The sequence below is a fragment of the Hakea prostrata genome, chromosome 2 (assembly GCF_041222555.1).
Source record: "Hakea prostrata isolate BN-2017 chromosome 2, UWA_Hpros_2, whole genome shotgun sequence".
NCBI lineage: Eukaryota > Viridiplantae > Streptophyta > Magnoliopsida > Proteales > Proteaceae > Hakea > Hakea prostrata.
This window is the reverse complement of record NC_142601.1, coordinates 39,264,214-39,330,530: the sequence shown is the minus strand read 5'-3', so window position 1 is coordinate 39,330,530 and position 66,317 is coordinate 39,264,214. Positions and strand designations below refer to the sequence as shown.

The following is a 66,317-nucleotide window of genomic DNA, read 5'->3' as shown; positions in this document are numbered from 1 at the left end:
TATTACAATTAATTCCTCTCCATGTGGGTGGAGGGTCCAGAGTCTTTAGACTCAAATCAGGGCTAGGATCAGGGTCAGGATCAGGGCTAATATTACGGCCAAGATCAAGGCCAGAATCAGGGCCAAGATCAGGGCCAAAATTAGGGCTTGGGTCGGGGCCAAAATCAGGACTAGGATCAAGGCCTAGGTCAAGGTCAAAATCAAGGCCTGGGTTAGGGCCAAGATCAGGGCCAAGATCAGGGCCAAAATTAGGGCCAAGATTAGGGCCTGGGTCAGGGCAAAAAATCAGGGATGGGTTGGGATGGGCTGGGCGGCGGAGAGTAAGAATCCCGTGCCCGCCTTGGCTCTAGTTCCGCAAGATTTTGGCCCTAACCCGCCCTTAGGACCAAAATCTTTAGCCCAAGCCCTATTCGGGCTCAGGGTGGGCTTAGGGCAGGTCGGGGCCGCTAGGGCCAAACTTGCACCCCTAGATGGTATTCACTCAATTTTTGTGGTCATATTGCTTGAAATTAGTTAACCACTTAAGTTTCAGGTCTAATCCCATCCGTCAAGATATTTTAGATCTGGAATAATCCTTCAATTCTTGTCAAAAAATGTTGGAATTTATTAATATGTTTAATAAATTAAATGCTCAAGGGCAATATTGGAAACTCACTATTAGGGCGTTACAAAATAGGGTTATATATTTTGGAACCACCGCATTGTGGTAAGGAGTGATTCATTCGCGGCGAACTCACGGCGGCTCCATCTCTCTCTCTCCTCTCTCTTGTCGCAGGCTTAGAATTCTTCTTTCCTAGTATTTGATCTTCATTCCTTAATCCCGGCATTTGGGTTGTGGATTTATTCCCTTCCCCGTGTTGTGGCCTCTTTGGTGATGGACGGCGTGGATCTAGTTCCCGATCTCAAGTAGGGAGTTTTAGGATTTTTCCACATCAATTTTGTTGTTACTTTTGTGTATTACCAACAAAAAATTTGTTTCCAAGGTCTGCAAATTGGATAGCAGGTTCCTTGTCTTAAATGGTCTATCTGTTGAGTTAGTGGTTCTAGTATGATCCTTGGAACCTGCAATTGTGTAAGACATAAGCTTCTTGTACGAGCTCTTGTTCCAATGATCATTTTTCTTATCCGCTCCCCCCTTAAAAAAAAGTTTGGTCGTCTTAGACTCCTAGTGTAATAAATTATGTTTAAGTCTCAAAGCAACTAATTTGGTCTCCCACTATTAAGTTTTTTCAAAATTTTGAAACTTGTAATGACCAGAATAGTCCCTCTACCTGTGCTATTTTCATTCTTATGTCACAAATCCTAATACTCTAAAACCACGGGTTTTAAATCTTAGGCAACACTCACATTTGATCAAGTCCCATGAAAAAATACTATCAATGATGTCCAAGCACATGATGCTATCAAGCGGTCAACCTTCACATTCTACTTGTCCTTGGCCCTTGAATTCCTTGAATTAGGTTGAAGTGCGTTGATCTTTTGTTGCTCCTCATCCTAAATAGACTGCATAGCCTCCTGAACTCTCTTGTAGTGTGAATGCTCTCCCTGCAAATAACATCATTGTTACCACCCGAAACTGAATCTCTTGACTCGTCATCCAACGACCCCCTCCCTGACACTCTCATTCAATTGTTGTTCGCGCTTTCCCCAACCCCTCCTTCCATCACCGATTGTTTGGATCACTTTGATGATAGACTTCAATGCTTAGTTGGGCAAACTCCTGTTAACAATCATTATCTCTCATATCTCCTTCCGGCTTAGAGTCGCTACACCGTGGAAGATCTCCTCTACTTTTTTTTTTTTGGTAGAAGATCTCCTCTACTTGAGGGAAGAGCTTATGATCTTTGAGCCCCAAGTAATTGTTGGCTAGAGTTTTAAAACCAAAGAAATTGCAAAAAGGGAAGTACAAGTGGACATCGATTCTTTAGGTCTCTGTTTGGTGGGATCAATGTGCTCTTTACTGGTCTTGTGAACATCACTAACTTTCTGTTCAAAAAACAATTATGGTAGAATGGCTTGAATTGATGTGTGATCTCAAACCTTCTATTTATAATAAAGTGGAAAGAACATTATTACATAAATATTTTTACTTGGATAACAAGAAATAGAAAATTACATGAACCAAAACTCTAATAGAATTGAACTCCAAGTAGAACTCATCCAATACTCCCCTTCAAGTTGATGTATAAATATTAGTTACGCCCAACTTGCTTATAATAGAAAGGAAATCTCCTTCCTTCAAACCCCTAGTAAAAATATCTCTCACTTGATTTCCAGACCTCACAAAAGGCATGCAGATGAACCCTTATTCCAGTTTTCCTTTGACAAAAAAAAAAAAAAAAAAAAAACACTTTATCAATTTCAATGTGCTTAGTTGGATCATGTTGCATAGTATTATTAGCAATACTAGTGGTAGCCTTTTATCACAATATAACATCATGGGGTTTGACACTTGGACTCCAATATCTTCTAGTAGGTTTCAACTATAGTAGCTCACAGACTCTAGAAACCATAGCTCTATATTTAGCTTCAGTACTAGATAAAGCTACTACATTGTCACATCCACCCAGCCGGTACCCTATCTAAAATACTCGAGTGTGTGATCCATAGCCTCGAAGAACATGTTTAGGGCGATCATATCCACATAGCACAATAACATAATCAAAAGCAAGAACAATCATTATATTCGAGGAACTTAATAATAATAATCAAGAAAGGATCACAGAAGGATCACAAAAGAATATTAGAGTGTGGAATAATAAGATATCAATCAAAAGATAACTGTAGAGTATAATAGAAATATACCCCACAAACAAAGCGGAAGGTAGATCGGAAATCTAAAGCATAGTCTAAAGCTATTACAAAATAAAATAAAAGTCTAGAAGAATAAGAGAAATCTAGTCAAAATCTTTCGTCGGCTCTTCTTCTTCTTCAGACTTCATCTTTTTCACCTTAGGGTTGTGCTCTTGTAACTTCGGATCAGCTTCTAGCTCACGATCCCATCAGCGAATAAGACGATGTCGATGCCATCAATAGGAGCCATCAGTGTAGTCAAACCTATGTGCTGGTCACACCACTGGTCATGACCTTCTCCAAGGACTTTCGGAGCTGCACCATGTAGGGAAGGGTTCTTCGCACCATAGCACGGGTTCTCTTCCGTTCCTGCAAAAGCATCTAAAAACATGTCCCCCGTAGGGTAAGCTCAAAAGAACTTAGCAAGTAGTTCAATCACAACAGCCATTTACACACAATTCAAAGCAATCATAAATGCAATGACATGAAACAATGAATGCAAGTATGCTTCTAACTCTAAATATGTTGGTCTCTATTGGCAAACATACTTTAAGTCATAGCACCATACTCCTCTGGGTAGGTCTTAAATCACTCTCCCGCAACCTTCTTGGTATCTTGGGTTCTCCGTTTGGTAATTGGGTCATGCATCCTTCCCGAACATTCCATGGCTGGGGTTTAGGTCACCACTCTCTCACATCACCATTGGTCTTAGTATTGGCGTGTGTTCAAGGTTAAACTTAGCCCAATGCAAGTCATCTACTTAGGGTTAGATACGTTCATTCCTCGCTTCCCGCGATCCTTTCCAGTATCCTTCCCCCTAGAGTCACCATCTCCTTCCCCTAGACTCTTAACCCTATTGGTCATCCACAAATAGTAAACGAGAAGCTCTCATATCCTCTCATGGGTTGGTTACCGGCTTGAGCACCCATGAGCCCAAGTCTACTACTGCAACCCTACCATTGAATGGCCCCCACAATGTGATTCATGTCTTTTCACAAGTTGGTTACCGGTCTTGAGCGCCCACAAATCCCCATTGTTTCCATGGGTCACTAGGTCTCAATTCCCCTACCGATAGGGTCAAATATGATAGGGGTTTCCCTAGCCCAACACTTCTAGACCAATCCTAGGTATGTCAACCAGTAGTCAGGGATAGCGCCAAGGGGCACCATAGGAAAGCGTCACATACCACCTCCACTGGTATCCAAAGACAGAAACTTCAAAAGGGCATTCCTCATTCCACAACTACAACTTAGGCATTCACATCATATCATGATCCCATACATCACACAATCAGTCAAATTCACATTCAAATAATTCATGATTCATTCCAGTATCTAAATCATAATATGAATATACTATTATAATTACATAAGTAATATAATGTAAAGAAAGTGAAACTACAGTAGTTAAATCATACATTCAAGCCATATCATAACAAGGCATGTAAATATGCATATTGTGAGTGAACGTACTCACCTCGAATTCCAAATCTATAACCTTCAAGTGAGAGATCAGAGAACAAGACCAAAATCACCTAAACAAGCTTAAACAAACATGTATAGAACATAAGAAACAATCCAAAAGATCAAAGACGAAATGGAAGCAAAATAGGGAAAATTTGTTGTCACTGATTTTGTTGGTCTGTCGCTTGGTCTATTAGGTGACCGACCAGATGATCGACTAGCAGTGTTTTGTACGGACAAAAACCCCAATTTTTTATCCAAAACTTAACTTTCAGGATTCGAAACACTTTGAAATTTTAAGGTAGAATAGTAAACTAAGACTATCTAGCATAGATTAGGCATCAACAATGATCATAAGAGTAGAATTCTAATTTAATCAAAAGCTAGGTTTTATCGAAATCAATTCGTGAATTCTACGGAAAGGCTAAATAGAATGAGGATCCACTCTAGAGAGAAAAGAACAGTAGATCATTGATAGAAATAAGAAGGTTAGAGGCGAGGCGCCATCATCAAAGACATAAAAAGCGAGCTTGAGAGCTAGGTAATCAAGAGCTAACAAGGAAAGAATAGTATTGACTATGATTATTGGAGGTTCAAGAACAGGGTCTGCCGTTGTCACAAACAACGAAATCTCGGCAATATCGGTGATATATCGCCGACTTGTCGGCGATGTCGGCGATATATCGCTGACTTTTGGTAAAGTCGGTGTCGCTGGGGGGTTTTGTGTCGCCCCCCAGCGACACGGTGAAAAATCGCCCTATGTCGGCGATAAATTGCCGACACAAGGTACCGTGCTTGTACCAAACCCCAAGAGGAGATGGTTAAATCATCATATGCTTCTTCTTTTATTTTATTTTTTTTTGGGGGGGGGGGTAAAGAAATTGTTTATTGCAAGAGAAGGATTTCTTATCTTATCCACCCACCTCTGTCGTTTCACCTTGCTGCTGTGTGAACTCGGTTACGGCAAGCTATGGATTCAGAGAAGAAGCTTTCCAACCCTATAATGGAGATCAAAGTGCAGAAGCTTGTGCTCAACATCTCCGTTGGAGAAAGTGGAGATCGTCTCACCAGAGCCACTAAGGTTTTCTAATGCTCTCACTCTTTGTCACATCCCACCCAGCCGGATCCGGTTATACCCGAATACCCATGGGGGTGATACACTGCAAGACCTAGGTTCAGTGACAATTCCATACAACATATGATATAGTAAAATCAAATGGATAAGAATAAATCAAGTCAAATATATCAAATCTGAAATAAAAGAGTTACAGTTGTCCAAAACCTCAACTCAAAAGCTAACATCAGAATTCTAAGAAAGAAAGAAAGTTTACAACGGAAGAAATATTCTAAGGAAAGATCAAATGAAGGCGACTCCATAGGAACAATCCTGACACGAACCAGAAGCATCATGTCCATCCGCTTCTTCTTTGATCATGCCCTCTTGGTACTCCAACAAAGGATCCTCAACGAAAGTGGGGTCCTCATAACCTGTAGAGAAGTCTAAAGAACAAATAAAATAAAAGAATGAGTTCATAGAACTCAGTGAGGTTACTAATATCCATGTCATAAATTCATCCAATTTCCACATCATAACTCATAAGATAACCATGTAATTTAGAATATAAATATACAGATGCATGATGATAATATGATGTTCCTAACTCTATCATGTAATCTCTAAAGTAAACACGCATTAAGTCATACACCAATCTCCTTTGGGCAATCTCATCACTCTTCCCTCATGGCACTAAAGCACGTCTGTTGGGTTCTCTGGGTTTTGGGTCAAGTCATATCAATCTGTGGCTGGGGTATAAGTCACCACTCTCTTACATCGCCATTTGGCATGAGAACTGACTCATGCCAAGGATTACTCTAAGCCCAATGCAAAGTCATACGGTCTTGTACTATATATGGTCCGGATACTTCCCCTATGGCACCAACCAACTCAGTTCAGTATCTTTTCCCACCTAGAGTCAACATATCCTATGGCACCAACCCACTCGGACTACGTTGACCCCTAACCCTATGGTCATCCATATATAATGCCCAGGATGCTCTCCATGTCCTCTCACGGGTTGGTTACCGATCTTGAGCGCCCATGAGCCCTTATCTATTATATGCAACCCTACCATCTCATGATGGCAGTGGGCCTACTTGATGCTCACATGACCCAACCACTGACATCATGGGTTAACCGGTTTCAATACCCCTACAGGGAGGGTAGTAGTACTCATGAGGTCACCTAGCCAAACATTTCTAGACATGTCCTAAGTATGTCAACCAGTAATTAGGGAAAGCGCCAAAGGCACCATAAGAATGCGTCCCATACCGCATCCTCTGGTGTCCTATGACAAAAATGCCAAAAGGGCATTCCCCATTCCCCAATCACAACCTAAGCAATCACATAAGGTCACTAGGGCAATGGGCGAACCCACAACCCTAGTAGAAAATACAAGGTAAGGATAATAATATCATTCTTCCTCTTTCATCTCATATAATGTCATACCATTTACATATTAATAATATAAGATTTATAAGTAAGAATAATATCCAAACATTAAATTTTACCTTTCGTTGGTGCAAAGTCACACACAAGCATAGCATGATAAATAGAAGTTACAACAACTTATATTAATAGAAGAAATTAAAATAACAACAATTAATTAAATATAACATGGTTAGTTATTCCTCACCTTTTATTTGATTATTTTCTCCAAAGTCCAAGAATTCACTCCCACAAGTTTGGTAACTAAAGATACATAAACCTATTCATGCAAGAGAATTAATAGTCACAAATTATATTCAATTTGGGTTTCAAAGGATATCCCAAAATCTTCCCACAAAAACAGAATCCTGACCACTAGTTTAAAAATGGTAGTTCTCAACCTCACTGGTGAATGGCCTCTAATTTGCCACCGATTCAAAGTATATCTGTGAAACCCAGCCCTAACCTTAACCCGGAAACCCTGTTGTTTATAGGTCCGACAACCCGAAGTAAAGCAAGAAGTCAGCTTTGGGCCATCCCAGTGGAGGACTTGGTGTCTGGCTTTGAATCCATGAGTGTTGATGACAATGTGCTATTTATGGAAACTGAATCTTGATGAAGATCGGATTAGTTGATGGACTTGGAGTGTTCTCTATCATGGTTCGAAGGCATTTCTACCTATTAGGTAAGTCACTTGGTGTGTGTGCAAAACTCCTTTATGTTTGGACTTGTTCTGAACCTTCAATTCCCTGTTTTGAACTTACTGAACTAATTGTTCGACTCATTGGTCGACTGGACCAGTCGACCAATCCACTCGACCAATGGGTTCTGTCTTTGGTAATTAGGTCTTGCTTGCTCTATTTAAGTCCAATCTCGAGTCTACTTCGTATTTTCTGCCTCCAAACTCTTTGGAACGAACCAAAGACCTCTGCAAGTCATCTCCCTTGCACTCTTGGTGTTTATCTTGACGGATCTTCGTCAAAACTTGTGTTCTTATACAAAAAGGTATGTTTACACTCTCTTCTTCTTCATCATCCTTGTTTTCTTTCCTTTTTGAGTTGAGACAGTAGAGGAGATGCTGCATTCTCTGTTGCAAACATCTCTGAACTTATCTCTCATGATCTTCCTAAGGATTAAAGGCTAAAGCAATGTCCGTAATCACGATCATTGCAAGCTTTTGAAGGAATCATGATCTAAATCGTGATCTAGTCTTCATTTGTCTTTGATTTAAATTCTGATGTTCTTAGATCTATTATATTGATCATATTAGTAGTCAATCGTTGTGTTTTCTTTACATAATCCATGATCTATCAATCTCTAGTTGTTTCTCCTCTATCATACCATGCTTTCTTCAAGAATCATGACTGATACATCTATGGTAAGTTTTGTTTCCTTATTTAGATTCATGTTCTTAGATCTATTTTCTTGAAGATCTAAGTATGCCTTCCATGATATCTTTATCAAAATCAATTATTCATTCTCCTATTGTTCTTGTCTATGATTTGTATCTTGAATTCTTCAAGAACCATGATTAATCTAATTATGGTAACTTTTTGTTTCCTAATTTGTAACTTGAAAACTTGATTCGATTAGTGTTTTGAGGTCCTCTATATGTTAGGATACTACCAATGTAGTTTACCCCTTGTTTAGTACCCTTTTGAACCACCAAATTCGGTTCTTTATTCTTAAAACTCTGATTTTGTAGGCCATCGGTCTCCATTGGTCGATCGAAACAAGAGACCAATCCAATCGACCAATGAGTATAGCAACTCCAGATTTGGTCTGTTTTGGATGTTTTGATATCTTTTCTTTTAGGGATCTTTCCTAATATGTTGTATACACTTGTCTAGGACCCTCTTCTCAAGTTTGTCAAGATCTTACTTGATTTCTTAAGATTCCTTTGCAAGTTATAAAAGGTAAGGATGGTTACTTCCTTAACAACATAAATTGTATATCTTAGTTTCTATATTTGAATCTTGTTAGTTTATCTCCTTAAATAGATTCTTACAATGTTATACTACTGTTGTACTGTCTTGATATCAGTAGCATTACTTGTTTATATTAAATAGACTGATGTATGATTTACTTACCAATTTTATACAAGTTGAATGTAATTATTGATTTCTTTCCATATATGAAGTTACCATATATGTGATGTTATGGATTGATGCTTGTGTATGCTTAAGTATGGTTTGGAAAGGAGAGGTGTTCCTTTTGACACTTCTGTCCTGGGACTACTACGGGAATATTATGGGATGTTTCCGAAGATGCCCTTTGGACACCTTCCTAAACTGTTGGATGACATATTTAGGACTGTCTAGTAGTGTTTGGCTAGGATGTCCCGTTATGTCAGACCCTAATCGGAGGGGTATTGAGACCGAATGACCCGTGGTAGCAATGGGGATTCATGGGCGCTCAAGACCGGTAACCAACCCGTGAGAGGACAGGAATCACATTGTGGGGACCATTTATCGGTAGGGTTGCATATGGTTAAACTTGGGCTCACGGGCGCGTAAGACCGGTAACCAACCCGTGAGAGGACGTGAGAGCTTCCCGTTTACCATATGTGGATAACCAATAGGGTTGATGAGTCCGTAGTCAGGGACTATGAGGACTCTAGTGTGAAGGATACCGGAAAGGATCGCCAGGGGCGAGGAATGGACATATCTGGATCTGACTTGATGTAACTGAGTAGAAGACTTGCATTTGGCTAGGCTTTACCCTGACATGCGCCGGTACTTAGACCAATGGTGATGTGAGAGAGTGGTGACCTATACCCCCAGCCATGGAATATCCTGAGGGATGAAGGACCCATTACCAACTGATGATGAGTGAATGAGACTTTCCTAAAGAAGTACGGTGCTATGACTTAAAGCATGTCTGCCAATAGAGACCATCATACATAGAGTTAGATTCATACATTCATTGTTTGTCTCATGCCATATTGCATTTATGTTTGTTTTGTAATCCTGCCATTTATGTTATTATGGATTTAACTGCCTTACTGAGTTTCTTTGAAACTCATTCCTTTTGTACAATGTTTTGTTAGATTATTCTACAGGTTCTGAGTATCATGACTGCTCGTATAAAGAAGCGCAAGGAGAAGAGGCATATCTCCAGGAAAGTGATTGCGGTTATGACAATTACACTGAAGATTCCGCGAGTGGTTATGCTCCGTAAAATGCTTAGTCCGACCATAGAGTGGAAGCGCCCTTGTGCCATTTATGAGATTTATACTTATAGGGATATTGTCTATAAGATTGAGAACAATTTAGTTACCTATTGTACTTGCTATTGGGATTAGATTTCATTCTGTTTCTTCTCTTTTAGAACTACATTTCCGCTGGTTGTAGAGTGGGATTTCGCCTCACTTTACTTATTTGATTTAGACACTCTGATTATATTTAGTACTCTGATTTATATATGATTCATTCTTTCCTTATTTGGATCTTTGGTTTATCTGTTGCACACCGATTATTATTGTTCATGATTATGTTATTGTTTATGTGGGAGGTTGATTACTCGATACCTGATCTTCGGGGCTGTGGATCACACTCTCGGGTATGCCAGTTAGGGTACCCGCTGGGAGGATGTGACAAAATCGAAACGAAATTTTGGGAAACTCTAATTGGCAGTAAAAGGATCATATGGGTACCTTCAATTTGATCCAAGTCAATCTATATCAAAAAGGCCAAAATTGGCTCTCCTAAATCGCCTGTGGCAACTCAGAGAGTCAAATGCAAAATCTTTCGCAAGGGGACGTACTATTACTCTCATACTCAAGGGAAACATTAATACAAGAAAACAAGAGCATCCAAGATACCTAACACTCTTCCTTTTCAAGATTTCACAAAAGAAGAGAAGAGAAACTCCCACCAACTATGATTAAAGAGAAGGGTTTAAGAATTCTCACTTCCTTCAACGTTTCACAATGATCCGAGTCACAGAGCACCTTTGATTGGATGGGAATACTCTTCTCCTTGGTTTCTCCTCTTCCCAAAGCCTCTGCCTCGTTCTAGCATCGAAAAATGAGTTTACGGGTGAGTTACAACATAAAATAGGGTTTAAAAACCCGAAATTCTGATTCTGCCTCATAACTTAAATGGGTGGGGGTTTGGTTCGCCCAACTGGCCCAACCAACTGGTTCATGGTTGGACCCCATCAGAACTCCAATTTTGGTATTTTTGGCTTGTCGAAGAGGTCTTTCGAAGATCTTCGATTTGATAAATTATTTGCGTTAATCGGATTCTCCATCGCCGATCTATGGACGTTCCAAAATCACCCTTTTTACACCATCATGATTGATCTTCTCTCTTCTCTTAAACTCTAGGATTCGAGTCATCACAAGGTCCATCCACCAACATTGGGTCCATTTTCGAACCTTCGGGCTCGACTTGAATGGCTCACAATTGTCGCCAACTTGAGGCCCGGGTTCATGGTCTTGAAATCACAGGTTAAAGGGGTAGAAATCTGAGGAGTTTCACACTCTTCATTTGTTTACTCGCTAGGATCCTAGATCTGTCGTTCTAAATCAGATTTCGTTTCATTCCCTATTAATTTGATAGGTGTTGGAGCAGCTCAGTGGACAAACCTGTGTTCTACAAGGGTAGGGTTTTAAGTGATCGATCAAATGGATTTACACATAACCTAATTCTGTTTGCCCCAAAGATAATGTTTTGAACTTTTTTTTCTTCCTCAAATAGGAGAGAGCTTCAATGGGAAATAAAAAAGTAATAATTGCTATTGTAAATAAAGCTTATGTTGAGGGAGAACAGAGTCGGCAAGAATCAATACAGAAATATACTCCTAAAGAAGTGCAGTGGTGCATCCTCAGTCTGGCTAGTGAAACCACTTCCCAAATACAGTGCAACAATGCATCCTCCACAATCAGAGAGAAATATACTCCTAAAGCACAATGATGAATACAAAAACTCAAACCAAAGATAAAAACTGCATAAAACAGAACGGTATGATTTTTATCTGTTCACTAAAAAATATAAAAAATAAATAGGACGAAGGTATTAAATAGTACCTACAGATATGATGAGTCCGTGTGTCGTATCGTAAGCTTACACTTTAGAGATCAAGCGAGAGATTCAGAGAGATTTAAAGACACTGCTGATTTAGAGAGAGATTCAGAGAGAGTTCGAGAGGAAGAGATTGAGGGGATCGAGAGACCGACAGACTTTGAGAGAGATTGAGAGAGGTTGAGAGAGAAATCAACAGATAAATCAAGAGAGAGAGAGAGAGAGAGAGAGAGAGAGAGAGAGAGAGAGAGAGAGAGAGAGAGAGAGAGAGAGAGGGGATTGAGAGGTGAGAGAGAGAGAGATCGAGCAAGAAATTCAGAGACACTGCTGATTTTAGAGAGAGATTCAAAGAGAGTTCGCGAGAGAGAGATTGAGGGAGATAGAGAGAAGTCAAGAGATAGAGAGAGTATGTCTCGACAGACTTTTTTTTTTTTTTTTTTGGTAAAAGTCTCGACAAACTTTGAGAGAGATAAACCGAGAGAGAATTTCAGACAGGATTAAAATTAATGATAAATTGATAATAATTTATGGATAAAATGTCCAAATTATCCTTGCAAAAATAAGTAAAGAAATAGAAAATAGTACAACATTATTGATATTTAAGACCAAGAAAATGACAGAAAAAGATTTGCGGAAAAAGAAGAGTACATGCTTTTATAATAGTAGTATGATATATATATATAAACTCCATTTTGTATTCTTTCAAGAGTTCTTAAAATTAGAATTATAATAGAAAGTGTAAAACTCTAAGAATTAACATCAACTGTATTTGTTAGCCACATTTCATATAATAAGTTAATAATAGACCAATATTTTTATACATTAGAATAACATGTTAAATTTAAAAATTAACATAAAGTTAAATTATGCATATCAATTATTATATAATTTAAATTTTATTACAGATAGTTGGGATGTCAATAAAATCCTGTAGATCCAGCTTGGCCCAAATCCTCTCTGAGCATGGTCCGATATCATCCTGATTTTTTCAACCCAAAAGATTTGCTTGGGTTACAAAATGATCAACTATATTTTAGTTTAGTTTTATTAAGTTTTATTAAAAAAATAATTATAACATTTTTTTTTTGGTAAACAATATAATTATAACATTAATGCAAGGTTGGTTTAGTTTTTTTTTTTTTTTTTTGATAAGAAAAAGAGCTTCATTAAAACTAAAAACACTTACAGCCATAACTTTGAGTTGTATTACCTGTTCCCATTAGTTCGGAATCAGATAAAGCTAACTTTTCAAACAAAAATTGGAGCATTGGGGATGGGAAATTGTCAAAGATTACATGTTTGGTTGTCTTAGCAACCTTCATTAACATAGCTATATGGTGTAAAGGTCATGTTCTAAAATTTGGTTTTGGTAATAGATTTGACAACTCTTCAGAGTTGCACCATATCTCCTGTATCCCAAACCCTTGTGTTGCTGCCTTCTCCATCCCGTATTGTACTCCAAAAAGGATTGCTTCTAGAGTGTCTGGTATCTGCACGGTTCCAAAATCGATGGACTGTATATGTCCATTCCTATGCATCCCAATGCTCCATCCTACCTTCCCTAGGTGCTAGTTAAGTACTCCTGCACATATTAAGACAATATTATTAGTTCTCAGGATGACATTGCACCAATTTAATTCCTGAAAGATTAGATTATTTGCATTTGGTGTTGGAGAGTTATGAATTGTAATTTCATTTTGATGTAGTTTAAGATTTGCAATCCAGTGATTAAGGCTTTTTAACACCTTAAGAGGGCTAGGTGTTTTTTGTTGAAAAGCTTTTAGATTTCTTTCCTGCCAAATAAAATAACAAGAGATAATAAAAACGGAAAGAAACCATTTGAATTTGGATTTATCCAAAAGGGATTATAGGTTTTGACACCAACTCAAAATTGACAAGTCTCTCCAATTTTCAGTTTGTAAATGGTCCTGCAGCATGTATTCTTTTGGCCCAGTCACATGATATAAAAACATGCCAGTTGGTTCACTCGCAACTTCACAAAGAGCACACTCGGATGAACAGTTAGACCACTGGACTAGTTTTGATCTGATTGGTAGACCGTCATGCAATAACCGCCAGAAAAAAAAAAAAAAACCTTAAATTTTTTGGGTGTATGGGTAATTCCAAGTAGAATTTCCACCACCTAGAAGAGAGGTTCCCTGAATAAGAAAAGCGCCTTTTGATTATCTCAGAAAAGGCTTTTTCACTGTGAAGTCTCCATTTGGAGAAAGCAAAGAGGACCATGAGTCGTCACGGTCTGACAAGGTTATTGGTGTTGAAATGATAGAGATAATATTAGGATGAGTTAGAAATATCTCCCTGTTGATGCTTTGGGTATTGTTGAGGACTTCTGTGACTGTTGCTTGACGTGGCCATATTAAGAAATCTTGTGTTGATGTTGGATCTGGCACTTGTGTAGGTAACCAAGGATCAAACCAAAAAGAGGTTTGTGTTCCTGTTCCGATCTTTCGTTTCACCATCGTTTTTAATTGAGGAATTATAGTCGTAAGACTATTCAGATTCATGATCCTTTCTTTGCACTGACTTTAGGGTTAAAAAGAGATTGATTCAAAAGAAATATTTTGTTTTTAGGATATAAACCCACAAAGCATCTGGTTGAGCTAGTATCCTCCATCCTTGTTTCAGTAACAATGCTGAATTGTAGTCCTCCATCCTCTTAAACCCCATACCTCCCAAGGCTTTTGGCTTGCAGTATTTGCCCCAAGCAATTAAGTTTAGTTGTTTCTTCTTGTTTGGCTGACCATTCCAAAATCTTTGACAGATCACATCTATCTTTATACATATTATCTTGGGAATTCCAAACATTGCATTTGGTATAGCCCCATAGATTGCAGTGATGCCTGCATCAGCACTCCTCTTTCTGCGAATGAGAGATTTGTTGCCTTCCAGCAAGCCATCTTCTTAGTCATACGCTCGAGCACAAATTTCAAAGTTTTTGCTTTTCCTTTCCTAGCCATCAATTTTGTTCCCAGATATGTTGTTTCGCCTCTTAATTCTAGTACCCGTAAAATAGATAGTATCGCATTTGTGTCCTCTCTAGGTACATTCCGGCTGAAATGTACTCCACTTTTCTCAAGGTTAATCTCCTGTCCTGTCAAATCCGAGAAAAGTTCCAGAACTGCCTTCAAAGCCATCACTTCTTTCGTGTCTGCTTTACAGAACAAGAACATATCATTTGCAAAAAACAAATGAGTATCTGGTGCCCCTCTCCCTACTTTAATACCACTGATTAAGTTTAGGGATTTATATTCATCAAGGAGCCGAGACAAGACTTCCATGATTAAAAGAAAGAGATATGGACTAAGGGGACACCCTTGTCTGAGACCTCTGGATCCCGAAAACCATGAGTAAGGGGATCCATTCATCTTAATCGAGAAAGTGGGAGATGAGATTAAGATGTCAATTAATCTACACCATTTGTCATCAAACCCAAGGAAATGAAACAGCTTGATTAAGATGCCCCGATCGGCCTTATCATAGGCTTTTGACATATCTAATTTCAAAGCAATGAACCCTTTTTTGCATGAAATGAAATATCTCATGGGCCACAATGATATTATCTGTGATTTGTCTTTGTGCCACAAATGCACCTTGGTTTGGTGAAATGATTTATGGGAGAAAGGATTTCAATCTTTGTGCTAGGATTTTAGCAATAATTTTGTAGGAAACATTGCACAAACTGATGGGACGAAAATCAGAGACTAATTTGGCATTTTCTTTTTTCGGGATGAAGCAGAGTAGAGTGTGATTAAGCCCATCGGGGAGAACCTCATTCAGGAAGAAAGACTTGACAAACTTGAAGACATCCTCACATATGACGTTCCAGAATTTCTGAAAGAAAAAAGTGTTAAAACCATCCATTCCTGGTGCTTTATGAGGACTCAACGAGAAAACTGTATTCTTAATCTCTTGATTGTCGGGTAAGATGGACAAGTTACCGCCACCAGGATTGATGGGAGGAAAGAGACATTCTATAAAGCTAGGTCCAATGTTTGATTTGATTGGAATAGGTTTTTCATAAAATCTGCAAATACTCTGGCAATCTTATTTGGTTTCATGAAGATTCTCCCATTTGCCTCAACCTCAGAGATTTTTCTCTTGTGGAGGTTAACTTTGCTAGACAGGTGATAAAATCTAGTATTCCTATCCCCATCAGAGATATACATGCCCCGAGACTTTTGGAACAAAAACATCTCTTCCGCCTCCCTGGCCCATTCAAGCAGTTGTTTTTTTCTCCTTAATCCCCTCCCAGTCAGGATTAGGCCCTTGTTCAAGAAGCTCAATTTCCATTGAAATACGAAGAAAAATATTATCTACATGGCCAAAAACCAAGTTGTTCCAGTGTTGTAAGAAACAAGTCATATTGGCTAATTTGACATGAAAGGGAGAGGATGAATTTTGAATCCAGGCTGATTGGAGATCCACCGAAAATCTAGGATGGGAGATCCAAGCATTTTGAAAATGGAACAATTTCCTTTTGAAATCCCCGTCACAAAGAGGGAGCAAGATTAAGGGATTGTGGTAAGAGCCAACAGTGGGGAGTCTTTCAATCCGTTGGTTAGGGAAAGAACATATCCATTTAGGTGATGAGAAAACCCGATCTAATTTTTCCTTAACCAAATTAGGAGGGTCTTTGTCTATTTGTCCAAGTGAATGGGCAACCAAGAGCGGAAATTTCACATAGACTCTCATAATTTATGAGAGCTTTCAAAGCCGACAAAGCCCCTGAAGGCCTAAACATCCCCCCAACCTTATCTTTGTCCTCAAGCATTTCATTGAAATCTCCCATGATTACAAAATGTTCGGTTAGGTTTAGAACTAAGGATGCCACTTCCTCCCAGAAGATCTTTCAATCCGAATAATTAGGAGGGGTGTAGATAAAGCATACGATAAACGATAGATCGTTTATCCAGCATCGGATCAAGAGAGCCGAAGGTTGTGAGAAAATTAATTCAGATTTGAAATCGTTAGCTTTTTAACACTACAATTCCACCCTTCAGCCCTTTGATCCACTACTTGCCATATGCCCCACAATACTATACCTTGAAAAAAATATTCCGCTTCTTAGAGAAAATTTCACAATGGTCCCTACATTTTGTTTCACAAAGGAACACCAAATCTGGTTTATGTTTTCGCAACATTTTTTTAATGCAAAGTTGTGTGAATGTGCCATTAATCCCTCGCACATTCCAGAACAAGAATTTCATTTTGTTAGAAGGAACAATATAAAAAGCCGCAACAAAACTCCACCACCAATCAATCCACTCCACACACCACTTACGGACAGAAATAAGTTTAAATATACTAGAATAAGGAAAAGGAAAGGAAGTTTAAAGAAAAGGTAACAATAAGTTTTCCCCTTACACCACATGGAAATCTAAGAAAGAAAATTGAAACAAACAGAAACTAAACAAACTGAAACAAACAGGGGTTAAGCATAAAATCTATTTCTAGATTTAGGTTTTAGTTTTTTAAGCCAACTGTAAATGATTGCAAGGATTGAAATGAAAAGCACAACACATAAGTAAAAAAAAAAAAAGAGTATTTATGATAAGGAAATACCTGGGGGATGCCAATGTTAGTGTTCATCCCATGTCTTGAAAACTAGTTTGTAGGGGTTGCTGTGGTTGTACCAACTGCTGAGTGGGTATCATTGGATTATGATTGATTAGATAACATGTTTCGATTGATTTCTACACACTCCAAAGTAAAGAGGTCGGATCAGGAGACTCTCTCAGAAGTGAGTCCAGATAAAGATCAAAACGATCAATGGGTGGGAGTTGCATGTAGGCAGGGGAATTCCTGCACGTTTACGAATGATCGAGACATCGAGTTTAGCTTTGTCCATATCCTCCCAAGTAGGCCAGACTTACATCCCTTCAATCAACACCCGTTATTTCAAATATTATGTCTTTTCATCCACCTCCCTTATTTCTCCCTCAAAATATAAACCATTACTTCATATATTATGTGTCTTCATCCACTTCCTTTATTTATTGCTTATAAATTTATATAAATATCATTCATAACCGAAAACATCACCAACGTATACACATCAAATTTTGCTAGTCTTATAAGAAAAAAGAAAAAAGAAAAAAGAAAAAAGAAAAAAAGGAAAAGGTAAATCGTCTGATTTTATCGATACGAGATCGATACAGGTACCGTTACGGATTACCAGAACCCGGTATGTGGTCTGGACCTTTTTCGGTGACCTGGCCACGTTAGGAGGTTGACGGATCGTCTTGGATGACTTCGCCTTTTAGCGAATCGTCCTGCTTAAAGCTCTAATTCGTGCAGACAAAGGAAAAAGTGAAGCTTAGAGCCCGTCAGGTTATGTCTTTTGTGTTGTCTCCTTGCTTAACAATCTTGGTTCGCTTCCTGTGGTTAATCTACTCCATCTCCCTGCATCTTATTTCTGTTTGATCTCTCTCGCCATGGATGAATCTTATACCAGTCTATCTAGCAGCCATTTATTGGGTTCAGTTCCTGTATGTACATTTCTTTCTATTATCTTTTCTTCAATCCCCTTGTCTTCCATGCCTAAAAATCTGCCTAATTTTATCGAACTCATCTTGTTTTTGATATGTTAGAAGACAGAATTGGATTGACTCAATGAATTTCACCTTACTGTGCTGTCATTTTGCTTTTCGTTATGTTGGTTTTGTTTAGGGTTTTGATTTACCCAGGTTTCTCATTGCGGCTTCTATGCATTCTAAACAACTGCTCCTGTAATGCTTACGGCTTGGACTTCTTAGTCATAGGTATTTTTGTCAAAGCCATCATGAGTTGTATACAATATAGTGAATAAGGTGGTCTCTTTTTCCTAATTCTGAATGAATTTTGGGTATCTTGCCGATCAGCGTGAAAGCTGCATGTAGTGACGTTGATCACCGCGCTACAGTCATGCTGAATGAGACTTGAAATTTCTCTGCACAATGTTTCTTCTTTAGTTTTCATGAGATGCAGTTGTAAACAGCCGGGAGAAGATCTTACTGATTATTGCCATATTACTCCTACACCTTCTGACATCATTTGTTTGTTAAAATAATAATACAAATAATTTTGTTTTTGAACCACGACGAAGATAATTGCTAGAGTGCAATTCAGTTGTGATATGATTTGCGTAGCATTCAAAGAGCTAGTCCGTTATTCTCAGTTTTCATATATTTTCCATTAAATTATATAATATAATCTTTTCTTTTGGGCTTTTTCTTTGGGGGTTGGGGTGGGGGGTGGGTGGGTGCATGGGTGGTGGAGGGATGGGGGAATACTTTCTGGAGATGTTGCATGGCTGCAATCTACTGTTGTAGGATTGAACCTTTGAAATAATAACAAGCATAATCAACAGAAAAAATAGAATGATTAGCTGCACTGTATCTCTGAAAACCTAATTCTGTGGTATGCTGCATTGCAATGTGTGCAGTTGCACGCAAACTAGCATTCAGTCCAGACTTGGGAGCTTCCTATTGAATACAAAATGTTGTTTACTCACATCTCTTGACTTAGTTTTACCATTGACACTCTTTTAAGCTTGGGATATACTTTCTTCTTTTAAACGTAAACATTTTAGCTTTGAGATGGCCTCTTGTTTTTATTTATCTCTTGTTTGTTACTTGTGCACAGGCTGTGGTCACTGAAGAGAAGAAAACCCCCAACTATGAGGGTATGAGGTTACGTTTATAATTTTTTATCTTTCGGAAAATGGTACGGTTTCTTGATATATCGACCTTTTCAGTTGACTCAAGCAATTTCTTAATTTTTTAAAACCTCTACTACACAGCTCCTCAAGCAAACTTGCAAATATTTCCTCCTACCAATGGAGGGGACAGTGGAAGAAGATATCAAGCTTTCGGAAGTCCAAATGGTATGTGATTTAGTAACCGTGTTCTTGAAATATAATAATAAAAAAAATCCATAACAATTTCTAAATTTTTGCAGTAGTAATTATAGGTGTCAAGGTGCTTTGTTGCTGTCACCTTGCTTTTGGACCCTCTCCTACACCTAGGGTCACTAAGCTCTGTATGGTAATGATTCTGTTCCCCCCCACCTTTCTAGGTCAGGCACAGGTTTTCTGTTTCTTTTGTTTTTTGCACATTTCTGGAATATATGGTAATACTTGTAAAAAAAGAAAAAGGCTTCTGTAGCAACATAAGAATCACAAACACTATCTAGAGTTATTTTATATGCAAATGACCTTTTTGCCCTTATGACTTAAGTGTGCATCTTGTGCCACCGCACTTTTAAAAAAAATCTTATTCATTGAAGAAACACAAAAGCAATGTTTCTACAATGAGGCTTAAAAGTGTGCTAAAGAGTTGGTTTGTGACAAAAGACCAAAAAATGAACCAGAATGCCTATACAGAATTTGGCCCGTTTCTGTTCTAAAAATACTGAACAAGACCAGATTTTTTATTTTTTTTTATTTTTAATTATTATTATCTTTTGAACTTTACTATACAGAGCCCTAGATGCTGTGACAGCCAGGAACTAATGTATATCTGTTTTCAACATCTTTCTTTATTGTTTCTATTTGAAAATGACTATTTTAGAAAGTTTAAGTTTCAAACTTTCTATTTAAAGTGTTACCCAAATTTGATGTTAATTTGGATTCAAATCCAAAATCTTGCCGTGGAGCCCAGTGATGTACTAGCATTTCCTTAGAATGGGCTGAACCTGTTTGAGAATCCAAATTGAGAACCAGGTCCAATCTTGGATTTATCTCTTAGGCTTTTGTTTCACTTTGAATAAGGTAGGTTGTGGCAGAGTTCTATCTCATTTTAGCTTTAGAGTTAGAATTAGAGTATTTTGATTCCTTCATAACATGTAACTGTGGTAAAAAATTTCTGATTGAATAGAACTAAGTAAATTATGAAGGTTTTTTGGCTGTGAGCGTGTCTCCCCCCCCCCCGTGTGATCTCTTTGCCCTTATTTCTTTCATCCATTTGCATCTATTGTGAGACTTAAGTGTTCCGTTTCATCACAAGTTCATGTTCCTTACCTCATACCTGATGCTGCCTTGCATTTAGCAACACTGGCAGCATTAAATATTTTTATTGAATTCCCTCCTCATGCACCTTTTCTGTCCCAAATTCGGTGAGCTGTCAATTACAAGATTGCATTCAAAACTTGTTCTTGCTCTACTGCCACATCTGGTTCTGCCCATTTGATGTTATAGTTGCTCAATTCCTTGAGAATTTGCCGAAGTTCATGGTTTTTCCCATTGAAGTTGTGAGTCTTGTGACAACCTGAGTTTGAAGAAGTGAGTCACTTCAGTTGTACCTTATTTTGTGTTTCTGATGCAGATCCAGGATCTATTTGGGCTGCTAATTAGTGGGATCAGCCTAGGGTTTATATGGGGTTGCACCTTTTATTCCATGGATTTATTTGGTAGATGGTCCAAAACATATGTACCAAAGTGGTATACGAATTCTAGCCTATCTAAGTGACTGAAACCCAATCTAAGATGAATTCTTTAAAATGCAGGGTTTGCCCAGAATCGTCCAAGAAGTAAATCAACAATTTTATGGGATGCCTATGGGTTTCTTTGGACTGGATGGGAGTTGGAGGGCAACACTAGGAAACAATTTATGGCTTCTATGGGATGACAAGGAAAAGCTTAGAGTGTTAATAAATTCCCATGGGATGATTTTGTGATGTCCAGAATCAATAAGGGATGTAAAAAAGAGACATGGGGTGTATCAAGGATGATCCTAAAATTACTATGGGAAGCTCAATTAACCAAACCTAGATAGTGGGGATATTCTAGGGAAAAGTCAAAATTAGGCTTTCATCAAAACCCAAGATGGGATGGTATATTTGATAATAGGATATCCAAACTTACATTAGGCAAGTTGGAAAGAGAAAAGGAAGTCTGTGGTTGGGGTTTGGAGGGTTTTAGGAATGACTCTTGGTAAGCCTATGGGTTCTCTTAATTGTTTTAGGATCTCCAAAAGGGAGAAGGTCTTGGGCAATCTTGAATTCTCTTTCTTGTTCTTTTCTTCTTTTGTCCTTTTGTCCTTTTTCCTTTCTTTCTTTTCTTTTCTTTTCTTTTCTTTTCCTTTCTTGTTTCAGATCTGCTGCAAGCCAAAACAGGGGAGGGGAGGTTGCGATGAAGAAGAGAGAGGAAGGGGAGGGGCAGCAGGGTAAAGGAGGGGTGGGGGAATGGCTAGGGATGATCTCAGGGGGGGGGGGGGGGGTTAAGGGTTGTCGAGGGCTGGGGGAGCTGCTGCCAGGGGTGCAGCAACAAGAGGGTAGGATCTAGGGTTGCACAGGCAGGGGAGGGGCTGGGGGAGAGGTGATGGGGTTGGGAGGTGAGGGAAGGGGGTGGGGGTCTGCTGTACTTAATTGAAGACTGCTGTAAGATCTTGAAGAAGATGATGGAGACTGGAAGAAGAGTGCTAGACAGAAGATAGGTGCTAATGTTGAAGAAGAATCTCAATCCTTAACTCAACTGTGACCCCCTCAACAAGGAACCATGATCCTCAACTCCATTAATCTTTTCAAATAATTAAACTTCAGAAAAAGAAAAAGAAAGAATAGGCTTATTTATAGCCTACTAAAGACTTGGACTCCTCTAAAAAGGAAACTAACTTGACTCAACTAGGGAGTCCCTTATAGATTAGGATCCCCTTTACAATTCAATAAATAATAACCACAGATAAAAATAAACCACCTTGGAAAATAACACCTAATTATCCAAAAGGATTCTTAATTTATAATAGTTTCAATTGGGACTAATTTTGACCCCACCCAAAAAAAACAAAAAAAAACAAAAAAGAAAACCCAATAACTAACCCTAGAGGACTCCAATCCAAATTCTAAGAGTAGATAAGGGGTCCTAACAATTAGGAGATCAAAGTGGACTCAAATTGTGGGATACCAACCTACTTCGGAATTTCTCCTACGTAAGGACTGTCAAGTATCTTGCAAAATACTAACCCAACTAAAAGACTAAAGATAGATCCATGACCCTTGGATCAGGGGGGTTTCTAAACAGGCCCTTCTTGACCAAAAGAATACCCATGGCGTATTCGGTCAGCAACGGATTGGGCTTTTTGGGTCTAGGTTTGGCCCAGTTATGGGGGGGGGGGTCATCCCTGTTCACATCACTAAGCCAAACTTGTGATTGTGGAGGCCTCTACTATAGCCGTTAAGATTTGATTGCATAAAGGGTTGTCATCAGAGTTGAGCTTGAGTGTTCCTAATCATAATAGGAGATCTCCATAATTAGAAGTTTGACCTATGGACTTCGTCCCAGTTTGGTTTAAGTTGTTCACTATGACAAATAGACCATTTGACCTGAAGTGTAGCAAGATTAGACTTGGCTTTAATTTGTTAATTGTATTTTCTTGAATTCTGGTCAATTTCTTTGTTTTATGGGGAACACTTATCCCTCATGTTTATGTTACCTAAAACCCTATCACCCACACAGAAGACGTAGTGCCAGCTTAGGGATTTGTCCTAAACTTGTCAGACCAGGAACGTTGCTTCCATTTGGTTCTTCTCAAGCTGATTTATCTGGTTTCTATATTGTTGTCTAGAACTCCTTTTGTTTTGAAAATCATTGTACTTTAAATTGCTGAACTTGAGCCAATCTCAAATATGTTGTATCTTGTAATACATATTCAATTTGGGCTAATAGTTTTCATTTTGATGCACTCTTATCCATGCAGGAGGGGATGAACAACCATCGACTAATGGTTGGAAGGGAGTCTTTAGTGTTTCATCTTACACACAGTATTTCAATGTGGATACAGATGTTGTCCTTGAAAGAATTGTGACTTCTTTGAATCCTCTTGGGGGAACTTTTTTCAGCAAGATTGATGCTAACCCTGATCTGTAAGTTTTATTAAAGTTATTGATTATTTTTCTATTCTTGGGTGGGTGGTGTGTGAAGTGGACTGGCCCTTTAAGAAACATATTTCTTGAAGAATTTCTGCTTATGCGTCAATTTGATTTGTTTCTTCTAAATCTGTGTTGTGAAGGCTGTTCTTGATGCAGCCTCAAGTGAATGAGTGCCAGAAATCCGAGATCTTCGATGAATAGCAATAGGAAGAATTAGGGTTTCAAGGGTTTTCGACCAAGGCTGGTTCAGGCCTCTGTTTAAGGTCAAATTATAATTCAGATTTAGGTCTTACTTACTGGGTTAGGACTTAGGATCCCTGTTTCTGGATATTTCAGATACAAAAGTGCTGGACTGTTTCCCCTTTGACTGCTGTGATTAGGGTTAGGTCTTAAAACAGTCGGATTAGGGTTTGTTAGGGTTTTAGAGTTATTGGGTAGGTTACAGAATCAGAATTTTGGTTTCTTAGATTTAGGATGGAGGTTCGGTAGTTGTGGAGATAGGATTCTGAAAATCAAGGGTTCGGGTTTACAGTTTCAGAATTAGGGTTTGGGAATCTAGAGTAGCAAGGAATTAGGGCTTAGGATAGGGAAAAAGGACTGCAAGTGAGTTCGAGTGGTTATGAAGGTGGAGGGATAATAGAACCGTAATGGGGTAGAATTCTGATGGGGAATTTGAGGTTATGGATTCTAGGTTTAAGGAGAAGAAGAAGAGTCGATGGGCAGGGTTTGTTAAAACAAAAATTAAAATATGGAAGGGCAATGGGATTAGTTGTGACTTGTTACTTACCTGTAAGGCTGTAACACAAGTATGGTAATGGGCTGAGATGATGATGAACGGTAGGGAAGGCAGGCTGCAAGCACTACTGAAAGAGAATCCTTCGAGTAGAAAACCCTAGGTTGCTTACCCGATCACTTGGAGATACCTTGCCACTGATGGAGAAGCTGTACCATTACCTTAACTTTTAAGCAGGACTAACTCTTTATTAATTGTAATAATCTGAAATCTGAAAATTATTACATGCTCAGGCCTTTTATTTATAGCCTTGTACTGGCTTTCCTAGTTCTCAAAATAGAAACTAAATTTGAAATGGGACTCTTAATACTGGATACTAAGTTTACTAACCTAATAAGGACTGTTTAACTCATGTGTATAAGGCCTTGATAAGGATTATTTAAGGAAGGTGTTTTGGGGCTTGATAAGGTCTATTACAGTAAGCTACTCTCGATAGACCTGAGCAAGTTTAAACAAAATAAAAACCTATTTTTGTACTTGGGCTAGACACTCGACTTATGGGCCCATTGAAAAGGCTTATGACCACATAAACCTGATAAACAAAGGGCAAACTCCTATAATCAACCCTATGTTGATTTCAAAGGGAAATAGGCCAATTTGATGTGCAACCTGCATCAGTTCTCTTTGGAGTTTATTGGGGGATCCCAAATTCTTTGTCAATCAGATTATTGAATGCACTAAGTTTTTTTCTCACTCCCCAAATACCCTTTGTTCAGTGTTTTCAGGAAATTGAACAAGAAAATTGTGTGCACAACATTACAAAAGAAAAAAGAAGAAACACTATTGGGGATAATCTTGGTGACTTAAAATAATAGTAGTGGAAAATGGTCTTCACTTTAAAAGTGAAACTTGTCAAAATGGATAGTCTTTGTAGTTTGTACATTTTATCTTGGGTGAATGAATAATTCATTACTAATACCTTGAAAAAAGAGAGGGGTGGGTGTATACAAGCAGGAAAGGGAACAAGGCACATGTTCAAGCCGTAAAAGGAACGGGAAAAAGGCTGTATCAAGGAAACAGAACCCCAGGGGACGAAATGTCTGTTGCTTGGGGTATCACAACTAGGACAATTAGATAATAATCAAATCTTGGAGGACGTTTTACAAACCTTGTCGGAAGACTGAGAATTGGAGGTCCATTCTCTAAGATTCCACTCCAACCAAAGGTTGGCAATGGTGATTCCAAAGCAAGCTTCCATGTAATATGACATTTAGAGCTACCTAAGAAGGTCATGTCAATATAAAGTCACTCCATACAGAAGGGTAAACGTCATTTTAGTGAAGGCTAGCAACTGTTTGAGGCTCTTTTCCAAATTGAGATTGAGAAGGGGGCTTGAGAAGAAAAGTTGGGCAATGTCTTCCAAACCATTCTTCCAAAGAACATAGGAGAGAGGAAGAGAGGTTGACACGGGGGGGGGGGATGTGCAACTTTGTTTATGACTCTATGGATGAGGAACCATTGGGTGGGGAGGCAAGGGGTCCGAGGCTTTTTCAACTGGGGGCTATGGCAAATATTGATCCCTTTAAACCAAATAAACATATGCTGAAGAGGCTGGGCATGAACTTGAATAAAGACCAAGATAAGGAACTAACGAGGCCATTAGTGGACCGGGGGGGGGACCCACATAGAGGAGAAGCCTGAGTGGAGGGCCAAGGAATAGACCTAGAACCTTAGGAGGTAGTGGTGGAATGTTTTCAAGTAGACAACTTCGCAGACCAACCACTGAGAAGAGAGCATCCATAGGATGCTAGTGGTTGAACCAAAGTGATGTAGAGGTTCACTGAACTATTCTAGTGGAGGTGAATGGTTTTGAGGAAATCCATTAAGCATCTGAGTAGTGGGAAACTGTCCACTGAGGGCCATTTGGGAGTGCTCGAGTAACTCTCTTCTCCCAAATAGTATCATGTTTGGACACAATTTTCCAAATCAATTTAAGAATATCCGCAGTGTTGGAGTGCTTGTTCCTCGTAACCAAGGTCTCCCTATTCTTTGGGAACAAGTGGAAGCCCTGCGAAAACGGTAGAGGAATCTGGAGGTTTCAGCTCCTTTCTTTAGGAAGCCACTTAGTAGTTATGATGGTGATGTACCCTCAAATTGAATGAGGGCCAAGCTTCAAAGATGTGAACCAGGATCCAGGGTTTAGTTGATTGAAATATTGCCCTAAATCTAGGCTCACTCCAGGATCTTCTTCCCTGAGAATCAGCAGTCTTCTAGCGCTGTAGCACCTTTTGGTGGAGGGTTTTTGGGCAAATTCTAGCTGTGTAAGGGTTAGGCTAGGCTTAGGGTAGATTCAGCCAGACTTAGGGGTCTCGATTTTGTGTTCGAGAGCTTAAAACCTTGTTGTAATTGTAATTTCAGGTCTGGAATTCCGAATTAGGGTTGGAGAATTTAGGTTTTGAAGAAATCGAGGATTAGAGTTTCCTAATAAGAATGTAACTTGCAGAATTCTGGGTTTTAGTGATTGAAGGGGGGAGGGGGCTGGCTTTAGGGTTTAATTCTAAAAGGGGGAAGGGTTTCTTTTCCAAATACTGGAATCTCCAGAAGCCGCTGCAGGTTTGTATGAAAGAAAAGAAGCAAAAACCTAAGGGGGAATGTCTGGAATGGTAGATTAGGGTTAGGGAAAGGTAGGGGATTAGGTATTAGTGGAGGGGGAGGGTTCTGTTTTTTTTTTTTTTTTTGGGGGGGGGGGGGGGGGGGTTGGGGGGAAAGGGGCTGGGATTCCAGAATTACGGTTAGAGGGTAAGGGGGATGGCTGCAGGAGAGAGTAAGGAATGGGGCTGGATTGGGGGAGGGGCTTTCACTTACTTGGGGTTGAGGATGAATGCTGAACTTGAAGAATTATGTGGAATTCAGTACACTTGAATGCTGCAGTCCCCTCTAGGGAACCCACGACTTCTCTAGCTTGCCTCCAAACTCAATCAATATTTCATTCATCATATTAGTCTCTTGTCTACAAGGTTTGAAGGCTTCTTTATAGCCTACTGAGAGAAATTAGACAGGGACTCAACTTTAGAAAAGAAATCAAACTTGAACTCTTAACTTGCAATTCAAATCTAAATTAAAATTCGTAAGAGTTTAACTCACACAAAAAACCTTCATAACTTACTCTAGAGGAATCCAGTTTGAATTCCAAGAGTAGATGTAGATCCCTTGAAGTAGGACGACTCTAGTGGACTCCTTCACAAACTAGGAATCCCACTCTAATTGGGTTTTTTAGTAACTTGCAAAATAAGGATTCAAATTTAAAAATAAAAGTAGATCTAGGGTCCCAAAAACATATTGGACCCAATTATACCCTATCTTGGACTCAACAAAAATTTGCAAAAGTGACCAAAATTCCCTTGTGTTGCCTTTGAATGTGGTTTACATTAGAACCAACTTATATAGGGTGGAGAGTTTTGGTTTTAGGGAAAAGGGTTAATTTAGGGCTTTGTGGATGAAAGTCATATGCTCTTAAAATATATTTAGGGTATTGAGGATACTTATCCCATCTCATGGGAGGTATGGGATGAATTCCTTGAGATAAGAAACAGGGGTTCATTGGTGTTAGAATTGGTTGAAACTCGGAGAGGTAATAATATAGAGATAAAATCCCCCAAGTTTGGTTGGATTTGAATGGTTAAATTAGAAGATATGGGGGTTTTATGGAGTATGATAATTTAAGAAAATATTTATATCTTGAAATTGGATGATCAAATGGGGTCAAACTAGGATCTAAGGTCACTAAAGTTAGTGGGATGATGTTCCTAAAATGTGGGAAAATCTAATGGTTAGATTGGTATAAATTTGACCTTGAATTTTGGGTTTTTTTAGACATCCAAAAATGCAAAAAGTTCAAAGGTATAGGTATATATATATATATATTGGGGGAGGTGAACATGGAATCATGGGGAAAAGTGAAACCCCGCTCACATGGCAAGTTTTTTTTCACGATCTGTTGGCGTGCTTGAAATTTTTACAAAAATTTATAAGAAGGTGATTAAGGAAAGATTAAAGAATATATAAATGTTAATCTATATGCTAATTTACATGCATGTAATGCAAAAAGGTATAGAGGGGCCTAGGTTATGGTAGAGGCACTACTGTAGGCATGCCATCTCAAATCCTTTTTCTATGAAATTAAGATAATAAAAGAGAAAAATAGGCCATTTGATCTCACATACTTACCTTGCTTGGGTTCCCGAAAAGATTAAAAGAACTTAAGAAATAAATAGGGCACTTACCATTAAGAAAGCTTGCTTTATTAATTCAAAGGGAAGTTACAAGGAGAGCACTTAGTACAAAAGGAGAGCACCATCACTTGAAGAGAGAGAACAAAGATGGGAGAAGAGTTCATGTAAAGGTGTCTCTCTTACAATAGTTCTAGCTATTTATAGGCAAGTGGATGACACTATGCCTTATTACACTTGACACATTTACAAACAAAATAAAGACAAAGGACTAAAGGACATTTTTTAGGGGACTATAATGTCTTTAGCCTTTAATAATATTTACATCTTTGTCCTCTAAGGTGTCACTGCAATTATTTAAAGAAATGATTCCACACAACACCCTATACGCATGCAGTTATGTGATCTGCTGGGGACCTTAGATTTGGTATTTCTTCAAGAACAGCCCCGTGGCATTCCACGTAGTATGAAACTACTGTTTTCCACATTGGTTTGGTTCAGGAGATTAACTCATATTTTACAGGCAGGGTTTTTGTCTGTCATACTTTTATCCTTAGCATGCTCAAGTGTGATAAACATTGTGTTTTATAACCTGTGTCCAGGTTTAGCCGGTTTAATACTAGCCTGGCCTAGTTTACCCAATATTTTACATGCTTGGTACTAGCATGGATCCTGTTGTAGCCCGGATCAAGGTTAAGGACAATTATGAGTTTTTATATGGTTGTCCTATGAACCATGTGATCCTTTATGGATTGGGCCAAAGTCCTTGTGGTTTTGTTAATGTTCAAAAAAACCATCCCTAAGTTTAACGTCATTTGAGTGTGAGACAGATGGTAAAGGAATCACCCTATGATAGAAATCTACATGTCAAAGGAGATTTTTCTCCTTGTCTTTTCCTTTCCTTCTTCTGATCACCTCAAATTCAGCATCTTCTGGAGGTGGCATGATGTGTGGTTGTGATGATATTTGTGGGTTTATGGGCCCACCATTGCTTGCATGTGATTGTAGCATGTTTCAAATTTCGCCTATGATGCCTTCTTTGAAGCTTTGAAGGAAATCTGATGGTTCTGGAGCTGGTTCCATCCTGTAGCTTTCAGCTGTATTTTGAAGTCTTTGTTTTAGTTTGTCTAGAGCTTCCTCATGTTCTTTGATCTGTTTGTGAAGCTCCAATTTTTCTTGATGTATTTTGATTGTATGATCTTTGATCTATTTGTGAAGCTCCAATTTCCTTGTTGAGGTTAGTGATTCTGGTTGCCCTAGAGATGATTCAATCAATTAAATTTGTAAATATACCTATTAAAGACAACACATAATAAATCAACTCAATCCAACATCGTTTGAGCATCAACTAGAGGAAAAAATGTTAATTTTTAGGGTTTTTATATTTTTATATTTTTTTAAATCAGAAAAAAAAAATTGTAGAACACTTTAAAGATCAAATCCAACAACAATCACTTGTAAATCTAGCTACCAGAGACCATGGAAAAAAAATTTCAAAACAATCCAACACGATTTGACCATGAAAGAAAGGAAAAAAACAAAAAAATAGGGGAAACTTAGGTTACCTTGCAACAAAGCTTGAAAACACTTGAAATAATCCACCAAGAAGGGCTGAAATCAACAAAGGAGTCCTGAAAAGTGCTTGAATTGATCCAAAAACATGCAAAGAAGGTCGAAAAATGGGGGAAAGATGAGTTCAAAACCTATTGCTTCCGCCTGGTATCACGCTCAAACTCTGCGTTTCGCAGAGTTTTGTGTGTGAAAGGGATTTTAAAAAATGAACCCGCTGGTCCAGCCGGTTTGGTTCAAGTTTCGAGGTTTTGACTGGTTTCGTCGAAATTGTGATGGTTTTGATAAAAACTTGGGACTTTTTTCGGTCCCTCATGGTTTCGTTTTGAAGTTCCAAAAGTGCGAAATTTCAGTAAAAGATTCGACTGTTTCAATCGGATTTTGTACGATGGTTACAGCAGCAACATGCAGGAGAATACTAGAATGAGAAGCTTTAATCATATAAAAGTTGGGTGCCTTTCGATCAATTGGAGGGTCATATTTATACATAAAAATCTGGAGTTTTAATCTAATTTGAACTCTTAATTAAACTCTAACTCAAAATAGAAATTAATTGATGTATATCAGGACAGTAAAACTGAAATAAGAACATAAGTACATAAGAATAGACTATTCTGCCCTTTGAACCTAAGCAGGGCAGAATTTACATAATTGGACCAATTAAATTAGTTACTCACCTATTTTCGTACTTGACATAGACACAACTTTTGGGTCTATAAATATGCCCATGACCACATAAATATTATAAAACAAACGGTCCAAAACCCATATCTATCAACCTTAGATTGATTTCAAAGGCAAGCAAACCAATTCAACGCTGGATCTGCATCAGGTGGCAGATTGAGAAAACCAAAAAAGAAAAAGAAAAAATGGAGGGAGATTGGAGAACAGGTCTGATAAGCTCCAGCCGCCTAGCATAGGAAACAAGTTTGTCCTTGTAGAGGTGTAGCCTTTTATGGATCAAGTCATGCATTAGTTGTTTATGTTGTTTCTGGTGTTTGCACTTTACCGTTATATGAGAACTACAAGGCTATGGAACAAACACATGTGCAAATATTATTGACCACCAGCCATCACTTAAAGAAGCTGTTTCTGAAAATTTTGAAAGCTTTTGTACAATCTAATAGACATTTAAGTTCATGGTTCTTCCTTGCCTAACAGAAAGATCTGGGCTATTGAAGAACATCACTGATTCAGGCTGTATGCAACAGTTACCTGTTAGAGAATTTTGGATTCCTATCTGCTCACATTTCCAGGCTCTAACTGTACTTGATGACTTGTAGAGGGCTTGATGAAGAATTAACAAATCCCATTAAACAGTGAGGATAAATGAATGAGAAACATTTTTAGATTTTACAACAAACAGAATAAGGATAATGTTGTCTAAGATCTGGAAACACGGAATCTGAAATAAGAAGCCGAATACTTTCTGTAGGTTCAGAAACAGAACCGATGTAGATATTTTCTGCCAACAAAATTTAGAAGTAAAGTGTACTGAGCTGTTTCAGAGATTCTGATGGCAGAGTGCCCCTTTCACTGAGGAGAGAGAAAAAGGAGAAAATAGAATCACTGGGGAAAGCAGATGAAAGGGAGAGATCACTACTCAATTTTAAAAATACAAGAATTAACTTCTATTTACTTTTATCATTTTGGGTTTACAAGCTTACATTTGAATTGAAAATAGTATCCTATTCAACTTAAAACAACTTGTTGCAGCTAGGTAATAGATAAGTAATTACAAAAAACCTATAACTTCATTACAATTAAAAGATGGACCTCAAGGCCTCAACTGAGTTGTTTTTCATTTTTTTTGCCCCCCTCTTACTTGTACCACCAATGGATCTTGAACTTGGCTGATGCGCTGTATTCCTTGAAGTTTATCTTCCATAACTTTTCATATCTTTCATTCAGCCAACTGCAAGCTACTGCACCATTTATCTTTTGGGTTCAACTGAGTCTTAGTGTGCTGGTAAATATCTATTTCAGTTTCTGAGGATCCTTTCAGTTTCAGCTCTGATAGACTCAAATAATGCTGTATCAAATCATTGACTACTGGATTCAGGGTTTTCAGTGTTAACAATGTCACACCCGGGATGAATAGTATAGCTCTTGTGAGGCGAACAAGGGCCCATCCCCTGGTCAAAACCCTGGTGTGGGCCTGAAGTCCCATCCAGGTGGTGCACCAAGGGCTGGCTGACCCCCTAAAAGTGGCCATTTGGTCATTATCTAGCCCTAGTTAGCTGTTGATGTTATTTTCAGAATTGTTTTTTTTAATTGTCTTACTCCAATCATGTCTTCAAGTCTTAGTTTGAGTTATAGTAGTTGAGTTCTAGTGTCATAGGAAGTAGTAGTTGAGTTCTAGTGTCATAGTGAGTCTTTCTTTTAAGTAGGACTCTTTATGGATAAAGGTCTCTTATTTCAAGTCAAGTTCTTTTATTTTATGTGGTTGTTATTTAGTTGGTTTGGACACTTGACTTCTAGTGTCATAATGACTCTTTCTTTTAAGTAGGACTCTTTATGGATAAAGGTCTTTTATTTCAAGTCAAGTCCTTTTATTTTATGTGGTTGTTATTTAGTTGTATAGGGTGTCCTAACTTAAGAAAGAAAATTTAGTTCAGTTAGTGACTAAGTCCTAGTTGAGTCTAAGTTAGTTTCCCAGTTAGAGTAGGAATCTTTCTTTCTTAATGTAAGGTTATAAATAAACCATTATTTTCTTTGTAAAGATAGTCTGCATTGAATAGAGAATTGAAGATCTCTTGTGGGCCTTGGAAGATTTCAAGCTTTTGTCTTCAATTGGCAGCGACCAAACATCAAGAACCAGAAGCAGTCCCTTCAACAGAAACTCCACCAAGTCCAGCTCCCCAGCTCCCATTGCAGCCCTCCCTTCCCCTTTTTTCTCTTGAGCAAAGCCTAGGAACCCACCTCATCCCATTGCAGCCCCTTAGGTCCCCTCCCTTACCCCCTGTGACACACCCAAACCCCTTCCCCACCTCCCTTCTACCTGCGGCATCCCCTTCCCCCTTCCCCCTTCCTACCCTCTCGGTTCCCTCTCTCTGTCCCTTCTCTGACTTGCGGCAGAACAGAAAACAGAAAAGAAAGAAGAAAGAGAAGCAAAGAAAGAAGAAAAGAAAGAAAAGAAAAGAAAATAAAGAAAGAAAGATTAGAAGAGATTCCCCAAGATCTTGCCAAGAACCTTTCTCTCTCAGAGATTAAGCCCATAGTTACTAAGATCAATCTCCTCTATCCTCTTTCAACCCTTGGGTGATTCTAGGGATCTCAAAACCATCCCATAGGGATTTGATAAAACCCTAATTTTTACCCTTCCTAATTATCCCGGCCCATTTAGATTTGGTTAATTGAGCTTTCCCCATATTAATTTTGGGTATCTCAAATCATCCCTTAGGCTGCGCTTGTTTGCAAAGGTGGGGTGAGAAAAAAGGAGTGGAAAAAAAAACTTGTGGGCCCCATGTGTAATGGGGTGAGGGAGAAGGAAAAGAAAGGAAGGGACTTTGTGGAAAAGTGTTAAATGTGGATCCCACTATTTGGTTTTCCACATTTTTTCACAAAATTCTACATATTTTGTGGGGTTTTAAAAAGGCATGGGATGGAAAAGTTAGCATGCTACCTCACAAGACAAGCCTCCTTAATTTAAGGAAGCTTGTCTCCAACTTTCCCACCCCCATCAACCAAACAAACCACACTTTTGGGATTTAATGGAAAAGTTTGATTTTTCAAATTTTTTCCCACCCCACCTATATTCCAGCAAACAAATGAAGCCTTAGGAGCGTATCAAAAGCCTGACTTTTTCCCATATCAATCCCATTAATTTTAGGATAAGTTTTATTTTCCCTCTTCATCCCACATGAATTTAGTAAAACCCTAAAGTCTTTCTAATCTGCCATAACCCTTCCCTTAGGTTTCCAACCTATCTTAAAAATCACCCATTGGCTTTTTGAGACTAATTTGCTGATTTGGATGAAGATTCTGGGCAAAACCCAAAATTTTAGGGAATTCTTCCAAGAAACGTGAACCCTAAAATTGGCTTTACATCATCTTTTCTTCCTTACAAGATGTGTTTTTTGGATGCGTTTCCAGTTATAGTGTTTGTTTCCAATCCATTGGTACACATCTTTTTGTTTTTTTCTAGATGAATAAATTATCAATGCCGAAACCCCGGAGGGGGGGAAGTAGAAATACAAAGAGAGAAAGGAAAAAAGTGGGGTGTTAGAACTTCCTAGAAGGGAACAAGGGGGAGCCAAGACAGTATGCCTGCTCCTGGGGTATTAAGAATGGGGGTTTGGGGGAGAAGCTGAAGTCTAGAGGATATATCAAAGTAGATAGGTATCCAAATCAAGTCCAAGGATCTATAGTTGGAGGTCCATCTCTTGAGGTTTCACTCCCACCATAAGTGAGGAAACCCAGCACCAAACACCAACTAACCAACCACATTGCAAATAATAGAGCCTGAAAAGGATCTCACAATCCATAGCCAAACCCTACTAAAGCCAAAGGAGCCTCTACAGTAGGGCTAGACGGAGGAAGTAATTTTTTACTAGATAGGGTGGGAGAACAAGGAAGAGAAAAAAATGTGGTTTACATCTTCTAAGCCATTCTAGCAAAGAATGCAGTTGGGGCTGATAGGGATGTGATGGTGGATGGGGAAAGATTGAGTAGGAAGACAATGGCTGAAAACTCTCCAAACTTAAAAGGCATCGTGGGGGATGTGACCTTTGAACTAACCAGAGGGAGCTAGGCGATAGGTTGGCTAAGGGAACAGGATAGGTTCCAAGCTGAAGCAGAGGAGAAGTTACCAAAGGAAGGGGGAGCCAGATGGTGTGGTTATGGGTAGCAAGGTGCAAGAGGGGAAGATTGGATCAAACTTGAGTGAGACTTAAGAGGGAAGAGGAGGGAGGAGACCAAGAGCCATCGGAGATGAAGTTAGAAACCATGGTGGAATTAAGGATATGAGTAGCATAAACTTGATCGGGGCCCAAGAGGGTATAGGGGATACCTAGTGGATGCCAAGGGTCAAGCTAGAAGGAGCTGGAGGTACCATCCACGTCCAGAGTGGAGGTAGTAGTTAGAACAAGAAGTTTGAGGAGGAGTTTCCTCCAGGCCCAAGAGATGTTCAGAGGAATAGAGATAGTCTAGATGGAGTCAGGATCTCAAGAGATGGGAGTAAAACCAATTAACCTAGATAGAGTTGTGTTTATTGGAGATCTTCTAGATTAGCTTCATCAGGCTGATATTGTTGCAGTCGTGGATTCAGCAAATTCCCAGGCCAGCTTCAACTTTGAAGAAGGCAGACATAAGACCAACTGATGGGATGGAGGGATCAAGAGGACTCTTACCCTTCCACGAGAAATCACAGAATAGTGCATATGTGGCTCTAATGGTGGGTTTGGGGATGGCATTGACAGAGATCTTACTTGCTTTAATTATGAGATTGCAGTTTGGGCTCTGTTTACTTTTTTCTGCATTGCCAGTCAATTTTTGTAACACCTTGTGTTCTTTTCTTCTATTTGAGTTGCTTATTGGTTTCACAAAGACTTCACTACTGAAATATTACAAAGAGATATTTATCTCCCTCTCCTCCCCCACCGCCTCCGAAGGAGAAAGGGGTGATTTTTAAGTAAGGTACACCTTGTGAAGGAAGGTTCTAAAACCTAGTTTAGTTTTCTATTGCCCTACAGGAATGATAAATGTCTCAAGTTTAGGGTCTAGTGGCAATTCTGTAAATTTCCTGAAGTTTAGGACCCTTGAATACAAGGAAAATAGCATATCAGACTTTGATTTATTAAATTTGAAAGGAACAAAGATTCTAGAATTTCAATCAGGGTGGGTTAAAAAAAGAAAAAGGATTTTATGGCAATAATAAAATTTCTGGCATCACCGATAAATAATAGGAGTTGTTTATCCCTTACCTCTCAACAAACAGAAAACCAGCGATGAGTGCCTTGGTTTCAGGTGAGAAAATTTGTTCAAGAGAGATGTCATTGACCTCAAATATGTGAATTTTTTTTTCCATTAAGCCCTCTCAAGCCCAACTGAATTCCACCTAAAGGATCAAAATAGGAATTGACATGCTAACTTCGAAGTTATCTGGCGGAAGTCACCACATCTGATCTGAATGAAGGTATGGAACTCAGAATATGAGACTCTTCTAGGCCTTGGCGCATTTGGAAGGGTTTCTCTATGAGGCTACAAGTACTGCCTAGAACAGTGGGGAACCTGTTAGTGTGGAGAAACCCAAGTACCAAGAGCAACAAGCAAGAAGGAACATAATAATAAGAAAGAAGTACAATTGCAGCGGAAGCCGGAAAGATCAACTCAGTTCCAAACATTCTTCAGTCTCCACTATGCAATTTTACTCAGATGCAATTGTAACATTGCATATATAGGCTTAGGACTTGAATAATAAAAAAATATATATATATAGGCTTAGGATATATCAACTCCAACAGGGAGACTAATGAAGAACTCTCCTATGTATATATTGCATAATTAAAAAAAAATAAAAATTAAAAGTTATGAATATAACCCTGTCAACTCCTATTGGACCAAATCCCAAGGTTGGACCTGGTTCATCTTGGTTTGGGCTCCTAGACGAGTAATGCCAGTCCAGCCATGCACATGCAACTGCATCAAAGTTCAGTTGTGTTGCTCTATTTCTGAGGTCAGCTCCTTTACTTTTGAAGGAACAACTAAGTGGATTGTAGGTCATTGCCCTACCTCTGGTTGATGCATCTCGTGGAATTGGATCCCGACCAATTCACGTTTTCCTTTTATATGACTAGAAATAAAAATTGCCTGGACACAACCTGGCTCTTGGTTGGATTGTTGAAACATCAACTTGGTCCTTCATGATGGATGCGAAGATGTCTGCTTGGAAAGACTTATCAACTAATGGGTTTAAGAATGATCAGGATGTCCTTCATAGATGACAATATCTTAATCCTAATATCCTCCATTTTCATGCTTCATTGGAGTGGACCTGCAATATTTGTCTAACTAGTTTTTATCTTCAAAGTTTAGAGTACTCTCATATGCCTCCTCCCAAATGGCTGTTCAGCTTTCCTATTTCTTTATTTTAATATACATTAATTGAATAATTAATGTGAATTTGTGTGGCATTTTAGTTATGGATTGGTATGGATCTCCACCACATTGGTCTTTGTCATTGCTTTGCTTGGGAATTGTGCTACCTATCTGATACGCAAACAGCATGATAGCAGCACATCATGGAGCTTCGATGTCAACTATGTGAACTTGGCTGCATGTGGAGTGTATGGTTATGTGTTTCTGGTACCTTTGGCATTTTACTTTTTGCTTCAGTATCTTGGATCAAGACCGAGCCTTGTACATCTTTGGTGTATGTGGGGATATTCTCTCTTCATCTTCATTTTCAGCTCTGTAAGTTCCCTGTTTTCTGAATGTGGCTTCTATTTTTATTTTTATTTTGGGATTACTTTGTGATTTGTGAAACATGAAAATGAGGATGATTGTTCTTCCACTCCTTGTCCTCTGTAACACCTGCATTGGTGCGAGGTTCATTTACTCCCGACAATGCAAAGCTCCTGAGCAATTTTCCTAACCAAAATTCTGTTGATTGGATGATATGAACATAGTATTTTGCCAACTATGGAGTTGAGGTGGTTCAATATTTTGAGTCATTGAATCAACATTTTAGCTAAGTAACCAAAGAAAACGGTAGAACAATCTATATTCTGGAACACTGCATGTTTGACATCTGGATGGAAGGCAAGCATAGTTGTCAAGGTGGATCCCTGGTGACTATCTCGTAGGTGATATGAATGCTTTAGTGGCAGTGAACTAAGTATGGCCATTTATTTTGTTTCATTTACTTGGATATTAGTGAATAAGCAAATACCTCTATTCAAATCCAATACATAAATCAAATATTTGAAAAATAGAATTCCAAAAAGACATAAAGCCACAGCCCAGTTTAAGAACAAAAACTTGACTTTTTTTGCATATGTGAAAATCTCAACTTGTTAATGTTTGGGGTTTCTCAGATCTAAAGATTTTGTGTATCTTAATGTAATAAAATATTGTGAAGGTGGACCATAGTTGAAGCCTGAGGTCGAGGTATTGTAACAGCCTCTGAGAAAAAAAGGTGGTAAGGTTGCACAGAAAATTGACCCCGGGACTCTGCTTTTGTGAAAGCCTTCAGCACTGGGTTTGTCATCATTGTTTAAACCCAAAAAAGTGGTAAAACATTTAAATGTTTTATTATCTAATATACAGAGCAATTTTGACAGCATAAGTTTTTATTGGAACATAGTTCTTTCATTATATATCAGATATGTGTGATATTGAATTTGTTGGAAGGATGGTTTTGTGCTTTCCCTCATACAAAGTCTCATATAAACATAAAACCATTTGACTAGTCAAGCTTCTTAGGGAATAGTACAGTTCTTTAAAATGAGGGCATTTTAATTACTTATAGATAAGACTTTCTGAGATCATTGTAAACCAAATGTGAGATTAGGTATAACAGGACAATGACCAATTCTAATAGTAAAAACCAAATGTATGTTTTCATTTTCTTTTCATGTTTACAGTAGCATGCTTCTGAAATTCAATTTTATGATTTGATGTGGCTCATGTGTTGATTATTGCAAGTAACAAAATAATGTCACCAAAGAGGGGAAATAAAATGTAACTCTTGGACAGCAGGTTTCTCGCCTAAGCGCTCAGGCACCACTCCCCTGCCTTTGGTAGCTTTGCTGCATTGACAACTACGCATGTGAGCAAGGGTGTAGAAGCTTGGAAGATTCATAAAACGGAGAATGAAAATTATAGCCAGATAGTCTGACAGTCCAGTGGGGGGTGTTAGGATATTGTTTAATCCATTGTCCCTCCCCTCCTCCCCCAATTTCAGCCTCTTATCTGTGAGTCTTTCGATGTGGGATGTCATGATTGGGAGGTTAATCCATCTAAAAGGTGAGTATTGAGCTATTCACTATGTATCATGTGAAGTCTTTGTCTATTATTCTAAATTTTCTTTGGGAGGGCGAGGGGTGGTATTGTTGTTTGCACGTGGATAAATATTTGGGTATAATGTCATGGATGTCTTGTAGACCGACATGAACAAAAAATTATAGTCCACTTGATCATTTGTTAGCTGACAATTTTGTGAGAGATTGGAATATGGATAAGTTTTGTCTCTGCATCGGATGGTATAGAGCAACTAAGCTTCCTCTGTTGCTCTGCAATACAGTTTCTGTTTCAAACTGCCAACCATCTAATCCCAGCAGGGTGATACCTGAAGTTAAAATAAGTAGTCGATCACCTTAACCATCTGCAGTTTTGACTCTTTGCTGTGCTGTCTGTTTTGTATTTTTAATTTTATTTTCCCCTATTTTTCCTGGGACAATGAAGAGAGTATGACAAATTGAGAAACTTAGAGGTCAGCTGATCTCCTAGGTGGTAGTTGACTGGTGAGCTCTTCTCTTTTGTGTGGTGAACTGCTGTTTCATAATCAGTGTACTCTCGATAATTACTTGTTGGTTATACGACATCATGGTGTTCTCTTTATAATTGTTCTTCAGTTGTACTTCTTCAGTGCCTCTATGTTACATCTACTTGTTGCTATATTTTGGAGTAATAAGAAAAGAGTATTCAGAAGTTTCTCAGTTATACTCTGCTTGGTAAATGCCTGGTTATGTGTTTCAATGGTTTCTACTTCAGTCTGTGAAGAAAGGCATTTCATTTGGTATACTTTTCTTGGGACCGGTGGTTGAACTCTCATTCTAAGAATGCTAATGTATTCTTCCTCGATGACTTGCAGATCCTTCTGGTAATCCCAGTTGAGGTTCTCCGATGGATCATCATAATACTTACTGGGTTGGCTTCAGCTTGCTTTGTCTCTCTTAATATGAAGTCCTATATAGAGGCAGCTGATCTCATGGTAGTGGTGGTGGCAGCATTTGCCTTGCAAGTTGCTCTAGCATTTTTCATCAAGATCTGTTTTTTTCCATGAATTTCAGTTCGTACCCTCAATGGCTAAAAGGTACGCTTGAGGTTCTGTGTTTTGGACAGATGGCACTTTCATGGATGCCGATACCTTTGTTGCCTGTTACAATTTGCTGTATTTTGGAAGAAACAAAGATATGTAATACTATAGAATCCAGTACGAGCATAGTTGCTGCATTTAGCTCAGAATTCACTTTGTATGAAGTCTCATGAAATCATCGGAAGTTTAAAACATGAAATTGCTTATCTGACAAATCATTGGGCTGCCTAGTATCTGAGAATGCTCGGCGAATTGTTAATTTAGAATGCTCATATCCACTATGATAGTAACGAGTTAAGAGAAAATATGCATGGGACAATTTAATGTTCGATCTCAACCTATCAATTATGAAATCCAATAATCCAATCAAAACTAAACCCTGAACATCAGGAACATCTGATGAGAGAAGCAAATTCTGGATACGGACATTTTTCAAGGAAAGATACAATCACAAGTTCGTTAGAAATGCTTTTTGAAACTTCTAGCATTACAGACTCAAATTGTTAATAACTGCAGAGGAAAAGCTCCACTGGTGGTGGATCACAAGGACATTGAATAGACATGTAAAACGTATCTTCATGGAAACGTTTTGCCTTTATTTATGTCACACATTTTGAAGTTGCATCCTTATGGTGAAAGAACCACCATCAACTGGGACAATTATTAAGCAGATCTACTATCTGGAAATATTCAGGTATTATTACTGTGGAAAAGAATGCATAAACTGGAGTTTTAATTTTTGGAACAGGAAGGCAATTTTTTTCTCAGTGTTTAGCATTGTGGACTGAATATGATGGGGAAAATTACACCTGCACAATCTTGTTTATATTCCCTTTTTTTTATAATTTTTTATGGGATAGCCAGCAATTTTATTCAAGATGAACATGCAGAGTGGCCAAGCAAAGCTCTGATAGCCACATGGAGGACAGGGGCCAAACTCTCTCGTCCATTAAAGAGAGTGCCATCCTTCCTAGGCAATCTGCAATCTAATTAGATCTCTTAGGAACATACGTTTAAAAATTCAGAAACTCCTGTATAATGGTTAGAATCTGGAAAGTACACTCCACCTTGCCATTGATGGTACGTGTTAATGACTAAAATGGTCATTCTATATCTCCCGGTCTGAACCAGCAGTTGCACGATCCGACCAGGTTCGATACTTAGTAGAGTTCGACCAAGCGATTCATGGTAGGACCGACCAGAGTGATAAACAGCATCCACCTAACAGGATAAGAAACCTCACAAGGGTAGAGTCCTACCGACCAACAACCACAGAGGAGTTCCAGTTAGGTTAAAGAACTCTCCCAAAGAGTTACTCTCCTATGGCAACTCTCATTAGAGTCATATTCCGAATATAACTCCATCACTATACTCTATATAAACACTTCAGGTAAAACACTATGAGGCAGGTATTCATACTTTGTGTGATCAATTACTTGAGTTCTCCATTGAGTAGTTGAGATTTTATTATTGGTACTGACTTGTTCGTCGGAGACGTACCTCGACCCCCCAAGGTCGAGCTCGTATCTTGCAGGTTCGTGACAGGGAAGGACGAGCGAGATTCCGTATCAACAATTGACGCCGTCTGTGGGAATCTTGATCAAAAAGCCATCGTACAAATCAGATCAAGGACGCTAAATCAACTCTCCGAATAATAATGAGGTGATCAAATTCCCTTATGAGGTAATATTGTCTTCAAATTTCCTTTAAGGTAATTTAACCATAAAGTCGTACATCCCCTCTTCTCTTAAATCAAAATAATCATTATTGATGTCGAGTTTGAGGGTTGGATACTCTTAAATCGAGTAATCGAAATTGTATGGCAACTCGTACACAGATTTATGAGAATCGACCAATATTTTGGGTAACTGCATCGGTTTTGCAAAAGTTACACTACTAACAAGGTTAATTTGCATCATCAAATGTCATTGTCACATTGAATTTTCTATTGGTTATATACAATTACCTAAAGAGATGACAAATTTACAGTGAATTTACCATGGTTACTAATTGATATTGATGATAACCATTCTTTATGTCTTTTTGCCAAGCAAGTCACATATTGACAATAACGTGAATTCATGATAAGGATTCTTTATTTTTGTCTTTTGGCTGAAGCATCTACAATAAGTGATCTGCAGACTTTTGGCTGAAGCAATAACTTCCAATACTAACAAGCCCAAAGACAATGCCCAGCCATCTGATGCATGCTGGCCGTTCTGTCGTGCTGGAGGGGATATTAGAGAAGCCCCAAGCATGTCTCCGCTGGAACAAAGGGGAGAATCGCCTAATCGGTCTATCTCTCCCAATGATGACTCGAGATGGGCAAATCCCTGATTCGTTGCAGTACTGCCAGAGTATCCAAAGCCTCGATCTATCTGGTCTTGCACTTGGGTGGTGATACATCGTCAAACCCAGTTGCTGCCAGTGGTGAAGGTGACGAGGGATAGCCGGTTGCTGATCTTAGCTCACTTGCAGATCGCAGGGAAAGACTTTCAGAGCTGAGAAAGGATGTTAAAGTATTGTCTTCCTCAAGTTGAAGGAACAACTCGTTTAAGCATCATTCTTGCCTTCTTATGGCAGATTTCAGTCAGATCATGGCCTCGATTCATGGTCAAATTCATAATCGGGAGTGCCTTTGGTTCTTCCCCTCCTCTCGGTTCGCTGCTTCAACTCCTTGGAGAAGCCTCTCGGTTCGCTGCTTCAACTCCTTGGAGAAGACGAGAAGGCTGTTGTTTAGGTCCCAAAAGAGACGATGTTGGTTGACTCCAGCCATCTATATCCCTCGGTTCCAAAAACACAGGCGCTCTTAAGTCTTAACTATTTTTCTCTTTGCTGCTGCCAGCGATTCATCTGGGAGCTGCTTCCTCGAGAAAAGGGGGCTTACATCCTCCACTTGTTTACATCGCCCTAATGGCCTTCTACAGATGTTGAAAGCCAATAAATCTCAACCCTCGTTATTAAAAAGCAACTCATGAGCGAGGTCAGGGAAAGCGGCTGCATCCAAAAAAGAAAATAAATATCCTTGAAGGAGTGCGGTAACGTGTGGATGAAGGCAACCATGACACCGCGGGATCGGCGTGAGAAAGGCTTCAATGGCAACGACTGTGTACACATTAGCAGCAAAGCTCTGGCCCAGCGTCTCAAGCGACGTGTAAGAGCGATTCAGCTCGTTGGGTGTGCTGTCCAATGTTGCCAGCAGCGAATGTTCTCTCACGTACGTCACCATCTGAATCTCACCGGCTCATTGTAACTGCATCCTTGCCGCACCGATATCAGTTCTCTCTCACCGAGAACGAGAAAGAAGACGACAAGCCGGCAAGTCACTTGGAGTGTTTTGCAGATAGTGACGCTGAGATTTCTTGCATTGTTTCAAATTTCATGGCGTTGAAAAATTTATGCATCATGGCAGTCCCGTTGCAATCCTCAATTTAGCACCGGTCCCGCTGTCGCTGCCAGTGGCGGACCCAGGATGAAATAGTGGGGGGGCCGAAGAATGAAAGCCACTAACTTTCCTATTTGGGGTCCCACCGCTAAATTATTTTATTAAATTAAAGAATAGACCCACATATATTTTGTGGGGCCCACACATATTTGAAAAAAATGATAAATTATTGATAATGATATATTTTTTTTCAACAAAATATAGGTAAAATTAAAGCAACAATATAAAAAAAATATACACATGACTTCAACCCTAAAAAGTTAAATACAAACCAAAATTTTCATTGGTAGGAGATGTAAACAAAAAAAAAAAATTTAGGTAAGAGATGCAAATCAATGGTAGTTAGTTACCTACTAACTATAAACATTTTATTCACAATACAAAATCAAATAACAAAAATTGCAGAAGAAATAAAGAAACATAGAATATAAAATCAAATTAAAAAGAATAACAAAAGAAAAGAAAAAAAAGAACAATGAATAAATTGAGAAGAAAAGAGACTTAATTGTGGAGTAGATTTTTTCGAATTTTCTTAAGGCACCCTTATAGAAGGGGAAGAGAATAAATAGGAAAAAAAAGAGAATAGAGGAGAGGAGATAAGAGAATAAATAGGGATTGAATAGATAGTTTTTAATTAGAAATAACATTTTGATTTTGAATACCTAATAAGATTTTTTTTCAAAAATTTCCTTTAACCCACGTTTATAAACCGAAGAGAATAAATAGGAATAAAAGATGAGAGAGAGAGAGGGACTATAAATAGGGATTGATGGATTAGGAATGACATTTATACCCATCATTTTACCTTTAAAAATTGTTCACAATATTGGGGGGGGCCAAATAGTGACATTTCACATGTGGGAAGAGAAAAAACCGGAAAAATTAAAGGAATTAGGGGAATATGGATAAAATTTTAAAAAATCCGGGAGGGCCATGCCCCTCCGGCCCTTCATGGTCCGCCCGTCGCCGGTTTCCGTAAAACCGCCTCGGCGTCTCCATAGTATGCGCCGAGATACAAGAGGCATTGATATCGAGTTCTTGCCGAGGTCGTGATATTTTCTGCGGACGCTGCGGGTGAGGAGACGCTGAAATAAAGCTCCGCCGGATCCAACCTTTTCTAATACGGTGGCGTTGCTTCGGACTCTTCACGCCGGCTTGGCCGAAGAAGAGTTAAGGTTTGTACGACCTCTTCGCTCACTCCGGATCACGGGAGTGGGTTCTAAAGAACAAAATCCCAAAGGCTCAACCAGCGACATCGACGTATCTGCAGCGATGTTGAAGTACAAAAATGGCAGTCCTATCAAACTTCACCAAATTGGTATGGGGCTAGTCGGGATGGCCTTGGGTCATATAATTGCCCCGAATGCGGACCCTAAAAATACTCAAAAAGTATTTGAGGAACAAGAATAACCACCTAGTCATTCCCGATCAAACTCCTCGACCATCTCTAGAAAACGGACAAAAGTTAAAAGAAAAGGTAGGCGAGAAGTCCCCGGCATCCGAGAAAGAAATTCCAAATAAAGATCCTCCGATCAACGAAGATAATGATCGAGGAAGCAAAACAATCCTCTCAAAAACCAAAAAACAAAAGAGTTGAGTCCGGACCGGCAAGCGGGAAGGCGTTTGAGCAAACAAATCAAAGAGTTAGACGAGAAGGTAAACAAGTTAAACGATCCAAAGAAAGATGAGCTATATGCTTTTCTAAAAGAGGATCCTTTCATCCAAGCTATCTCCGAGGAAATACCAAAAGCTTCAAATGCCCAACTTTTATACTGTTTCGACGGATCACAATGTCCAAAAACATATGCGAACTGAATGAAAGATGTCATAAACAAGCGAAATTTGAAAACCATAGAATCTCGAAAGAGAGAACCAAGGGCCAAAGAAGGAGCAATCAAGAAAGGCACCACCGACCAGATGTTAGGGATAAGCTCGACCAAGAAAGCTCGAGCAAATCCCCAAAAAGCAAGAGATCAGTAATTTCCCACCACCGAATACAAGAATATCCGAAATCTTGATGCAAATCAAAAATCAAGGACATCTGAAGTGGCCGGATAAAATCCGAGCACCGCCAGAAAACGTGATAAACAAAAGTATTGTGAATATCACAAGGATCACGGTCATTGGACGGACGATTGCAAAAATCTAAAGATGGAGATAGAAAACTTAATCTCTCGAGGACACTTAAAGAAGTATATCCAACCTAAGCAAGAAGGCCGACCACAGGACAACCCTGCCCCAAAGAGAGAAAGGTTGGACCACAGGGAAGAAAGAAGAAGTCCGGCCAAACGCCACCTTAGGCGGATGAAAAACAAAGAAAAAGATCTCCGGTATATACTGTATTTGGTGGTCCGACAGAAGAATCAAATCGACAAGCAAAAAGAAAAGTACGATATATTGGGAATACCAAACCCATAAAAATATATCTACTCGAGCCAATAATTTTCTCTTCCAAGGATCTACAGACATCATAATCCCTCATGATGATGCCTTGGTAGTCAAAATTCTCCTGGAAGGAACTGAGATCCATAGAGTCCTAGTGGATGCTGGATCATCAGCAGACATATTATCTTTGGACGCATTCAAAAAGATGAAGCTGAAGGAAAATATGCTCTTCCCATGCGAAACCCAGCTTTATGGTTTCACGGGATCATCAACCCGAGCAGAAGGAACGATCCGATTAGAGCTACGGATTGCAAAGCACCCACGGGATAGGATCGTATAGACCAATTTTATGGTCGTACGAGATTTATCGGCATACAATGCAATCATAGAACACCAACCCTCTCCCACTCAAGCGGTGGTCTCCTTGCTACACATGAAGATGAAATTCCCACCACGAGGGAATTGGAGAATGTATAGCCGACTAGAAATGTAGCCGGCAAAGTTACAACGACTACATGCGGAAAAAGAAAGGACAAACTCACCATGACTATTGAAGTCGGGACGACCGTGATGAAGAAACCTTGCAAAGAGCTGAACCAGGGAAAAGCTAGAAAAATCCACTTCTATCCCACCGAGGAGCAAGGTACCATGATCGGTTCCAGCAGAGCTTTCAAACGGCTCACGGTTTCTAAAGAAAATTCTGATGTTTTCCCTGGTCGGTTAAGACATGCCAGGGATCGACAGGGAGGTAGCCGAGCATAAACTCGTATTGATCCATAGGCAATTCCGATTGTTCAGAAGGAAGAAATTTCCCATTGAAAAACATGAGCCATTCAATCAAGTGCAAAGCTAAGACATCCTTCATAAAACACACACCACCCGTAATGGCTAGCTAATGTGGTAATGGTCAAAAAGAAAACGGAAGTGGCGGATGTGTCCATTACACGATCTCAACAAAGCCTCCCAAGGACCACTATTCACTTCCAAGAATCGATCTTTTCATAGATGCAACAGCAGGACATGAAATGCTCGTTTTATGGATGCATATTCAGGATACAATCAGATCCTTATGCACCCCGAGGATGAAAAGCATACAACATTCATGGTCGATAGGACAGCTATTACTATAAAGTAATGCCTTTCGGTCTAAAAATGCAGCAACATACCAAAGAGCGGTAAATAAAATCTTCAAACATCAAATTGTCAATATGGAGGTATATGTGGACGACATCTGGTGAAAAGCATCTCAAAAGAAGATCATCTAACCGACCGGTATTCAAAGTACTCCAAAATACAAGATGAAGCTCAATCCCGAAAAGTGCTTTGGTATCTTCAATTCCTCTTCATGTATCCCAAAGAGGAATCAAAACCAATCCCGAAAATCAAGGCAATTTTGATATGAAAGCACCCAGCCATCAAGTCCATGCCTAACTGGTCGTCGACCAATAGATTTATTTCTAGATCAGAAATGCCCCATTCTTCAAAATTTTAAAGCAGTAGCAGTTAAAGGAAACATCTGATGATGAATGTCAGAGCATTTGAAGACCAAAAGACAAACTATCCCACCACCCTTGCTCATTATCCGACCAGAGGAGCTCACTATATTTAGCCGCTCTCTGCTTTCTTCTTTGCAAAGAGGGTAACATATAACAACATGTCTACTATGTCACCATGTCCCAATGATCCAGACTCGCTACCCGTGGACAAACAAGCCCCGCACCGGTTATAGCGCGTAAACTCCTCCATATTTCCAATCTCATCCCATTACATGATGACTAATTTACCACTCAAAAGATCCTTCACCCCCCGCAGGATGGTGACATGGGCAATGGAATTGAGCGAACATCAAATAGAATTCAAACCCCACCACATCAAAGCTCAATCCCCCTTCATTGTTGAAAACAGAAACAAGTCAAGAGGAGGCGCAGGGTAGAATCATCAATGGACTCTCTACATCCACTCGTGGCCCTTTTGTCCTGGGATTTATAATATGCCCTTCCTTCAAGTTTAAGCATCCAACAATGAGGCTGATATGGTCATGTTAGCACTCTGGCCAAGCTCTAGCATTCAACATCTAGAAATCTTTTCCCTTTGTATCTGGGGTTTTAGCCAAGAAAACGTAAAATACCACCTTCAACATTCACCTTTAGGCTAATAACTCGTCCAGGGTTGAACCCTTGATTCATTATCTCCTCTCGGAATGGATGTCCCCCTGATCTACCTTAAGAGCTTGTAGCCCTAGCATAACAAGGTCACCACATGCAAATTTCAACCACTTTGGAGCCATCATACATTATCTTGACAACGATCAACTCCCAGACCAAAATTGCTCCAATACAAAGCATCCATTCACATCGGCCTTTATCGATCCTTCACCCACCACTTCTAAGATGCTTGGACCATTGAGCTACATGTTTTAGAAAGTTCACGAACCTGGGATCTCACGATCCCACACTCTTTATACAATTATCCCATTCTTTCCACCTTAGAGAGATGCCAGACTTCTTAAGAGTGTGACAAGTGCCGCACCGCAAAGATCTCCCATCCCCCAGCCTTCTTTAACATCAACTCTATCCCCAATCCTTTTTCGTATACCTTGAAGTTACCTAGATCGGGAGAGAATCTTGTGTGACTACTTTACATGGGTAGAAGCTAACCCTTTGCACTATCGCCAGCAAATAAACTTTTGTCAAACATAACATATCTCGTTGGAGTTCCAAATATTAGTAACCACCTCTTAGATGCGATTCTCACATTCACAGATCGTCATAGATTTTCTTCTAGCTTCCCCCAAAGTCCCTCGTTCTTCCTCTCACGTTCGAACTTCCACTGAGATGTAGATGAACTACCTAGTGTCCGTGGTCTCCAACAACTCCCCCCACCAGAATCCCCATTCCACTAGCATTGGGCGCTATCCGGAATCCTTGTCACTTGGAATAGATTCAAGAGGCAACATCAGGATTGACCATCTGATCTATTGCGTACACCCAATTCCACTTGAGAATATCACAAGGATAGCCTTTATATCCGGTTCATACAATACTTCTTCTTCCTCTTTCTCCACCATCGGAAGTTTCCCATTGGGAAGGACCATACATAGTTATACACAAGTCGCCCCAGCATATCATTTACAAGATTCACACCTCCCCGATCATTAATTCAAACAATCTCGAAATACTATCAATAAGAATAGCATCCGAGTTGTACTGCATTTTCTTTTATTCCTTTCTATTTATTTCATTACCTGTTCTAATCCCAGAGTCTTATTTTTATATATAAATAAGACATTCTCATTACTACTCAACTTCACAATGCTCAAGACCCAAATCTCCCAATCTCCCCATCTCCCTCTCCCAAATCTCCCCTCTCCTCCCCCCAAAATCTCGTGAAAGACCCAAAATCTCAGTGAAAAAGACCCAAAATCTCAGCAGAAAGGCCCGAAAATCTCGCAAAGAAAAGACCCAAAATCTCAGCAAAAAAAAAAACTAGGCAAAAGACCCGAGATTCCTAGGAAGGCCCTACGAATCTTAAGGCACAAAAGACCTAAGATATTACTTAGCGAAAAAGACCTACACTCAATAGGCAATAAAGACCTAACATTCCTTAGGCACGAATACTTCAAAAGACATACCAAGTTATCATGCCGGGAGGTAGGGGTTATGGACGAACATTTGTTGACGAACACCTATTTAGTCCATGACCGAACAAACCTTACTATACCGAACAAGCATGGCTTGGAATGATACAAGTGCATGACAAGAACGAGCACATATATATCGAACAAGGGTATTCCCATGACCAAGTAAACTTTACAAAGGAGGAAAATATGCCAAGAATGGTATCATACCGAACAAGTATACTTGGTACAAAAAGAGGAAAATACCATTGACAATTGTTCAATTTACATAGGCAAAATAACCTATGATAAATTATCCATTACAACTACTATCAACAGAAAAGAAAAAAGAAAAAGAGATGCGAAGACTTACTCGTTTGAAGCTTTCCCGAAGAAAAGAAGAAGAAACGAAAGTTGTAAACTCTTCCACAGGGGGACAAACAGACTTCTCGTTTTTCAAACAATCGCAAGAGGAAGACTTCGTTTTTCAAAAAACTTGCAAGAGGGAAAATTTGCAAAACACAGAGGAAGAAATGAGGAAGCAGACGACAATCACCTTTATATATTGGAAAAAGATTCCAATCCAAAGGCCTTCTGAATCCCTTAAAAGAACGATGAGGATTAAACCATCCAAATATCCCCATCCAACGAGCGACAAGAGCATCACGTGGACGGTAGGAGATCAACAGCCTCTTCATCATCCTCGCGAGCATTTAATACGACGCGACAAAGAATGACACGTGTCAAAACACGCACACTTTTTGAAGAACGTGCTTCGCTTCCGCGCAAAAATGACGGTTACTCATGAGTGGGACGTTGCGGTTTCGATAAAGAGTGTGTTGATCGGTTCGACCATGCATCCTTTAAATTGAAAAATACTCCCTTGAACCGAGCACAAAGTTCTCGACCACAAGGGACTGGGGGCTTATGTTAATGACTAAAATGGTCATTCTATATCTCCCGGTCTGAACCAGCAGTTGCACGATCCGACCAGGTTCGATACTTAGTAGAGTTCGACCAAGCGATTCATGGTAGGACCGACCAGAGTGATAAACAGCATCCACCTAACAGGATAAGAAACCTCACAAGGGTAGAGTCCTACCGACCAACAACCACAGAGGAGTTCCAGTTAGGTTAAAGAACTCTCCCAAAGAGTTACTCTCCTATGGCAACTCTCATTAGAGTCATATTCCGAATATAACTCCATCACTATACTCTATATAAACACCTCAGGTAAAACACTATGAGGCAGGTATTCATACTTTGTGTGATCAATTACTTGAGTTCTCCATTGAGTAGTTGAGATTTTATTATTGGTACTGACTTGTTCGTCGGAGACGTACCTCGACCCCCCAAGGTCGAGCTCGTATCTTGCAGGTTCGTGACAGGGAAGGACGAGCGAGATTCCGTATCAACAGTACGAATCAGTTGCTGATAGTCATATTCTACTTCAAAATGGTTGTCGACTCGTGGCATTCAACAAATGCATGTAGCAGCCCAGCTCTTAAAGCTAGGGCTTCCACCTCAAGAACCGAGTTGAATTGTAGAGGTTTAGACACTGCAAGCACCAGCTTCCTTTCTGCATTTCGAATAGCAATACAAGCTCCACCTTTCCTTTCATTCTCTTTCCTCGCCGCATCTGTACTGATTCTAACAAAAAGGATGATTCGGTGGTGTCCAAGAAGTAATCACCTCTTTCTCCCCTGTTCAAAACTGAGTGCATTACTCTTTGTTTCTTCCTTCTTCCACATTTGCAAAACTCATCGTGTTCCCTCTCCGCTTCCTTCACAATGTCCTCTAGTGTCCACTTCCTTCTCCCCTTGATTCTTCGTTTCTCACTTTCCAAACTGTCCACTTAATAAAGGAAGAAAAGCTCTTCATGCATTCGGCCTCTTTGATGTCTAATATCTCTAGGTCTTTCCATGTATCAAGCCACTGCCCCATGGCGTTGCAGACATTTTCAGATCCCAATTGCAACTTAGATACTCTTAGGGATGTACATGAAATTTCTTGGGTGATGAGATACTTGATTCATATTTCAATGAGATGTTTGTCACCAAAGGTGACTTTTGGTGATTTTTACCGTTATATGCATAGCACGTGGACAGATTGGAACTACCCAAGTAATAGAGCAGCTAAGACCAATTCAAACCAGCACCGGAGGCCATCTCGAACCGACTTGCTGGTCCAACTAAAAGGTTCTTTTGCTTCACAATTTTGACTACTCAACTTGGACTCACAAAACATGAAGAAAAGAGGCCAAATACTGTTTAGATAAATAGTGTTACATATTTGGCTTATGTGGAAAACGTTTTGAAGATTTCTAGGGCTCAGTGTATGGTTTCAATTTTATTATTACCAGAAAAATACTATGTGCAGATGCATGTGGTGTAGTGGTGTTTTGTTGGGGTTGTGATTATTATGTTAGCGTCAAATGTTAATTTATGTTATTTGTGTTTAACAAGCATCTTCATGTTTAAACAATACAAAGTATGATCCATTTTAAACGTTCAAATGTTCCTGAACCAGTAACGTATAAACCATGTCAAACCAAGACCGTTCAATATCCGAACGGAAAGGATTCGTACTTCTCCTAGAATAGTTTCCAATGCAAAATGAAATTCATAGGATTTATATGAGTAATTGAAAAGGAAAATCTAAATATTTGATAGGATTTGATTCATTGTACTCTATTAATTTCTCAGTCCCTTCCGCGTTCCTTCTTTATTTATTCTTCTAGAAGAAGAAGGAAATAAAGCCGCCAAGCGCCAACCAACGTAAGCATGTCCTCGATCTCTTCGATCCGTATCAGTAATCCCGGCCAAAAGGGACATGGAAGAGCAGGGGGAGCTACTGGTCATCCATGGAATTGTGATCTATGAGATGGGGCATTGAAAAGGAAGAGTGGAATAGGGATAAGATGCATGAGTTCAGTAGCTTCAGTAATTGAAGAGGGCTAGAAAGGGGGGTGAGCTGACAACATGACCAAGATTTGATCCAGTTTATTAAGTGAATAGCTTAGATTTGGATACAATCATTCGGCCTGTAACAGCATGTTCCCCGTTTCCAATCCTCAACCCAGTTCTGTTTCCATACCATATCCATATCTATGAACCTTGGGCATACCTATGAATTAATGAAATACGAATTGATCAAAGATTCCGTGTATCCTTTATTTAAAAATGTGGTGCTAGTTACACTATTAGAATAATAATAGTAGGAAAAACAATTCAGATAAGAAAACTTCACATATACGAATAATATGCCATTGAATAATAGAAGGTACATTTATTGGAATGTAATTTCCTTACATCTTACCTGGATGGATTTAATTAATTGCTTATTCAGTTTATATGGAAGCTTGTAATTCACTTTAGATAGCTTAGGCTGCCCCAAAATTGTTCCTCTTCCATGATAACGGATAGGTAATCCTAAAGAAGCACATAAAGCTCTCTTTGCAACCATGGAGACATACTCTGTAAAAAAACCTTTTACAAGATTTATATAACTTCCATTTGTACTAACTTTTCTCCATAGTGATTCTAGAGCGGCCTTCTCAGTTGGTGTAGGTAACACAGATCTAAGTGTCATGTATTTTTGTATATCACTTAGTAAGCCACCTTCCCATACTATATCTTGCAAATTTCCATTAAATTTTATAATAAAATTTACAAGACAAACTAAATCATCTGCTTTTTTATCTGGAGTCATCTTTAGACGGAACAAATTATCAATCATTCCATTGACCATTAGGCGTCGCTGTTGAGTCCTAATGGCCATTGGTACCCTGATACGCCTTGGCATGTTTCTCTGTAAAAAATACCGAAAGATTAATGTCATTGTCCCTCTTCTATAATAATGAAGAGTAAATTTGACAAAACAATACTAATTTAGTAGAAGTGGTGGTATAATAATCATGTTTTAATCAAACCTATGAAGAGATGATACCCATGTTCATCAATTCCAAATAGCATTATTACAAACCAATTCTACAGTGTATATCATTATAGAATAGTATGCAATGATGAAAAAGTCTAGCATATTAGTAATGATTAGTATATGTTTGAAGAAATGACGCATAAATGAGACTATCAGGAGTAATTAATTTGTAGGAACAGTTGTTGGAAGGTTGTCATACTAATGAAGGAAAATTAGTTGCAGTAACAAAGGAATTGTTAATCATGCCGAAGATGTATTTTTCATGATCGAAGGTATATGAATATTAAAATTTATTATTTGAACATAGCTTATTCTGCACAAATTAAATGGCTTTGTTTGCATTATCTTTAAGAATTATGTTTTTTCATAATAGAATTGTAGTCTTTTTTATTGTTTGTGTTCACCTTAACATCACCTCTTTGTTGAGTGGTTTTATTTATAGATACATTCGTGAAGAAGACGCAATTGTTCATACAGTTAACTTTTGACGTTGTTGCTTCGTATGGTTGATTTATTATCTCTTCTTTGTAGTTGGAAAAGGAGATGAATGAAGTTTGAGTGGTGGGTGCAGGAGGGAAAAGTTAGTGGATGAGAACATGACAGTGGTAAGGAAACGAATTGAAGAGATGAAGATGATGGAGATGATGGAGATGATTAAAGAACCAGCTAAGAACTGGATGCAGTGGAGAAGAGATATTATAAGCATTATGATTGTGACATATCTGAAGCAGTGGGTTTGCTATAAACCCATCTCATTAAAACAAGGGCAAGTTTGTCTCTAGGAAACGAATTGATGAGATGAAAATGATGGAGATGATTAAAGAAGCAGCTAAGAACTGGATGCAGTGGGAGAAGAGATATTATAAGTGTCACATCCCGCCCAAATACACCCAGCCTATACCCTATCTGGGTTAACCGGGGAGTGATCCACAGCCCAAAAGATCAAGTTTAGGAACGATCATATCCATTTAGCACAATAACATAATCAAAAGCAAGAACAATTCATTGTATTCAAGTATTTTACTAATAAAAGTCAAGAAAGGATCACAGAAGGATCACTAAAGAATATCAGAGTGCGGAATAACAAGATACCAAATCAAAAGACAACTGTAGAGTATAGCGGAAATATACCCCACAACATATGCGGAAGGTAGATCGAAATCTAAAGCAAGCTCTAAGCTAATACAAGTAAAATAAAAGTCTAGAAGAAACAAGAGAATCTAATCCACATCTTCAGTCGGCTCTTCTTCTTCTTCAGTCTTCATCTTCTTCACTTTAGGGTCATGCTCTTGAAGCTTCAGATCAACATCTAGCGCAAGATCCCATTGACGAATAAGATGATGCCGGCTGCCATCAATTGGAGTCGTCAGTGCAGCCCAAATCCGAGTGTTGGCTGCCTCGCTGTTCATTACCTTGTCCAAGGACATCCGGAGTTGTACCATGTACGAAAAGGTTCTCCATGCTGGTGCACGGGTTCTCTTTCGTACCTGCAATGTCATCTAAAAACAAGTACCCCGAAGGGTAAGCTCAAAAGAACTTAGCAAGTAAACCAAACACAATAAGCATCTTCACATGCATTCACAAACAAACATATATGCAACGATATGAAACAATAAATACAATATGCTTCCAACTCTATATATGTATGTTGGTCTCTATAGGCTGCACATGCTATAAGTCATAGCACCATACTTCTTTGGGTAGGTCTCCTCTCACAACGCAGGTTGGCAAAGGGTCCTTCATCCATCTTGGACAATCCATGGCTGGGGGTTAAGTCACCGCTCTCTCACATAACCTTTTGGTCTAAGTATTGGCGCATGTCAGGGTAAAGCCTAGCCCAATGCAAGTCTTCTACTTAGTCATATCAACTCAGATCCAGACACGTCCATTCCTCACCCCTGGCAATCCTTTCCGGTATCCTTCACACTAAAGTCAGCGTATCCTATGGCTACAACCAACTTGGACTACGGACTCATCAACCCTATAGGTCATCCACATATAGTAAACGGGAAGCTCTCATGTCTTCTCACGGGTTGGTTACCGGTCTTGAACGCCCATGAGCCCAAGTCTATCCATATGCAACCCTACCCATAAATGGCCCCCACAATGTGATTCATGTCCCCTCACGGGTTGGTTACCGGTCTTGAGCGCCCATGAATCCCCATTGCTACCACGGGTCGTTCGGTCTCAATACCCTTCCGAATCAGGTCTGATATAACAGGGAATATCCTAGCCAAACACTGCTAGACAAGTCCTAGGTATGACAACCAGTAATTTGGGAAAGTGTCAAAGGGCAACATTGGAAATATCTCATACTATCCCCAATGATGTCCAAGGACAGAAATGTCAAAAGAACATTCCCCAATCCCAAATCATACCTAAACAATCACAATCATAATTCAGTCATATCATCCACGACAGATATCTCATCAAATAGAAGAGTATAATAAGACAATATTAAGTGAATAAGAAACATACATGAATAAGTATTCATTCATGATCAAGTACATAAAGTAAATAAGGAAATAAGATCCTACTGTACTTACAGCATTCATATCATAATGGAAACTAACATAACAGTAGCTAAATCATGCATTCATGTCATAGTACATAAAGACATGTAAATAGGCATATTGTGAGTTGGAATACTCACCTCATAATCCGAACTTATAGTCTTCAAATAAGAGATCAGAGAACAGATCCAAAATCACCTAAACAAGCTTGACAAAACATGTATAGGTCATAAGAAGTGATTCCAAAAGATTGGAGTCGAAACGGATCAAAAACAGAGTTGCTGTCACTGCGGGTTGATTGGCTGGGTTGAGTGCTCCAGTCGACCCAGGCAATCTGCCCAAGAGCAAATCCGAAAATAAAAAGAGAATCTTGATCCGAAACCTATGCTACACAAACCGGAATGCTACGAAACTTGGAGGGAATGTCTAACACAGTAGTCTAAGACTAAAAAGCATAATTTAGACATCAAACCACCATTAAAACCATTACTTACTAATTTAGAATCATAGTTTCTATTTTGGAAAACAAGACTTTCTAATTTGGAAAACAACATGGTTTTCATTGAAAACAAGCTATGAATGAAAGAGATGAACTAGAGATGATGAGACCTCATTCTAGTATATGAACACAGTAAATCAAGAGTAAGAATGATCATAGAGATGCATCTAATATGCTAGAAGAAATCGAAATAAGAACACGATCATAGTTTAAGAAGAAATCATGAAAATCATGTAGAGAATGAATATGAAATCATAGCATATAGAATGAGAAGAGATTGTAGAAGATATGATTGTAGAGATGCAATATCTTCCTCATAATCTCAGATCAGAGAAGAGAATGATCCTAGTAAGAATGAATCAATAGCATAATAGATTGAATACTAACCTTTGATTGAAGAACAAGAGCGAGAAAGCTTGAGAGTTGAATGTAGATCTTCTTCTACACCAAAGGAGGTTTGGAGATGAGTTTCCTTCGTTCTCTAAGTGTTTTGGAGGCTAGGGATACTAAAAACACGAAGTTATGAGGTATATATAGCAATAAGGACCTAAACAAAAGATTCTGCTCGAATTCTGTTTACTTGGGTCGAGTGGCTGGGGTAGCATGGCCCAGTCGACCCAAGCACTCGACCCAGGCTGACAGCATAGCCTAAAACAGGGATTTGAGGGCCTTTCTCTTATCGGAATCAAACAAAACTTTCTACACAACAACTATAACCTACCTAGCATAGGAAAATGGCTTTAAATCATATCTAACCATGCTCCAAGGTCATCAACCAATCTTCTCTTCATCAAGGTGCATTCTCTTTTCTAAATCAACCAAGCTCTTCAAGTAGGGAATTCCATCATCAATTTTCTATAGGTTTTCGAATCTACACTAAGGGAGAGGTCCGACTTGACTTCCTAGGACCTTCTAAACATATCATGTCACATCCTCCCAGCCGGTACCCTAACTGGCATACCCGAGAGTGTGATCCAAAGCCCCGAAGATCAAGTATCGAGGAAATCATCCTCCCACATATGCAATAACATAATCATAAACAGAAATAAATCAAGGTTTAATATTATAAACAAGGTTCAAAACAAGAAATGAACAATCAGTATAATTAGAGTGCGAAAAGATACCAGATATCCAATGATATCAAAAAGGAGTGAAGTGAGGCGGAAACTCACTTTACCAAAATAGCGGAACGTAGTATGAAAATCAAAAAGGATTACAACTGAAACAAATGTACTAAGAAATAAACTAAGATCAAGCGTCTTCAAGTTTATAGATAACGTCTTCATAAGTATGGACTTCATCAATCCAATGAATCCGTTCTAACTCTATGCCGTTCTCAAAAGTAGTACGCAGCTTGATCCGCTGGGGGATCATCAAAGTAATCTTGATCGTTGCCAGCACTTTGCGTGTAATACGCTTCATCAGCTTGTGCTTTGCTGTACTGCTCGTCATAATATCCTGTACCTGTAGGATAATCTAACAAAAAGAAATATACAACGGGAATGAGTTTCCGAAGAAACTCGATAAGGTAGTTAATCCATAACATCATAGATAACATGTGGCAAAACATAACATGATGCAATGCAGTATGAAACAAGTAATGTATGTATGCATCTAACTCTATGTATGCTGGTCTCTATGGCAGACATGCTTTAAGTCATAGCACCGTACTTCTTTGGGTAGGTCTGCTCACACCCTCAACCATAAAAGATATCTTGGGTTCTCTCACGGATCATTTCACCGGTCTTGAGCAGCCGGTTGGTAATGGGTCCTTCATCCCTCAGGACAAACCATGGCAAGGGGTTAAGTCAACACACTCTCTCACAACCATTTGGCATAAGTACTGGCGCATGTCAAGGAAAAGCCTAGCCCAATGCAAGTCATCTACTCAATTACATCAACTCAGGTCCAGATACTTCCATTCCTCGCCCCGGGCGATCCTTTCCGGTATCCTTTCCACTAGAGTCACAGATATTACTCATCGGACTCATCAACCCTATTGGTTATCCACATATGGTAAACGGGAAGATCTCATGTCCCCTCACGGATCATTTCACCGGTCTTGATCGCCCATGAGCCCAAGTCTAGCCATATGACACCCTCCAATAAATGGCCCCCACAATGTGATTCCCGTCCTCTCACGGATCATTTCACCGGTCTTGAGCGCCCGTGAATCCCCATTGCTACCACGGGTCGTTCGGTCTCAATACCCTTCCGAATCGGGTCTGATATAACAGGGGTGTATCCTAGCCAAACACCACTAGACATCCCTAGGTATGACAATCATTGATTCGAGAAAGCGTCGATGGGCAACCCCGGAAACATCCCATACTATTTCCGATAATGTCCAAGGACAGAAGTGTCAAAAGGACACTTCCCAATCCCAAACCAAACTTAAGCAAACACATTCTCAGATCAGTCATGACATACACAACCAGTAGTTCATCATATAAAAGAGAATGTAAAAGCAACATTGGATAAAGCAGTAATAAGTAATTCATATAACATAAATAATGAAAAAGATGATATAAACAAGTGCTACTGTTCCCACAGTAGGAGATCAGAATTAAATTATAATAACAGTAAGTAATCTCATAGTTCCACAAAGTAGAAATCAGAGAACAAGCAATCTATGTAGTTAAGGAATCAACTGTCCTTACCTTCTAACTTGAATGGAATCTTAAAGAATCAAGTATGATCTTGACTAAACCTGAGAAGACAATCCTAAACAAGTGCACACAACATGTTAGGAAAGATGCATAAAGGAAAAGATCATAAATCAATCGAAACAAACCAAGATTGAGTTTGCTGTACTCATTGGTCGATTGATTGGTCTGCTGGACCAGTCGACCAATGAGTCGACCAATGCAGACAGTGGCCTGCAAGAACCCGAATTTTGAGAATCCAGAACCGAATTTGATGGTTCAAAAGGGTATAATTAAGAGGCCTACTTCAGCTACTGCCAGATCGAGCTAGGACGTCTATTTCACCTTCGCCAGCTCCGGGTCTTTAGGATACAACAGAGGCTCGACACCTTGCAGTGGACTCATCTCTTCACAGATGATCTGCCTGTATTTCCAGAGCTAGTGAGGTTGTTCTTCAGCAACCTTACTTACACCGAGGAGGCTAGAGGTCCAGGGCATCCACTTAGACTTGTCCTCAGGAGCAAGGTCCTTCAGACTCAGATTCGCTTTTCCACCAGATCGTTAGCCGAGATCTTGCAGGTCCCTCACTACCCAGATCAGTGCGTATGGATACCTGCAGGAGCAGCTATAGATAGCTACTTGATGCCATACGAGCTGCGCGAGATATGCTCTACATTGTGGGACAGCCGCCGGTGCTTCACTCCGAGGAATAGCGGACAGATGACAAATTCTGCACGAGTTATCGGTCGCATCGTCGGTCGAAACATCATGCCGAAGGCTGGACATCACCATAGGATTACAGTGATGGAGGCCATAGTCATCTACCGGATTTACATGGGCTTCAAGATTGACCTTTCCTACATCATACAGCAGGTCATGCTGGATCTAGTTTTGCGGCCTAGCATGCGGAATCTTTGCTATGGGAGCTTACTGACTTTGATCTTCAGGCATTTCGGGGTCAGTTTCGAGGATACACCAGTGGACACTGGTCCACGAGGATACGTCATGGGGACTAGGATGGTACGTCAGATGGGACTGACACAGACAGTGAGATCTCCTGGTCCAGAGGGTGAGGAGGATGATGAGACAGAGGATGAGCAGGAGTCAAAGGATGGTGGAGAGGATATCGGTCCTGATAGTGATGATGATCAGGCCGGAGATGATACTGAGATGCACGAGACAGTGCCGAAGCATCATGATTTCCCTTCCTCGCACTTCGAGACAGGTGGTCCTTCTCATGCGGTTCCAGAGACTTCGGATCTCAGTGCACAGATGAGATCGATGACTTCCATGCTGGAGAGGATGGAGGTCGACAGAGCAGGAGATATATGAGAGGATGGAGTCACGACAAGATAGGATAGAGTATCAGGTGACTCAGCTTTCAGAGGAGTTCCGAGCTTACAGAGATCAGAGGAGATCACCTAGATAGACTATACTAGGATTTTCATTCATGCTTTTCAGATGTAATAGTTGTAAAACTTTCCTTAAAGTTAATGAAGTTCTCTTTGTTTCACTTTATTATTGTGTATTATGTACTTTTCTTTTATTGCATTAAGTGATAATTGTTTAAGTATAATTATTTTGCATTATTCAGAAGTATCCAGTTATGCTTCATTAATAGTTTCTAGTCCAAGTGTTCCATTATTCACTTCTAACAGTAGATGAGTCACTTCTGGATCTATGACTCAGGAGTGTTCTGTTACTGTTTTTTGTGGTTAGGATTTCCTTGAACTTTGGGCTCTGATACCATTGTCACATCCTCCCAGCCGGTACCCTAACTGGCATACCCGAGAATGTGATCCACAGCCTCGAAAATCAAGTATCGAGGAAATCATCCTCCCACATATGCAATAACATAATCATAAACAGAAATAAATCAAGGTTTAATATTATAAACAAGGTTCAAAACAGGAAATGAACAATCAAGATAATCGAGTGCGGAAAGATACCGGATATCCAATGATATAAAAAAGGAGTGAAGTGAGGCGGAAACTCACTTTACCAAAATAGCGGAACGTAGTATGAAAATCAAAAAGGATTACAACTGAAACAAATGTACTAAGAAATAAACTAAGATCAAGCGTCTTCAAGTTTATAGATAACGTCTTCATAAGTATGGAATTCATCAATCTAATGAATCCGTTCTAACTCTATGCCGTTTTCAAAACTAGTCGCACTTGATCCGTCGGGGATCATCAAATAATCTTGATCGTTCCCCTTTCTTATACGCTTCATCGGCTTTTCTTTGTCTGCTCGTCATAATATCCTCCGTGGATAATCTACAAAAATATCCGGTTTTCAACTCTGTTTTCCTACTCTGTAACTGTGGCCTACTGTCTCGTTACATTTTTTGCATCTACTCTTGTTCTTCTCTTCTCTTTGTCTCCCGTCTTCTTTGGGTAGGTCGCTCCCCCTCACCTGTTCTTGGGTTCTCTCCGAGCATTTCCCTTCTTGGGCCGGTTGATTGGGTCCTTCATCCCTCGGCAACCATGGCGGGTTAGTCAACACACTCTCTCACAACCATTTGGCATGTCCGGCCTGTCAGGGCCTGCCCCCGTCATCTACTCAATTACATCACTCGTCCAGTCTTCCATTCCTGCCCCGGCGTCCTTTTGGTTCCTTTCCACTGGTCCGGTTTACTCACCGGACTCATCCCCTTTGGTTATCCACATATGGTCGGGCTCTCATGTCCCCTCACGGTCATTTCACCGGTCTTGCCCCTGAGCCCAGTCTGCCATTGCAACCCTCCAATATGGCCCCCACTGTTTCCCGTCCTCTCACGGTCATTTCACCGGTCTTGGCGCCCGTGATCCCATTGCTCCATGGGTCGTTCGATCTCATACCCTTCCGTCGGGTCCGTGAACGGTGTTCCTAGCCACCCCTAGACATCCCTAGGTATGACAATCATTGATTCGGGAAAGCGTCGATGGGCCACCCCGGAAACATTCCATACTATTTCCGATAATGTCCAAGACGGGAAGTGTCAAAAGGACACTTCCCAATCCCAAACCAAACTTAAGCAAACACATTCTCGGATCAGTCATGACATACACAACCAGTAATTCATCATATAAAAGAGAATGTAAAAGCAACATTGGATAAAGCAGTAATAAGTAATTCATATAACATAAATAATGAAAAAGATGATATAAACAAGTGCTCTGTTCCCACGGTAGGAGATCAGAATTAAATTATAATAACAGTAAGTAATCTCATAGTTCCACAAAGTAGAAATCAGAGAACAAGCAATCTATGTAGTTAAGGAATCAACTGTCCTTACCTTCTAACTTGAATGGAATCCTAAAGAATCAAGTATGATCTTGACTAAACCTGAGAAGACAGTCCTAAACAAGTGCACACAACATGTTAGGAAAAATGCATAAAGGAAAAGATCATAAATCAATCGAAACCCCAAGATTGAGTTTGCTTGTACTCATTGGTCGATTGATTGGTCTGCTGGACCAGCCGACCAATGCAGACGTGGCCAAGAACCCAATTTTGAGAATCGAACCATTCGTGGTTCAAAAGGGTATAATTAAGAGGGGAATTATCATGGTAGTATTCTAGGGTATAGAGGATATCAAATCATAACTCAAAACAAGTTCTCAAGTTACAACCTAGAAATCATGAGGTTAACCTAATTAGGTTGAACATAGGTTAGGAGGGAAAAAAATATAAAGATTAAAGATAATGAACTAGGATATGAAGAATTCAGATCTGTACGAAAACATAATAATTGGGTTAACATGATCAACTAGGGGATTCCCGGGTTTAATCCAAGAGAATTAGGGTTTCCCCTTTGGCTCCCTGGACAAATAATTGTGAGATCGAATGAATAAAGACAAATCAAAACAGGAAAATATAGATGATTAAGTTTTAGGTTAACACAAGGCCACCCAAAAGGATTTCCCTTTCACAAGGTAGGTTACCAAAGTTCTCCGGACAATCCCGGTTAGGGTTTCAAAGATTAGGGTTAGGTTTTCAAGAATTCAATAGTAGGGTTTAAGAACATGATGATGATCTGGTCTTAAGAATATGGTGAGATCGGAGAATTGATGTTCAGATGCTTCATCCCTTTCGATCTCAATGAAAACAGAATAAAAGAAGAAAATCAGAGATAGAAGAGAGAGTGAGTGAGATCATACCTTTGCCGTAGAAAGATGAAGAATTCTTCAAGTCTTTTTAAAAGATCACCAAAAGAATGCAAGGGAATGGGTTAGATTAGGGTTCTAACTCGTTCCAGAGGCTTAGGAGGCAGAGGAGGCAAAGTATTCCCGAGATTAGACTTAAATAGAAGAGACAGGATTCAATTTTCAAAAACAGAATCAATTGGTCGATTGATTGGTCCAATCGACCAATGAGTCGACCAATCAAGACAGCAACTTCAAAACAGGGAATTGAAGACTCAGATCAAGTCCAAACATCAAGGGGTTTTGCACACCTCTAGAGTGACATACCTAGGAGTTAGAAATGCCTTTGAATCAATACAGAGACCACTCCAAGACCATCAACTAATCAAATCTTCATCCGGGTGTAGTTTCCACCATTGGGACACTAGCATCAACACTCATGGATTCCAATCCAGCCATCAAGTCTTCAACAGAAATGGCCCAAAGATGACTTCTTGCCTTACTTCGGGTCACTGGACCTACAATAAACAGAGTTTCCGGATTAGGGTCAGGGCTGGGTTTCACATTCTCCCGCCCTTAAAAAAATTTCGTCCCCGAAATTGAAAGCGTACCTGTGCTTCCAAAGAGGTGAGGAAACTTCTCCTTCATATCTTCTTCTTTCTCCCAAGAAGCTTCTTCAGGGGTATGGTCCTTCCAACGAATCTTTACCAAAGGGATGGTGCGATTCCGCAATTGCTTGTCCTTCTTATCCAAAATTTCAGCTGGTTCTTCATCATTGGTAAGATCAGCACTAAGTCCTTCAGGTGCCTGCTGTAAGACATGTTCTGGATTTTCAACATATTTCCGGAGCATCGAAATGTGGAACACATTATGCACAGCAGCAATAGCCGGAGGTAATGCCAATCGATAAGCAACGGGTCCAACCTTTTCCAAAATCTCAAAAGGTCCAATGAAACGAGGGCTAAGCTTCCCTTTAACATTAAATCTCATCACGCCCTTCATTGGTGAAACCTTCAAGAAAACTTTCTCTCCAACTTGAAATTCCAAATCAGTCCTTCTCTTGTCAGCATAGGATTTTTGTCTTGACTGGGCAGACTTAATCCTTTCTTTTATCATATCCACCATTGCGCTCGTAGCTTCAATCAAATCAGGACCTAAGACTTTTCTTTCACCCGTCTCAGTCCAATACAATGGTGTTCTACAAGTGCAACCATACAAAGCCTTAAACGGAGCCATGCCTATCGTTGCTTGATAACTGTTATTATAGGCAAACTCAAGTAAGACTTGTTGATAGTTGGTAGAGCATTGTCACAAAGATAAAAAGTGCCCAATTTTTTCTGGCTTTGGTAAGATAAATGTTTTAATTCCTTGCTTAGATACAAAATGAGAGTTTAAGTGTTTTAGAAATCCCATCTGATGTAATGAACACCCTCTTGAGAGGATAGTAATGGGTTTTACATTTTGAGACCGAGGTTGAATCGGAAAATAGGAATTCCAGGTAATCCAAAAGGTTTGACCATCTAGTTATCTTGTATTGCCTTGTGCTTATGATGACAAGTTGAGACCGATTTTAGACTATTTAAATGAGAAGTGAATTGAAGTATAATGTGAAAAAAGAAAAAGAAAAAAAAATGCTGAAGTTTAAAGGTTAGACCTCCTTCTTAGTAACCGGGTCTTGGTGTCACCAACATCGTGCCTCGTGTCAAACAGTTGGGGTGTCTTTGGTCCAGTCTTGGCCTGTAGCCTAGTTGGCTTGAGTAAGTAAGTTCGAGGGGTATTCTACACCTAGTCCCTTAAGGCCATCTGGCTTGAGAGCGGCTGACCCAACACTCGTTACATAGGCCATCTAGAAAGCTTAAGAGGCAAGACATTGCACGGACTAGAACTGAGACCATTAAAGAAAGAAGTGAATTAATGTGCTTATAAAGGTGAAATGTCTAAGAAGGTCAATATTGCTTAGATCTTGAGTTCTTGGTATTATTTGGTACATAGTTTAGTCTTATCTGAGGGTGAACTGGTAGACTGAAGATAAGAAGAGACTTCTCGATTGAATTGTTTGCCTAGAGCTAGACTCAAGAGAGGGTGTAAAGAGCTTAAGTGTGGGGGTGCCTATATTCCCTTTAATCTTTAGTGGAGTGTCTTTGTCTTGGAATCTATCTTTCTACTCTTACTACTGCCAAAATAATTAGAAGAGCAATTATGAATTTTGTGTGTATATTCTCTGCAAACACTCACGAGACACAACTCGTCCACTAGGGTAACCTAGGGGTTTAAAGGCTTGTTGCACATGCTAAGTGCAACCGTGATTCCTACGAAAGTGAGTTAGGTTTTTCTTTCTTTATTTTCTGTATTAGTTTTATTTTTTTTGTTTTGCTCGAGGACTAGCAAACACTCAAGTGTGGGGGTATTTGATAAGCATGCATTTACCATTATTTATTTGATTTAATTCCCCATACTTATTTAATTAAAGAGATCTAATTGAGTATTTTTGTGTATTTTTCAGGAATAAGGAGATTTTGGATATTAGAGATAATATGGAGTAAAGTTGGCAAATATATTAGATATTGGTGGATTTTAAATCATGGCATTCAATCTTGCTGCTCAAGAAATCATGAAAAGTGAGATCTTAGCCAAATTGGAAATAGGTGGAGGTCTAAGGAACAAAATTGGTAATAAATCTGAAAATCGGGTAAACAGACCTACCTTCAGTATTTTGGGCATATCTCTCTCGTATGAGCTTGGATTTCGATGATTCAAGATGCTATGAAACGATATTGAAAATATCTACAACTTTCCAGTTTTGAGTCTTTCCAAATTCCGAAATAATAAAGGTCAAATCGATGGGTAAAGAGAGAAGATTCATTGTGTGCGGGAGACATAAAAGAGAAGCCAAGCACAAAAAAGACAGCGAATGCGGCTCTCATCTCTCTCATTGCTGAAGA

The 66,317-nt window shown here is 39.4% G+C and overlaps 1 protein-coding gene across 3 annotated transcripts; it reads left to right on the top strand.

Annotated features, from left to right (window-relative positions):
- Positions 1-18,057: 18,057 nt before the first annotated feature.
- Positions 18,058-40,669, top strand: LOC149024324 (uncharacterized). Of its 3 annotated transcripts, none has more exons than XM_089144617.1 (6): positions 18,058-18,277; positions 19,413-19,452; positions 19,570-19,653; positions 23,462-23,627; positions 37,304-37,577; positions 39,979-40,660. In XM_089144617.1, exons 1-6 carry the CDS (start codon positions 18,224-18,226, stop codon positions 40,168-40,170), a joined length of 810 nt encoding a protein of 269 aa, XP_089000743.1. In that variant the 5' UTR covers positions 18,058-18,223; the 3' UTR covers positions 40,171-40,660. The 3 variants fall into 3 exon arrangements, with proteins under 3 accessions (XP_089000743.1, XP_089000745.1, XP_089000744.1); XM_089144619.1 differs by lacking the exon at positions 39,979-40,660 and adding an exon at positions 38,865-39,962; XM_089144618.1 differs by lacking the exons at positions 18,058-18,277; positions 19,413-19,452; positions 19,570-19,653 and adding an exon at positions 19,741-19,844 and having other exon boundaries at positions 39,979-40,669.
- Positions 40,670-66,317: the final 25,648 nt, after the last annotated feature.

Bases quoted from the DNA above. Each gene is read 5' to 3' on its own strand.
- LOC149024324 (XM_089144617.1), top strand. From the start codon at position 18,224: ATGGATGAATCTTATACCAGTCTATCTAGCAGCCATTTATTGGGTTCA. The intron at 19,453-19,569 runs GTATGAGGTTAC...TCTACTACACAG, and splicing joins GAAAACCCCCAACTATGAGG to CTCCTCAAGCAAACTTGCAA. The intron at 37,578-39,978 runs GTAAGTTCCCTG...GATGACTTGCAG, and splicing joins TCATCTTCATTTTCAGCTCT to ATCCTTCTGGTAATCCCAGT.